Source organism: Medicago sativa, chromosome 3, assembly GCF_051527215.1.
Source record: "Medicago sativa cultivar Bolivia chromosome 3, Bolivia_mono, whole genome shotgun sequence".
Classification (NCBI taxonomy): domain Eukaryota; kingdom Viridiplantae; phylum Streptophyta; class Magnoliopsida; order Fabales; family Fabaceae; genus Medicago; species Medicago sativa.
In genome coordinates, this window is record NC_140751.1 from 54,192,997 (window position 1) to 54,262,870 (window position 69,874).

Consider the following 69,874-nt stretch of genomic DNA (forward strand, 5'->3'; position numbering starts at 1 on the left):
CAGCTGTTTTATCTTGGTTTTCGGGTGTCAAACATTGATTACGTTTGAACCTTTTTAACCGGTGATATCTTATTTTTTCTTGGGAAGGGAAAAAGTAAGCAAAACCCTTGAGAATCGAGGTCCGGGAGTTGTTTTCGCTACGGGAAGGTGTTAGGCACCCATAACGACTATAGTATCCTATAGGAACCGTCTTTAATTTCTACGCGCGCGCTTAATTTTTAAATGCTATTTTGAAAGATGATATTAAACCTAAGAATTTTCTAAGTGAAGAATTGGAGGGAGAGGAATGTGTTTGAATTTTTGTTTTATTTGAATTGAAGGAATTTTATTCCTTGCCTACGTACCCGTTTAAGGGATCAAATCCACCGTAGTTCTCTTCAAAAAAATGTTTTTGTTTTTGTTGGTTGATTTTAAGTTTGAAAATTGGAGTTTAAAGAATGGAGATTGAGAGGCCTTAAAGGCATGAGAAATTAAGAAAAGGTGAGGTTTGATTAGTCATTTGCAAAAGAAGTCAAATATGATTATTTTTCATTGAGTTTTGATTAAGAAAATGAATAGGAAAATTCAATGGGATTTTGATCCCAAGGTTTGTTTTGAAAATGGTTTGAAATGGAGTTTGTTCATATTTTTTGGAAAATTGATTTTTCTAAGTATAAAAGCCTAAACATTCATCTAAACATACAATCCTAAACATACATCTAAACATGCATATTCTAGCTATATACCTAAAGTGGTGTGTGTGCATATGTCGGTGCTTGTGTCGGTGTACATTATTAGCGTCCATTGTCCTTTACATCATTTGGCCTAGATACATTCTATGGCCTCTTTTCCAAGAGATTGAAATTGCATTAAAGTAAAATACAAAAATTCCTAAGTTTTTACATACTAAGTCTTGACAAAACTTATAGTGCAAGAAATGAAGTGAAGCAAGGAATGAAATGGGAATGCTTATGAAGAATATGAGACATGAGATGAAATGGTTAGTAACACATGATAATATCAAAAGAAATGAAGCAAGAGAAATACTATAACATAAAGCATAGAAAATAACCCAAAAATAAAGGCAAGAATGAGTGCAAATATGGCTAAAATTTGCTCACAAAGTGCAAGACTCATGTGACTTATAATCCTCACATCCCAACACATTTTTTTTAAAGGTTTAGAATCAGATTTTGGAATGGGAATTAAGGCAACATGACTAACTCGACACTTTAGAAGCAAAATGAGGCACATTTACATTATTTATTTACACAAGTAACTTGTAAGCTAAGTAACCTACCAAAATTCAAAATCATGCAGCAATATTAAACACAAGCAGTGGTTAAAACCCCATAGAATCAAATGGCATAGGTCACAAGTGTTCATCAAGAAAGTTGGGATTGGAATCAAGCAAATTTCCATCAATTTTAGCATAAAATATCACAAAATAGCAAGAAAATTAACACCTCACCTTTTGACCAATTTTAACATGTGAAAATTATCGCAAAATGCTACAAAACTATCAAGAAGCCTATGTGGATTTTTTAGGAATTTTTTTAAGGTTTTAGGCTCAAGATCTTCATAATTTTTGACAAGAAATGGTAAACATTTTACAAGAAAATACTACTTATTTTTTGATCAAGATTTAGCACATAATAACATTACAAAAATATCAAGAAAATAATCAAGAACATCTAGGAATTTGTTTAGAATTTTTGCACAAAGATTTGACATGAGGGAGGTGTAAAAAGCAAGAAACCAGTAGAACGTGCAGGAAATAGGGGGTGTGTATAGCAAGATTCACGCAGGTAGGTGATTGGGCCTAAGAATTGCAAGGAAAGGGTCGGTTTGGGGCATGGAGCGGGTTGAACCATGGGTTGAACCGGTTCGTTGGCCTATATAAGGCCTTGAACCGGTTCTGGTTCATTTCCCCTCTCCACTTCTCTCTCTAAGCCGCTGCCTAGTGAGAGAAGCTCTCACTTCTCTCTTCATGATCTTCATCTTCTACCTCTGGTTTTTCTGGAAAAATGACGAACACTGATGAAGTTTCCGGCGACAGTTAGACTTCCGGTGACGGAACCACCGTGCCGGAACTTCATACTTGCATATTTTTGAAAACTTTTTACACTAACGTGTTCGTCCTTCTTCCCTGAGTTCAAAAATCCACTCTATTTTTCCTAAACCTTCCTAGATCTGCGTAGATCTACGTCCAAATGTTACGGTTCCTAGGGTTTTCAAGTTTTTTCAATCTTCTTTGAAATCTAACCCTAAACTGGCCTATTTTCCATGCTGATAACAGATTTGGACTCGCTTTTGCAAAATAAACGGTGAACCTTCGCGGATTTATGTGTTAGGGTTGTGATTTCAAGTTTTTTCGAATCTTTTTCACTCTTCTTCAAACGAACAAGTCTCAGGACTTGTTATCTTGCTTGATTCACCGTTTATTTTGTTCACGGACCTTCGATGAAGATTTGAAACGGCACGAGAAGGTTTTTGAGGTTTACCTGGATTTTTCTGGAGGTTCGAACGATGATCCTGGGAAAAGCTTTCAATTCTTCTTCTTCTCACTCTTTCTCTGACTGTGATCGTGTGAATCTAGTAGATTTGCACTTGAATTGTAGTCATCATAGTTCGATGATGAGGATTCTTCGAAGAATCTCTGAGAACGCAGCACGAAAATCACTTCGATTTTGTTCAAATAGTGACTCTGGGAACTTTTAGGGTTTGCACGTGATTTAGCTAATTTCTTGCTTCCTGTGAAATTAAAATGATTCTGATGATCGTGATGGCTTTGTGACGTTGAATCTGGTGAAAATTGAAGGATTTTGTGATGAATTTGTAATTTGGAAATGGAATTGAATCGGTTAGGGTTTGAAGATTCGTTGAATCTTCAAACTGTTCTTGATTTCTCTCGATTTCGATCTATGATTTTGGAAAGAGAATGTGGAATTGTGTTTGTGATGTGGCGTTGATTCTGTGGTTCTTTCTGACACTGTGTGCTATTTATATTCTGCCATGTGTGCTTGAGGTCCATTGAAAAAGTGCCATGTGTCTTGGACCTGTAACTAACTCGTTCCTGGCTGTATTTTGGACTTGGGCCCTTTTGTGCAATTTTGAAACTTTGAAGGACTGCCCTGCAAATAATAAAGAAGGACCAGATTGCAAAACCTTGGACAAAAAAGGACTTAAGAAAAAAAACTCAAAAATTCGAAAATAATAAAAAACCTAAAAGTAAAATTTAAACTAGGAAAAGGGCTTGTATGCAAATTTTGGAAATGTTGGGACTTTAAAAATAAAAAAATAAAATTGAATTAAAAAACGTAATTTGAAATAAACGTAAAGTGAAACGCCTAAAATTGACAAAACGGACTAAAATGAACCAATGGCCTAAATGAGGTACTTTAAAGTAACCTGTCTCTGCTGAAATTTCGTGTGAAATGACCAAAATGCCCCTGGGGCTAAAACGACTAAAAATGACTCAGATGCAAATTAAAAAATGGATTTTTAACAGGGAATTGAAACAAAAGTTTATTTAAACTAACTTGAAAGACTCAGAGACAATTTTTAGAATTTAAACAGGGTTTTGACACGTGAAAAGACTAAAATGCCCCTAGGGGCAAAACTGACTCAAAATGACTTCTAACGTAATTCTTGAAATGGATTTTGACATAGAATTGAAATGAGGCCTTATTCAAACTACTTGAAAGGACTCAAACAAATTTTTAAAAGACTGAAAGAAATTTTAACATAGGAAATGACTAAAATGCCCTTTTTCATGAATTTTGCAAATGACTTTGAAATAAAATGCAGAGAAAGATGCAATTGATCAGAGACATATCAAATGACTTGTAATGCAAAAGAAGAATTGAACAAGTATTTTTAGGTCCAAAATTAGGGTATAACACAGACACCTGGGAATACAAACAAAGTTCGTTTCTATGATTCATCCTCAAGCTAACGGGCAAGCTGAATCGGCCAACATGGTCATTCTTAACGGAATCAAGAAGAAACTAGAAGCCGCCAAAAGCCTATGGGCAGAATAGCTCCACGGGGTAAGTTTGATAGTCAAATAAATTCCTTTCCTCCAAAAATATCTTTCAAATTAACTCCGTTGCTTCAAAAATAATAGTTGTCAAATTAATATCAAATTATTAGACTCTATATGAACGTCGTATCGATCAATGTAAGTACAGGTGCTATGGTCCTACCACACTACTCCTCATTCTACCACCATGGAAACGCCATTCACTATGGTCTACAGCATGGACGCCATGCTCCCAGTAGAAATAGATACCCCTACTTGGCGACGAGATACATTTTCAGAAGAAGGTATCACTTTTCGTTATTTGTGCAACTAACGTTTTTCGCATGTAGGAGAACTCATTTATTTTGTTTCTTCTTTCATTTTTGAAACATGAAATTCATAAGTCATTTCTTTCCAAAGCAAATGAAGTAGGTTTGGCAGTTAGCATGGACGTCATTGATGAAGTTAGAGAACAAGCCCACATCAAGGAATTCGCCGCCAAGCAGCGAGTAGCACGACGCTACAACTCCAAAGTGGCACCCAGAGAAATGAAGGAAGGCGATCTAGTCCTAAAGCAGGTTGTCGCCCCAACAAGGATAGGAAAGCTTTTTCCAAACTGGGAAGGACCATACAGAATTCGAGAAAAGTGTTCTCATGGAGCATACAAGTTAGAGGAACTGAATGGAGAAAGCATGCCGCGCACTTGGAACATGGCTAATCTGCGACATTATTATAGTTAATTTCTTTTATTAACAGTCTAAATTTCTTGTATCTTGAATAAGAATGCTCTCACTGAGACTAATATTATTTTTATTTAATAACATGAGACTAGGGTAGCACTCTTTTCCCCTGCAAGGGCAGGGGTTTTTAACGAGGCGCCCTCTTCTTTTTGATATGATGATCCACGCACTTTATTCGTTTCTCATTATCATTTTTAAATAGACTAAACTCAACTACTCGGAATTCAAAAAATTTGATCCAAAGGATCTGCGAGCCTCTAGTAACGCCAACCTTGATAAAGGCTCTGGCGGGAGTCGACTGTTAAACTCGCCTGAAGACAAAAAATTTGATCCAAAGGATCTGCGAGCCTCTAGTAACGCCAACCTTGATAAAGGCTCTGGCGGGAGTCGACTGTTAAACTCGCCTGAAGACAAAAAAATTGATCCAAAGGATCTGCGAGCCTCTAGTAACGCCCTTGATAAAGGCTTTGGCGGGAGTCGACTGTTAAACTCGCTGCGAGCCTCTAGTAACGTCAACCTTGATAAAGGCTCTGGCGGGAGTCGACTGTTAAACTCGCCAAAACAAACAAAAAATGAATTTGATCCAAAGGATCTGCGAGCCTCTAGTAACGTCAACCTTGATAAAGGCTCTAGCGGGAGTCGACTGTTAAAACTCGCCAAAACAAAAAAAAAATTGATCTAAAGGATCTGCGAGCCTCTAGTAACGTCAACCTTGATAAAGGCTCTGGCGGGAGTCGATTGTAAAACTGGCTCTAGTAACCCTTCCGTCCCCGTCTTTTCGCTAGTAGATTATAGATTTAGTTCTTTAAGTTTGTGGTTTGTAAATTATAGATTTAGTTCTTTATAGATTTAGACCAGCACGGTTAAATTATACTATGGGTCCTTTAAGTTTGTGGTTTGTAACAGATTAGTTCTTTAAGTTTTGTTGGTCACACATAAGTTTTTTAAGTTTGAGGTTTGTAAGAGATTGGTCCTTTATTTTATTTTGGTCTCATATTAGTCCTTTAAGTTTGTAAAAGTGTTCAATTTAGTCCTTCTGTCACATCATCATTTTGGTTAACAGAAGGACTAAATTGAAAACTTTTACAAACTTAAAGGACTTATGTGTGACCAAAATAACTTAAAAGACCAATTTGTTACAAACTTAAAACTTAAAGGACTTATGTGTGACCAAAATAAGTTAAAGGACTAATCTATTACAAACCTCAAACTTAAAGGACCCCTTGTGTAATTTAGCCATAAATGTTTATTGCTTTCAAATTATAACAAATAAAACTAACCATGTTTTTTTTTTGACAAGGAAAAAAAAAACTAACCATGATTATCTATTTCAATTAAACCAACGATATAACAAAAAAATATAATCTAATTTTTTTTTTATGACATCAACAACAATATTTATTATAGAAAAATTGTTGTTTGATGGTATAATTGGGATAATGAAAAAGTAAGTATAGGGATACTCATCTAGTTTGTTACACTTAAATGATAAAGGAAAAAAAATGGATATTTGTGTGTTGTTACGTTTTTTATTTAAATATTTAAATTTATTCTTATCTACTTGTTACATATATCATTTGTATTGAAAATTGAGGGTATTTTTAGAAAGAAAAATGCAACCCAAAAGTGTTGAAAGGGATAGTATATATATAGTATATATAGTATAGATAACAAATACACTTTTTATGCCTATAACAAATTTTGAGATATTCCATCAAAAAACAAATTTTGAAAAAATTGTGGATAGGAGGAAAATATTAAGAGCAATACCAAAGGCATTAAAGAAACGCACCACTCAAGATTAGGTCAAATCCGTAGTTCTTCTCATGGCTGTGAATGTGATGATTTCTTCTCCAAAATCAAAATCCGCAGGGACTTCTAATCATGTTCCTTCTTTATTGGCAAATTTGTTATTACGGTGCTGCAAGCACAAAAAGAAACTCATACCCATGAAACAAACATGTAACTCATCATGCGGTATATGTTTTGATTTGAAAACAGATTCTGATATGTTTCAAACAACAAAGTGCAACCACCTCTATTGTCTTGACTGCATATGCAAATATGTAACCGTTCAAATAAACAATAATTTGGTTAAGGTTATTACTTGTCCAAGTCCAAATTGTTTTGTGGAATTGAAGCCAAAACAATTGCAACATGTTTTACCTAAACAAGTTACTTTCCGATGGGAGTCTTTAATTTATGAGTCTTCTATTGCCTTTAAGTTAATGTCTTATGGCCGGAAATTAATTCAAAATATTGAATTGGATATGAAATTTTTGGAGTTGGCAAAAAGAGAAAGGTGGAGAAGATGTCCAAGGTGCTCTATCTATGTCGAGAGAATTAATGGATGTGATCACATGATATGCAGGTTAATTATGCATTTTACAATCTCTTGTTCACATATTTTAACATTGATTAAATTTATGTAACTAACTATACTTTTCTTTCTAGATGTGGATGTGATTTCTGCTACCACTGTGGGTTCTGCAGATGGAAAAAAAGATGTGGATGTTTCTTCAAAAAATTGTGGATGTAACTAACTATTTTTAGACCGGATTCATATATGCCATATTTTTTTAGAGGTAATTCTTATCAGGTAAAAAAAATTATAGCAATGACTTGAAATAAAGTATTTTGACATTGATGATGATTAATTTTGTTCTTTTAATTCATTTACATGCACAGCAACTTTGTTTCCACTCCTCATGTCAATTAGGTTTTTCAAATAGTCAACAGAATTCTCTGGATTGGAATGCTTGTTTCTATTTGGTATATGTTTGTCTTGAATGATATTAGGGTTTTGGTTGTCTACTAGAATGACATTGGGGCGATAAGATTTTAAGTTTTCTTTTGATATTTATAAGGCTTTAGACATGGACTATGTTATATTAGTGTTTTTTTTTTTTTGACAAGAAGACTGTGTTATATTAGTTAGTGTGTTGATGATGATAAATGTTGTATCATACGTATGAGCATTCACAAATGTAAGATATGTTGGCCCTATGAAGCACGGGCACTCCTTAGATTAAGCGTGTCCCGGTGTCGGACATGTGTCGTGTCTCACATCGACACGACACTGACACATAATTATAATAAATTATGTGATTTTTTTTCAAATTATTAGTAGTGTCGACATGTTAATGTCTGTGTCGTTCCTAGTATACGTATCCGTGTTTGTGCTTCAGAGGTTGGGTGTTGTGTCGTATTAGATTTCAAAATTGACGGTCAAAGAGACATTGGGGGAAATATTAATATGAAGGTCTTACGTAATGACAAAACAGCAGTGGGACATTCCCGTTGAATATATTGAATTATCCTAACTAGACATTTATGTTTGTTAAGTAGTAGGTAGTTTCTCTGTCCATATCAATCCATGGTTATTTGGATTCGCATTGTCACATTTTGGTGATAACTGTATCTGTGTTATGATTTTGTGTTAATAAAATTAGTCCATTTGAATTGTAATAATCTACTCATTTTATACTTTTGATTTTGATTATGATGAATCACCTTTTTTGTGTTTTCCATGTAGTTGCGGCTTGCATGCACATCTTTTGTTCGAGTAGTTAACGAGTTGGAAGATGAAGTTGAGGTCGAGGATGAAGTTGGGGAGTAATCAGCATGATCACACACATTAAATAGTATTTTTTTTTTTTTTGAAGAGACTCATTAAATAGTATTATGAGAACATTAAATAGTATTATGAGATTATGTAGAGTCGGCTCAAATTACAATGACATTTAGGGTTTAAATTCTATCTACATTTGATTTTATTTTCGTTAGCTCTAATTACAATGGCATTTAGAGTTTCTACTTATTTTTATCATATTTTATGTTTTTAATCGCTTTCGGGTAGAGGGTGTGACGCCAAGCGCATGGTGGTGAATGGGAACTTAAAACATAAACAAGTTGAGCCTTTGTATAACTGTTTGTGTCTTTAATTTATCGATAAAATAACACCAAATATAAATGATTTTTATTATTAAAGGTGGTCACCCATAAATTTGGCTAAAAACAATAAAAATAGAGTAACATTTACTTAGAAATTAAATGTGTGAGACGCACCATAGTAGTTTTTGAATGTATAAAATTACAAAAACATATATAAATGTGTTTTTCCCCGACCATTTAGGGTTTGTGTGATGGTCAGGATAAGGAGTCGGAATATGACAAATCTATCATATCTGAAAATTGCTTTTCTGACATAGAAAACTTCACAATGACACAAGTAAAATACATAAATGCCCCCATTGGTTGTTAACAACCGTTGGGCTAAGCGGCGGCAGTTAACAACCGCTGGCTCCAGCGGCAGTTAACCGCCACTACGTGCGTTATAATGTGATTTTATATCTATTACTTGTGTTCCTTTATTTTAGTTTTTATTTGCATTTATTTATATGAAATACAAAAATTCAAATAAAAAATGTGTATTAAAGAAAAGTCAGTTTTAAATGTACCGTGAATTCGAATAAAAATTGTGTAATGAATAAATATTGATTAAGGGTCCGTTTGTTATGGATTAAAATAAAAGTGATTTTGACATAAAATAATTTAGAGATTATATTTTAGAGATTTTATGAAAAATCAGAATCTATTTTGCGTTTGTTTGCGGTAAGAAAAATCACTTTTTTTAAACAAATAATTTAGTTTGTTTGGATACAACTATAAAAAATGAATTTTTTGTTATAAAATTAGTTCAATCTTTTAAATTATATTTTCTCTCTCCTCTAAAAAAATCTATTTTTTGAGAAACTGCTCTTAACAGCTTCTCATTTGAAGTTGTTTTTAGATTTTTTTTAGATTCTGATTTTTTTAAAAAGCTGTAACAAACGGATGCAAAACTCTTAAAAGTGATTATTTTTTTAAAAAAAGTGATTTTTTCCTTAAAAAAGCTATAACAAACGGGCTAACGTGAATTCGAATAAAAACTAATTAAATCTAACATGAATTCAAATATATTTTTTTCTGTCGAATGAATTCAAATATTTAAAATTGCGTAATGAATAAATAAATTTGAAAAGTGCATAAATAAGATGATTATTTTGAATGGAACAATAATTAGTTTCGAATGGAACAATAATTGCGTAATGAATAAATAAATTAAAATTGCGTAATGAACAATAAATTCGAAAAGTGAATAAATAAGGTAATTATTTTGAATCGAATTTATTTATTCATTACGCAATTTTAATTATTTGAATTCACGTTAGATTTAATTAGTTTTTATTCGAATTCACGTTAGATTTAATCAGTATTTATTCAAAACTGACTTTTCTTTAATACACATTTTTTATTTGAATTTTTTTATTTCATATAAATAAATGCAAATAAAAACTAAAATAAAGGAACACAAGAAATAGATATAAAATCACATTATAACGCACGTAACGGCGGTTAACTGCCGCTGGAGCCAGCGGGTGTTAACTGCCGCCGCTTAGCCCAACGGTTGTTAACAACCGCCGGGGGCATTTATGTATTTTACTTGTGTCATTGTGAAGTTTCTTATGTCAGAAAAGCAATTTTCATCATATCTAGGGGTGGCAAAACGGGCCTGACCCGCTGAGCCGGTCCGTTTGGTCCGTTATTTTTGGCGGGTTGAGTCGAAGTTTTGAACTCGCTTTCTATAGTTGGCTAGTCTCGTCTTGTTGAAAAACTGGGCGAGCACATGCGGGGCGGGGCGGCCCGCTTAACTCGTTAGAAACGGGGCGGGCCGCTTAACTCGTTTTATTTTGAGACTTATTTTATGCTTTTGGATTTATCTTGGTTGTTTAGTTTATTTTGAGACTTATTTTATGCTCTTAGATTTATTTTGGTTGTTTGATTTATTTTGAGACTTATTGTATGCTTTTGGATTTATCTTGGTTGTTGAGTTTATTTATTTTGAGACTTATTATATCCTTTTGGATTTAATTTGGTTGTTGGATTTATTTTATGATTTGTTTTTGTTGCACATTTGTCTTATTTTGCTATTAATTATGATGTTGAATTCGACAATTTGTTAATTATCTTGTTTTTCACAAATTTAGATGCTACTTATTCTTTTAACAATTAAGTTGTAAAAAAAAAATCATTTTTTTTGTTTGACGGGCGTCCCTCCAACTCGCAAGTCCGCCACTAAACGGGGCGGGATGAGATACTTGAATCGGTCACTAAATTTGAATCGGCTTGTCTCATCTCGTTTTTAGCGGACTTAGACGGGGCGGGCCAGCCCGCTCTACCACCCTTAATCATATCCCACTTAATCTTCTGTTTGATGCACTAAGGGTTTTTTGGTTCCAGTGTTTTGGTGGGGAGGGGAAGGAGAATTTTAATTTTTACATGTTTGGTTCAATAGTCCTAAGGGTCTCATTTTGCCATTTGACTTTGCCTTTCAACTCTTCATTTTTTTTCTCTACGCCTCTTCGATTTTAATTTAATTGTGAACTTTTTTTCCTATGAGAAACTGCTATTTATACTAAAAAAAAACTACCTATCTTATCGAACAATAATCTTCCTAACGCCATATTTTGCAAAGTCCACAACGTCGACAAAAACATCAAACGTATTTCATATCTTTAGAAGTCAAACATGCTAACCTCTCTACAAAACACAAAGTCAAAAACTCCATTGACTGCATTTAATTTAGTCTGTCAAAAATGCAGGCTAGCATCTACTACCTCAATTTTATCCATTCTCCTCACAATTAAAAGATCAAATTAATAGGAATTGACATGACACCTCAAATCCATAGGATTTCATAGTACATACAGAAGACAAAATTTATGTGCATTTACTTATGTGTTTTTCGTAAGCTATTCAACTAAAAATACATTTTTTATGGGTGTAACAAATTTTAAGAAAATCTTGGATTTGAATTAGTAGTTAAGAACAATATGCATTTTTTATGGGTGTAACAAATTTTGAGAAAATTTTGGATTTGAATTAGTAGTTAAGAAACAATATGAAATGCTAAGAAATGCACCACACATTATCTATTCTATATATAAAAGTTGTCCCAAGCCAATTTTGAAGCCCTAATTTTTCCAAAACCCTAATGGCTACAATTACTGTTTTACCCTAACTAAATCATTAATTATAAAACAAAAAGAAAAAGAGCCGCACAACTCTAACTTTCTTCAAATAAATCTTTTCTATCTCTCTGAATTTTCTATCGTCTTCACAAATTAGGGTTTTTGCGAATCTCTTCCAAAAATCAAATCCCAACTGTTCAGCCATGGTTTCCGATTCAATCGCCGCCGTTCCGATTCCTTCTGTCGCTAACACCAAGAACCCAAAAATCAAATCCCAACTGTTCAGCCATGGTTTCCGATTCAATCGCCGCCGTTCCGATTCCTTCCGCCGCTAACACCAAGAACCCTGGCAAAAACAAGAGTTCTTAATTCAAGGAATATCAATAGGACCCGAAAACCACAAATAATATTCTCTAAAACGGTGACTTTTCTTCTTCACTCCTTCTTCTTCGATTTCCTTTTTTATATACTTACTTTTATGTTGTTTTTGCTTCTATTGTTTTTGTCTGATGATTGAAATTGTGTTTTGTAGATAGATTTTGGGGTTTGCGGCTCCAATAGTGTATTTGCATAAGGTTTGTGATATACTTCATTTGTTTATATTTGGTTACCTTTTGTTTTTGTATTTTTTTTCTTTCAAACCCTAATTTCAATTTTTCTTTACCAATCTTTTTCGTGTCTCTCTGATCTCTCACTATTTCAGATTTCTAATTATATTCATTAATGGAGAGGAAAGGAGCTTTCTACATGCACAAGAAGGAGATTTTTCTATTTTATGGTAAGAATACTTCTTCCTTCACATTTTCCTCTAACTATGTGTTGTTGTTTTATTCACAAAATAATCAACATGCCTTTACTGGGAATGTCTCTCAATTGTATCTTTATAGTTAGTTAATGCAATGATACAAGTATTATTTTTCCAAAAGGGGAAAATTTTTAGTACAAACGACTGACTTTGAATATTTGTATCATCAAAAAGTATTATTTTTCTAATATGAATGTTATGTTATGCTTCTCCCATATTTATTTTTCTAATTTATGTCCCTAACCTACTTCTTCATTGCTTTAGATATGAATGGTTGTGAGTGCTTTACAAGCGGTGTTGAATTGATGTTATTGTTGTAAAGGTAATGTTATTGTTGACATGTATTGCTTGCTGCCACAAATAAAATGAACTTGATGTCATAATCATAATCGAACTATTGACTATATGTGATCCTCATACATCAATCTGCATATTTGTAAGCATAACCGGTAACCATAATTCTAAATTGAGAAAATGACGACAATAGTTGTGGTAAGGTTGCTATAGAAAATGTTTCAATTTATTTTTCTCTTTTGCAATAGTTGGTGGTGAGGAAATTATAGTTTATGTCCAATGTACTTCTGATCATTCTGAGGTTTTGTCCTTTGCTGTGTGATTTTTCTCTTTTGAAATAGTTTTTGTCCATTTTGAGAGTTTATTTTACTCATAAAATTCTGTTCTAATTTTTCACTATTATCCTTTAGTTGAGATTGTTATTGACTAAAATGAGATATATGTGTTTGTAGAAGTTGAAGAATAGATGACAACAAAGTTTGTATTCTAATTACTTCAAGCCCTTCAAGAAAAGTTTGCGCAAAACCCATATTAATAGATCTCTTAAGAACGAGGTTTATTTGAAAGGTGGTTATAGATATAAGACTTGCCGCAGTGACCATAACTTGCGACGAACTTACACTTTCATTTTCAATTTTCTTTTACAAATCAAGGAAAAGATGATTGTTGATGTTTAGTTTGTTTGTCAATCTAGGAATTTTCATATCAAAGTCCGACTAACTTATTTGTAACCATCTTTCCTATTGATTTTGTTTTTAATTTATTCAGTGATTTGTTGTTAAAATTGTGTAGTTTGTTGGTTTTTTTTGTTGAAGAAATGTAGTTTGTTGGTTTAGTCTTGAATTCCTTTGGTTTGCTTATCCCATTATCTTCCATGATTTTTTTTTCCATAACCTGCATTCATATCTTTTGTAGGACTAATATACTGTGGTTTTTACTTCACTCTTATATTGCATGAATGTTGGAATCAATAAGTATTTATACTGCCTAATACTCTCCAACCATGAAGAATGGTGAAATAAGTTCTTATTTTTTGGGAGATCATATTAATTAGGATAGTAAAAACTGACAGGAGTATTTGTTAGATCTATGAAGATGAATTTGTAATTGTAATTTACCAGTGTTCTAAGTAAAACAAAAATTAGCGTTCTTTAAAAGGTATGTTTGAAGTAGGGACTTTGGTTCGGGTTTTTTTCTTTTCAGGGGGCTTCTGTAGCAGTTAGTTGCTGCTGTTGTATGCCTTCGGTTGTGCAGCAGTTGTTTCCTGTGCTTTGGTTGGGGAGGATACCATTTGGAGCGCCTGTGCACCTTGGTGTCCTTGCTTTTTCTAAGCTTTTTTCCCTGCTGTGTTCAGGTTTTCAGGGCCTGTTTTTGTTCCCCTTCTTGCCCTGTCATTCTCTTCTTGAGAGGATTTGATTGCTTTAATAAACTGAACTGAGATGATGAGTGATAAACTTGAAAAAAAACTTGGCCACTCATCCAAATTTTATAATTATCAATTTGAATTTTTTTCCAAATTTTATGTAGGATACAACTATTTTTTTTCTTTGCTCTTGCTTTATACTACTACTACCAATGTAGGATACAACTATTTTTTTGTGGTATATGCTGACGGTGATGACAAGAAATCAGGATGGCTTACACAAATTTATTAATTATTTGATGAACACAGTTCTATATTTATTAACATTAGCTCGGTTGGAATATAGTTTGCTGTAAATTATCTTGATTGTACTGATATGGTCTCTTTGATACCTAACACTAGACTATTTATTATTGAAAGCTGTAAGAATTATTTAGTTGATGCATTAGTTAGAGTTTATGTGAGTTTTTTTTAGTGTAATTTAATTGACTCAGATGTCACTTCATCACTAGGCTTTTTAGTGTAATTTTGTCTACATATTTGTTCCTGTTATATTATATAAGTTGAAGTTATTGGTCATGACTTTTTATTTGCAAAAATGACTAAAGTAGATAACATTGCTATTCTTTCCCTCTTAACTTTTAAGCATGTTTACTATATTCAAATTGTTTATTTCAGTTGTTCTTTATGAAGGAATGTAATCAAATTTGAAGGATATTAAAGGAGGAGTTGAGGAGCGCACAACATGATGATGTTACATGTTAAGTAAACAATGTTAAGAGCTTAAATTGGTATAGTTTCTGTCCTTTTTTTTTCTTCCTTCTTGCAATGGTTTGATACCTTCTCAATATTAATTGTAACTATATTGATTCTATAAATTAAAGGAACCTTGAAATTAACTTGAAAGTTGATAGAGTTGGATCAAAATACACTGTTTTATGAGGAACCATTGAGTGAAACAATCTCTAAAAAGAAGTTCAGGCATCCAGTTTTATCAATTGTTTCTAGAGTTCTTAATGTGAGTTTTTTTTCTTATTTTTTTTTTTTTTTGTGATCTCCCCTTATCTGTTTCTTTTTCTTCAACAAGTATTTTATGCTTCAGCAGAAATCTGTATGGTTTTCAGTTTGTTGGCTGAGTAGACCTTTGTAATATTACTTCATTGGCAAAACCCATTTTGCTTTGCTTTTGCTTTTGCTTTTGCTTTATACTACTACCAATGTAGGATACAACTATTTTTTTCTTTGCTCTTGCTTTATACTACTACTACCAATGTAGGATACAACTATTTTTTTGTGGTATATGCTGACGGTGATGACAAGAAATCAAGAAATCGGGATGGCTTACACAAATTTATTAATTAGTTGAAAGTAATTTATTTGATGAACATAGTTCTATATTTATTAACATTAGCTCGGTTGGAATATAGTTTGCTGTAAATTATCTTGATTGTACTGATATGGTCTCTTTAATACCTAACACTAGAGTATTTATTGAAAGCTGTAAGAATTATTTAGTTGATGCATTAGTTAGAGTTTCTTGAAACTATGGTTCTAATCTTGGTTTCTCAGCTGATCATCAAGACACAAATTGATTTTCATGTATCCTTTTTGTGATGCTTATGTCCCACATATTTGCATAGGTGTCCAGTGTTCATGAGCTTATATTTTAATTATCTTTTGCTAAAATTATAATTTGAACGTGATATATGTTATTCATTTTCTTATATCTATAGAATGGAAATGTAAGGGGTTCTTACTTATTTATGTCTAAGAATCACTAATGATAGATATCTTTTGCCATGAAAATTATATTGACATCAAATGATAAAAAGGCTATATGTCACTCTATTAGAATGGATGGCAATTGTATGAATACTCTACATCAAATGTTGTTTATAAAGAAGTCTTCCGCAATTTGTGATGAGTCCTGCTGTCTGACTGCTATGCTACTTTGTCAATGAAATAGGTAATTGCGGAACCGATAATAAACAGAATTTGACATTGTTATTGTTTTTCTCCAAGGCTGAAAATTATAATTTTAGTAGCTGATGTGTTTTTCCAGGTTAAGTTCAGTATGTACCAGAAGTTCTTGGTTGTTTGTGCGTCATTCAGAATCAAATATCTAAGGTACCTTATCTAAGTCCAATGGTAGATATTGAATGGCATATTACTTATTGTTTTTTTAGGACAGATTGCATATTCAAGCATGTTAATGTTAATGGTTAATTAGGTGTGATGTTGTAGATGCCATTGCCTCTAATTGGATTTCCCTTTGGTTGTTGTTGTATTGCATATGAATTGGAAACTAATTGACATGACTTTCATGCCACTGTTGTTACAAGACAAATCCCACAGCTTATTAAATTGCTATATGTTTAATGGCTTTGAAAATATAAGGAGGTACTTCGCAATGTGTGATATTCAATACCTGATAGTAGCTTGACGATGGAATCAATTACAGGTGATATTTCCATAACGCATTTTTCCTGTATGAATAACTATATGTTGTCAATTTAGTTTGTTTATCATATACTAAGTGTGTATATTAATACGCGGGTTTTTGATTTATGGCATTGCTTCACAAAACTCTGGTGTACACCTTAAACATGAGTTGAAATACAATTTTCAGATGAGATATCATCTTTTTCTTGAAGAATGGTAAGTTTTGTAATAATATTCACTGTTACTAATTGAGGCCGATGAACTGTAACTGAATTACTGCCACTTTATGTTTTTTCAGAGTATTTTCAATATCATCCAGTTTTTTTGGCAGTTTTTTCACCATTTTTACAACGGAGGAACAGTCATGGCTGCATTGTTCTGTTGTCAATCTAAAGAAGAATTGTCACCATTGGTATGTTGAGCTATCCTATTCATATTTAAGTTTCCACCAATTTTAATTCAAGTCATGTCTGCTAAAATCCACACTCACCCCTGACAAACTTTCTGACTTTTTTATTCCTTTTCAGATTGTTCGTCATCTGGAGCTGTTTTCTGTTTGTAATCCTTTCATAATATGCGTTGTTACATTGTTCAAGACTTAATGTATGCTCTTTCTCATTCTGCTTATGGCTACTACAACTAATGCCATCATACACTTAGACCAATCAGGCCTAACATTGTTACAACAACAAGGAGTCCCAGCCTTTTTGGGTTATATATGTAATGCCATTGTTGATGCATTGGTATGTGCTCATTTTGGTGATTGTGTATGTTTGCTGTTTTCAAACACCTTATTAACATTTACATATTCATTTTATTTTATTAAACCGCGTCAACATGATTCGAGATGATATTTTGTTAGGTCAACGTCCTTTATAATACAATTTATGTCCTATATAGATCAAGTAGTTCATGGTTCTTACTATATATGACCCGTGCGGTAGCACGGGTGAAAAATCTAGTTAGGTCAAACCTCCACTCAAACCAAAAAAATTAGGTCAAACCTATAGTTCTCATGGCCGTAATGTTTTTTTCTTCAAAATCGAAATCCTTATGGACTTCCATTCTTTTTGGTCTTGTTCCTCTTTTTGCTATTACAAAGCTCTCACTCTCTGTGTTGCCACTAAAAAAAAAATTTGTCAAAACAACTTTCTTCTTCCGCACATACCCATGAAACAAACATTGAATCCTCAAAAACCTCATCATGTGGTATATGTTTTGTTTTGAAAACAGATTCTGATATGTTCCAAAAAACAAAGTGCAAACACCTCTATTGCCTTGACTGCATGTGCAAATATGTAACCTTTCAAATAAACATTAACGAGGTTAAGGTTACTTGTCCAAGCCCAAATTGTTTTGTGGAATTGAAGCCAAAACAATTGCAACACATTTTGCCTAAACAAGTCACTTTTCAATGGGAGTCCATAAGATGTCCAACATGCTCTATCTATGTCGAGAGAAATAAAGGATGTAGGCACATGAAATGCAGGTTTATTATGCATTTTATCATCTCTTGTTCACATATTTTAACATTGAATTTATGTAACTAACTATACTTTTCTTTCTAGATGTGGATGTTATTTCTGCTACCACTGTGGGTTGAATAAAAATTGTGGATGCAACTAACTATTTTTAGACCGGATCCATATATGCAATATTTTGTGAGGTAATTCTTATCAGGTAGAAGAAATTATAGCAATGACTTGAAATAAAATATTTTGACATTGATGATGATTAATTTTGTTCTTTTAATTCGTTGATGACTTGAAATAAATCTTTGTATCGGAATGCTTGTTTCTTTTTGTTATATGTTTGTCATGAATGATATTAGGGTTTTTGTTGGTCTAGAATGACATAGGGGCGATAAGATAAGATTTTAAGTTTTCTCTTGATATTTTTAAGGCTTTAGACATGGACTTGGTAGGGATGTTGCATATTATATGCAAGGGCCGGGGTTCGAACCCCGGACACCCGACTTCTCTACATTTAAAATGTATGAGTTCTGACCACTAGGCTATTGACCAAAAGGTTAGTGTGTTGACGATGATTAATGTTGTATCATACGTTTGAGCATTCACAAATGTAAGATATGTTAGGGGTTGTGTCGTGTTAGATTTCAAAATTGACGGTCAAGGAGACATTGGGGGAAATTTTAATATGAAGGTCTTACTTAATGACAAGACACCACTAGGACATTCCCGTTGAATATACTGAATTACCCTAACTAGACATTTATGTTTGTGAAGTAGAGGGTAGTTTCTCTGTCCATATCAATCCATGGTTATTTGGATTCGCATGGTCACATTTTGGTGATAACTGTGTATCTGAATTATTATTTTGTGTTGATGAAATTAGTACATTTGAATTGTAATAATCTACTCATTTTATACTTTTGATTATGATCAATCGCCTTATTTGTGTTTTCCATGTGGTTGCCGCTTGCATGCACATCGTTTGTTCGAGTAGTTAACGAGTTGGAAGATGAAGTTGAGGTCGAGGATGAAGTTGGGGAGTGATCATCATGACATGATCACACACATTAAATAGTTTTTAATTTTATTTTTTAGTGCATTGTCGTAATGGCCAACTAGTAATATGAGATTATGTAGAGACGGCTGTAATTAAAATGACATTTAGGGTTTAGATTCTATCTATGTCTGATTTTATTTTCGTTAGTTTTTTATTGTGATTTCTTTATCTAAGAGCTTCTATTTATTGGATCCAAATATGGTTTTTGACATAATACTATAGCGTAATTTGATCCATGTAGCCGACCCTATTTAATGAGATAAGGCTTGGTTATTGTTGTTGGGCAGAGGGTGTGACGCCAAGCTCATGGTTGTGAATGGGAACTTGAAAACAAAAACAAGTTGAGCCTTTGTAACACCTCTTATCTATAAAATAACACCAAATATAAATGATTTTTATTATCAAAGGTGGTCACACATAAATTTGGCTAAAAGCCATAAGAGTAGCGTAACATTTACTTAGAAATTAATTGTGTGAGACGCACGATAGTAATTTTTGAATGTATCAAAATTACAAAAACATACATAAATGTGTCTTTCCTCAACCATTTAGGGTTTGTTTGATTACCAAAAGGAGTCAGATATGACAAATCTCTCATATCCCGCTTAATCTTCTGTTTGATGTCCTGAGGATTTGTTTGGTTCGGGTGTTTTGGAGAGGAGGGAAAGGAGAATTTTAATTTTTACATCTTTGGTTCAATAGTCCTAGGTTTCTCATTTTGCCATTTGACTGTTCCTTCCAACTCTCCTTTTTTTCTCTACGCCTCTTCCATTAACTTCAAACCCTCTGGATCTTCCTCTCTGTAACCTCTCTCGGTTCAACCTCATGTTGCCATTGTCAAATAATCTGAACCATTGGATAGTGGTCTGATGGCTCATGTTCTGTGTTTTGAATTTTAATGCGATGGAACGTGATTTGTTCGAACTTATTCCAAATGAATTTCTTGTATCAGAGCTTGACAAGGAAATCCAAATCAATTTACTGCTTTTGTTCGAAAATGGTTTATCATAATCTGTTATCCAACCTGGATGTATGTACTTGCTAGAATTGCTTGTGCTTGCTCATTGTTTGCTTGATGATTTTGTTTTATGTATGAGATATGAAAATATAAGCCTTCCACCCATTGATCTAACAAGAGCCTTAACTCATAGTGTGTGTAGTTTTGACATGATGTGTCTGTGTCCGAGCCCATGCTTCATTTCCATCAATACTAAACTGGGTGAATTTTTTTCCTGTTCCATTCTTTTCTTTCTGATTTTGATAAGGTCACGTACCCTCTTCTCTCCATCCTGATCATATGGAAAATTAATTTTTGTTATGTGAATTTTAGCATTGCTATTTGCTACTAGTATAGACAAGTATAGACAAAACTATATGTATTCTTTCTATATGTATTCTTTTCCAAGTATAGACAAAACTATGCGTATATCTTAAGATTTTTCAAATGACCATTCTCACATAATAGGTGAAAATGAAATGAGTTGGACGTGGACTTGATCATAGCAAATGAATTTCTATCCATCAAAACTATGTTATTGTAAGTTTATAACAACGAATGTTCACTACAAAAATAAACAATTAACTAATCAAATGTAATGGTAACTTATCCTTAACAAAATTCACCATAATTTGATACTCCCCAATACCCTTCATAACAACACCATTCCTCAGCAACTGAGGAAAAAACAACCAATTCCCGGTAACAACCAAAAATGTAATCGTAAGCAGTCCCGACACAGCACGGTGCAACCGCCACCCACGGCGAAGAACAACCTTCTTAACTGCAACCTCAATAGACGTACACACACCATGAAGTACAAAAAACCATGTGACTTCCCACGTGGGAGGCACCCGTGCAAGGTAATAATAAATTACCTCGTGCATAAGACCGGACACAACAAAAGTTGCCAAAGTGGCAGCTGAAGTGGCATATGTGGAACCCACATAAGATCTAATGATGTGGCGAACAGGATCGTATACAGTGGGGCGTAGGATACGAGTTACCATTAGGTTCCATCTACGACCCCAAAAGTCTTGAAGCGACGTGGACAAATAAGGTTCGTTGAATTGTGGTTCAATTTCAAAACCGAACATGGTTCGAACCGGTGCTGCACTAATTGCTAACACAAGTTCTATGCCAAGGTACATGTGGCAGCAATAAAGGACCAATATGAAATAAGGGTGCATATATTCTCTATACTCATAGCTACATATGATTGCTACCAATATAACTACTTTAAAAAAAGTGAGGGGTAAAATTGGTTTTTTGGATGGAAAAGTGGTTGTTGAATTTGATTGTTGGGGGTTGATTGGAAGGGAAGCAATGGAAATGAAATGGAAGATATTGTTTGGGAGAGGGAAAAGAGGAGGTTGATTGAAGGAAAAAAGGATGAGTTTGAAAGTGGAGAGCCAAACAAGGAAGAAGGTTGTGGGGCCACCAAGGTGGAAGGAATAGAGATTTAAAGGAAGGATGATGAAAAGGTAGAGAATTGGGAGGATTGAGAGAAACCTTAAGAAGCCTTTGGGGATTTTGGAAGATATGTAATAACAATAACATAGACATGTTGTGGATATAAACCATACCTTAATGAATCTCTCAATTTCACCATCCATCTTTGTCTCCTTGAAAGAATATTATTCTAGGTTCTTGTTATGAGTTGTGTTAGTGAGAGTGATGAGAAATGAGAAAATAAATATCTAAATAAATAGTAGAATGCATAAAAGGTTTTGCATTTTTTAAGGCAATATATGGACGAAATGGTATAGGTCGTAATATTGAATTGAATGTGTCGGTCAAAAAAGATATTGAATTGAATGTGAATCTTATTTTTTGGGTTCCTCCTCTCTTGTGAGGTCATAACAGCTGTAATAGGCCAACTCCGAGACAGCAAGAAGAGTCATATTGGTGGAATTGAAAAACATTTAATGTCACATAATCTTGTTACAGGATATATGCTCCATTGTTCCTATCTATAACTTTATGCAGAAAATTATTTTTAAATAGAATTTCAATATTTTAAAATAGAATCTTCTTATAAAAGTAAAAAAGAAAAACATATTAATTTATGCAGCATGTATAAAAACAAAGCTATTGATTAAACAGAAAAATAAAACAATTAAGAGCCCATTTTTTAGAGTTTTTTGAAGAAAATAATAATAATCACATTTAAGAGCATTGCATCTATTTATCCAGTTTTTTTAAAATATAATCTAAAAAAACCAAAAAATAGTTTCAAATAAAAAGTTGTTACGAATGGTTTCTCAAAAAAATAAATTCTTTTAAATGAGAGACAATAAAATTACAGTATTTTTGGATAATCAAACAAACTTGGCTTAGCCAGGCATAATCAAGGTTCTATATGGATTTTTAAACAGAAAAACACAATAAAGCCTCAGGTTCTATACGATTTCCTGTGTCAAAATTTATAAATACTTTTTTTGGTATTAAAAAAATATTAATACTTTATACTTATGACTCGAAATATAACAACAAATTTTGAAAAGACTGCGAAATTTTAATACAAATGTTTTCCATCTTCATTAAGACCCTAATTTACCGATTATTTCACGCTTTTAATTTTAGAGAAATGCTAACTTGTGCCATAATTTTAATAGTCCAAATCAACAAAATAAAAAAACAATATAATGGAACAACAGATCTATCATCTATAGGGTCACATACAGGTCATTATCCACCTACCATCTATAGGGTCACATACAGGTCATTATCCACCTACACTGAGTCACTCACCAAAGGGGTACAAGAACAATCCCAGCAACAACAAAAAAATACTCTTCATAAAGGATGTAGACAGAATAATGTCATGTAAAACCTACAATCTGCAAAGGATGTAAGAGGGGCACAATCAAAACATCCCACGTACAACACATCCATCCTAATATCATCTATGTACAGGAGAACACCAAAAATGGGGACATTCAAGTTAATCACTGAACCAATTTGATGAATTCTGGCGTGAATACAAATGAGGAGGACCACCTGGAAAACCTGGTGTTACATTTTCAGATCCAGGTTGTGGGGTACTATTTTCAGAAGTTGTACTTCTATCAACTATAGGATGTTCAGGGCCCAAAGAATTCGTCTTAACATGGTTTAATTCATCGAGACAAGGTGCATATCGTTGCATAACTGGTGTACTCATCTGCATAGCTGGTGTATTCATCATGTAAGGCAATTCAGATCCTGAACCACGTACTGAATAAGTAGATCCCATTTGATTATAAGCAGGACCACGACCAGATAGATAACTACTACTCATAGGATCAGGCATTGGCACCCCGGGAGGGCGAATAGCATCATCATCCATGACATAGGGTCTCGGAACCCCCGTAGGGTGAATAACATCCTCCCTGAGATAGGGTCTTGGAACCCCCGGAGGGTAAATATCATCCCCCCTGAGATAAGGTCTATATCCAAAGCTACTTGTGCCGTCTCCGAGATGCCCGCTATTGTGTTCCTGTAAATCTGCCAACCCGTAATCAGGAAGGGGATCGGCAACATTTGGCCAATTGTGGGTCCCATCATAGGCTTGTCCAAACTCTACCCGTGAGGAAGAGAGGGGCTCCAGATGCCTATAGCTATCATCAACAACGGAAGACTGGGGCTCCAGAGGCGTATAACCATTATCACCAACCTCATTATCTGAGAGTTCCATATCTGATCCGCACTGTGGACTGGAGATACCATTTATATCTTGTCTTATAGCTGGTAAGGTCACAGCTGGTCCTCTACCATCATTTTCCTCTGTACGTTTCCTTTTCCATGAGGTGTTTTCAGCATTAATCGTCAAATAATCATGTCTCTCTTGACTCACTCGAAAAACATTTCCATGAGACGAGCCTTCCATCTGTCCTATCATAAATGAGCTATCTTGATCATTAGTTGACTTCAAGAAATCATGATCCAGCATGCGATCCAGCATGGTATCATCAACATAGTTATCATCCATACTATGACTGGCAGATGATTTTTCCTTATCGAAGCTTTCCATTCTCGATACATCTCGCTGTCTGAACAGGTGCCCATGCTCCTGGGCTATGAGCTTATGCTTATCAGCCCAGTCTGGACGGCTCCAAAGGTAGAGTGGGGGTGGCTTTACATTCCATTGCTCCATTTGCTTGTCATTAGAATCAACTGATCCGGGTAGATAAAACGACTGGGGACGGAGACCAGGAACAAGGAAAACATAAAGACAGCAGTCAGCACACCAAAGAGCGGGTGACAATCAAAATATAACTTAGTATTATTTTACCTTGCCTGATAGAAACCTCTCATCCTCCCAGACAAGAACGTATCGCGACCGTTTTCTATCCAGCCTACATAACAAGGAAGCAAACATGAAAAGCAGAAAGAAAAAACAACTCTGAAACAAAAAAGTGACAATTCTCCATTGATCTTGGAGGGCTTGGGTGGAGGGAAAAACCAGCTAACTCTCATCCTCAAAAAAGAAAATAAAGGGATAAGAAAAAGGACACTACCTCTCTGTCTCTGGTGGTACTATAAGAATCAGGAGCTTAGGCTCAAACTCTAAAGCCTTGTCTATAAACTTGTTAGCAAGAGCTGCTTTAAGTCCAAAGGGGGGATTTAGGCCCATGATCTGTTAAAGAAGCGGCCAATAAAAATAATGAAATCAAAAGTATGTGAATTAACCATCTGGAATATGCATGCACGTCTCAACCATGAAATTGACAAATTCTTACCAACTGTGACCCTAAAGGCAACTCCTTTCGCTGGACAGTCATCCAATCTCTCATCTCAAAATTAAAATCATTCTGTAAACAAATCAAAACAACATCCTGGTAAATAGATAAAGAAAAATAACAAGATAACCATAGGCTGAAGTCTTTAACATAGTCTATACTCTTCACCATTCGTGAAAATTGGTTGAAACCACCAAACAAAAATCATTACGCTCATGTTTCAAAAAAAAAAAATCATTACACTCATAACATAAACAAGCCTGAAAATGTTCTTCTTAAGCCTGATACTTCACAATGGAGAGTAGTAAGAAATTGCATGCATCCCATTCATTACTACCACCATCCCTAAATATAAGACCTTCTTTTAATTTTTCTTTGTTCTTTTTTACAAGACCGATTTATAATTTTCAACTGCATTAATTATTTCTTTACCAACATACCTCTAATTATGTTACATCTTTTTCTACAATGTGTAATAAATACTCTAAAGAAAACATTAACTGATTCTCTCTCTTAAAGAATAAACTTGTAAAAGCAATACCAATTGTCAACAAATTTAATATCACAACCAACTTTCTTAATACCCGTAATTTACTCAAAGGGAGTCCTATATTAAGAGACAAAAGGTAGTATCACCAAACATCATTTATTTAAACCCAACAATTTCGAACATTGGGAAGGGAGGGCTTTGGGGGTTCATTTTTCTTCATAATACAAAACTCTCATCATTTGGGGGAAATAAAAAATTGTATTGGAGGAGGGTTTTGGAAGGTTTTGGAGGGTTCACATGAATTCTTTAAAAAACACTTCCAATTTTTTTGAAAGATTTCTCCATTTTCCCCTAGATTTCTCACCCCCAAAGCCCTCCCTCCCCTCCCCTTCAAACTCCCAAACATAGCCTAAGGCTCTGTTTGCGAGTTTGGAGGGGAGGGCTTTAAGTAAAAGCAAGGAGGAAAGAGAAATGGAAGAAAGGATAATCCCCCAAATTGAATAGGGGGTTTGTTTTTCTTCATAACACAGAATCCCCTCAAAATGGGGAACTCAAAAATTGTATTGAAAGAAGGTTTTGGTGGGTTTCGAAGGGTTTAGATAAATTCTTCAAATCTAATCTACCTTGTTATAATACACAAAATAAGAAATATATTAATGACAAACATTCATTTATCATTCTCTACAAAAGCACCCTCTCAAAAGATGTGGAAAATTTCTCTATTTTCCCCCTGCTCTCCTCCCCCCCGAAAGCCCTAACTTGACCTTCCCCTCCCCCTCCAAACTCGCAAAGAAAGCCTAAAAGGACATTCACTTTAGATCCACAACCAGAAGGCATGTCAACATGTCATGTTGCTGGACAAACAAATCTAGTACATCAAATTCTTCGCAGGCAATGACTAACTAACCAAATTTACATGCAATAAGTCATTCTTCATCTGGAGACTTCATAAGATGTTCATTATTCATTGATTCATGGTTAACCGAACCATGTGAACCAACCCAGTTTATTAGTTTGGTAAACCAGACCATTTTTCACAAAAACCAGTTTGGGAGTGTGAACCGGTACCAAACCGGTTGCTTGCTTGCTCCACCTCTAACGTTAATTAACCACGCTGTCAACAAGTTTCTGTTTCTGGTCAATGAAATACAATACATAGCTTAAAGAAATTGCACTTGGTTTCTACATCACTGGATGACGATGAGTTTTAATTTCAGATTGGGATCTTGCAGAGTAAGCGAAAGAGGAAGCATGAGAAGCTGGTAGACTGTAGTAATTTTTTTGGAAACTCGGTATCCATTCCAAGGATCGACTAATCCCAGGGACCAATCCCACCGTCCATTAGCGGGAGCCCATTTAAAGCCAGAGCAAAGCTCTGTATGGCCTAGCTCACTTAAATTGGTGTGGGGAGGATTTGAACCTGGGGCCTTGAAAGGAGCACACTAGGACCCAAACCTACAATACCAGAGACTGTAGTACTGTAGTACTAGTTTCACTCTTTAATATATGCGGGGAAAAAACCCGCCGAGTTGGATTCTGCTTCTGAGGTGGTGGAGATTGAGAAGTGGGAGAAAAAACAGAGCCAGGGGATTTCAACTTCAGTCTAGGAAGCGCTGCCTCGCTGAACGAGAAAGGGAATATGGCGTCATCATCAAAAGTGAAACCGATTACTAAATCTAATCAGAAAACTGTACCTGTTTTTGTTTATGGGCTTAAAACGGAACTTCAGTTTTATTTAAAAATGGCTCGGGCTTTTAAAATGGAGCATTATGGTTATTGCGTTAGATAAGGGTACTCAGTTTTTTTTTTAACACCCCTAAATTCATTACCAATGTAGATAGAGGAGCAAAATAATTACTTCATAAAATGAAAAGCAAGGAATATCAGGCACTCGGCATTACCAAACCAAAAGCATATGCGATATAAACAGACAAGCACCATAGTTATATGTTACCAAATCATTAAGTAAAACATTATTTATGGGTATACTAATACAGAGGAGAAGCAACCAAAAATACAGAGAACAAATTACTAAAACACAGGAAGCCTATCAAAAACCTCTACCAACTTGTCAAAGATGTAAGCAGTAATACATGACACACTAACAATTTCAACATTCAAAAGCAAAAAACTGAATGACAAGAATCAAAGAGAAAACAGTTGTGTAAGTGTATTCACCTTTGTTGGGAGTAAATCAAAGTTTTTGTACAAGCAACTCTTCCCAGTCTCTTCAAGCTTTTTCTTCATAAGTCTGCTAAAATCATTAGCACCACAGCAGAAGTCCACAATCTGACCATGAGCAGCTATCCCCAGTCAGGTAATCCACATTCAAATTTAGAAGTAAATTCACAATGTTCAGGATGGTTATCCACTGAACAGTAATAGTTTAGAAGTAAATTAACAATGTTCAGGATGGTTATCCACCAGACATTAATAGTATATCATAATTTCTTAAGGAAAAACTGAATAATTGTTGTGCAGAAATGGCAAAGAAAGAAAACAAACAAGGACCTGGGAACATTTATAATTCTTAATCATAGAAAAAACGTAAAGGCAAATTGCAGGTCAATATCAGTATTTACCATGTCATCATTCTGAACATACCAATGGAGTTTATCCACAATCTGCAAATGTCAAAACCAATTTTTAATCAGCAATTGATGGATATAATGAGACAGCCCAGACAATATCGAAGAACCGTCTAAATAAATAACACTCCAAGAAGCTGCATTGTCAACTGTGTTACTATGCACCTATTTCTTATGCAAATACTAGTACTGTTAAAATAGTTTGAAAGATACACATGCTATGAACCCATGATTATAGAAAATTAAACACCTTAGAAAAACCTTACACTATGTAGCTTATCATACAAAACATTTTAAAAACTTCAGGCATAAGACAAATAACCCGACTTCAACCTATGAACTTATTAAGGTCAGACAATATCATTTCCCAAGCTTTTTCAATCATAAGAAAATTTTATAGACGTCATTGCTAAGCTAAATAAACCTCTACATGTAAAGCATAAGTTCACCCATATGGGTCAAAAATCATAATTTTGGTTCTTAACAGATTCCTTAACACAAACCAATATCAATATATTTTCCTTTACCACAGCATCAGCTTAACTATTTCTACTTATTCATGACACATGCATCGCCTAGAAATCTACAGTTCATATTCAAGGGATATCCTGGATTGATAATACTGTTCAATGAAAAGGGAGAACACTAAAACTAGTCTTTCTATCTTCTCAAGACAGCAATACCCAATGATATAGAAAGAAGTAAACAGTTATAATAAGGAAAAGATATCAAGAATACAGAAATCTGACAAAATAATTGAAATTATAATGTGAGAATCAATACCCCTTCCAGCTTTTCCACTTGTGTAAAATGGCGACCAAATGATGTGTAGCGATTACCATATAGAACAGGTGCAAGATATACCTTCAACTTGTCCTGCAGTAATTCACTCCATAAAGTAATGATAACAGAAATGAATTATTTCTTTAAGTTCAAACTTGCATTATGGTGTATGAGTGAAAGACGGGGAAAAAAATTAGGAGATGGATATTAGATATCTAATAAAACATGTGAATATACTGCCTCACGTATTGGATCGGGCCTATTTTCATGGACATTCACAGCAACCCACCCCTAGGGATAGAGTGTTTTCTGACCATTTTTTAGGATAATTGTGATGGTTTCCCCTCTTTTCCACCAGAATGATATCATATAGTATTTGAAACCTTTGTTCAGCCATTATTAAACACCCATTGCCCAACGACCCACCACTCTCCTCTTTTTCAGCACAAACCCCCTCAGACCCACTGCTTGCAGGTATTTCTTGTCAAGACTAGTATTTTCAACTCAAAACCTGCATCTTCTGGCACACTCATTGCTCTGCTCAAACTTAGAGTTAAACTTTTAAGATTCCATGCACACATTTTTCCCTTTATGTTCCATGACTTTTTTAGTTGTTGTTTTTTAAGCTTAAAAGGCAAGTCTATGCCTTTACTTTTGCTTATTTTTTGACCTTTGGGCATTTACATATCTGTAGTTTAAATTGCCTAACCGGTGTCTATAATATTTAGTATAGAAGCAAGCAATCCTGCTATATAGCAGTTCTATCTAGGATTGATAACTCTAGCTAAGGAAGCAAATCATACTGTAAGACATACTAACGAGATCTGATTATTAGACACTTAGAACCAAAATCCTTATATTATTTTTTCAAAAACAGTAAAGTACCTTCCACTTAAATAACTGGTTCATAACATCAGGACCACAAACAGCTTCTGCCTCCCGAATGCTATGTCCTTCATCCAGCATCCTTAAAGCCGTTCGAACAGCCTATATATACAAGAAATAACAAAAACTTTAAACAAATTCCACAATTTAAAACTATCGAGTAATATATATATATATATATATATATATATATATATAGAGAGAGAGAGAGAGAGAGAGAGAGAGAGAGGAAGATATGCACCTCAACTGAACCTTCCAACTTTCCCATTGTAATAGTCTTCTCCACAACATTTTTTAGCGAGTGAGTGTTAGTAGAAGCAAATTTGTGTTCTTTTATGACAGACTCCATAGTAATTGATGAAGAAGCTTCTTTAACCAAAGCCAACAACCTACATGAGAAGAAAGTATCTTAAGAATAATACCATAACATTAAGGACAGCTTTTGAGTTTCGCACAAGAATCCAATATAATTTCATCGTAGTGCTACTCCTCAGAAAGACCGAAGAAAAAGGACCAACAACAGTAACAGCACAAAAATAAGCAAGTCAGATAAGAAAGATTCACCTCCTCTCTGAATCTGCATCTAATTGGGGTGGTGCACTGCTCAGCTTTTTAGGACGCTTAACAGACAGAGTGTTATCAGCTACATTGTTAACATGATTGCCAGAATTAATTTGCTTCGAACCCTTCTGGTAGTGAGAATAAAGTTGCAAACCCAGTGAGGGCTGGTTTTCCTCATAGTCAGACTTTTCTGCTTCCTTTAAAGTTGGCCTCTTATTTTCATTCAAAAGCCTTCTTGATGCTTCATTTGCTTTCTTTCTAGGGATGTTTGATACAGAAATCTTTCCAGGATTCTCAATACCAATTTTCCCGGAGGACATTTTACCAGACAGTTTAGGTAATTTAGCACTAGTTCTTTTTACAGGTAAATCATCTAACTTAGCATTGTTCTTGTATATAACTTCTTTGGTTGCAGGCTTTGCCTTCTGTTTAACAAAAGGGAATTTTATATGATCTCTTATAGGAGTTCCGAGTTCATCATCTATCTCATGCTTTCTGTTTTAAGGAATGGAATAAGATGTTACTAGATGTTAAGAAGATTAAATTTGGAGAACATAAAGACCTGCATACTATGACACTTACAAGCAATAAATAAGAATGCGATTGTTTGGCAAAAGATTTTCCCAAGCCCTGGCTACAATGCCTTCTTCCACTGTGTCTTCAAAAGCAATCTTTCTGATAAAAGCAACTTGAGAATCAGGCCTCCAGACAATTACAAATAGCATCATTATATGAAGACAAGAAACACAGGAAGGAAAAAAAAAAAAAAACCTTGGCAAACATTTGCGATGATATGACTTGGGACAACGCCTACAAACAGCAAAGTGTAATTCATGCTCATGCTTGTTTTCCATTTCTTTACAGATACGGCAATAATGAGCAGGACAAGTGAAAGGTTCTCCCTTAGCTATATTTTTTACTAGTTCCGTTGGAACATCGCTAATCACCAGGTGAAGTAACTTCGCAACACATTGTGGATGATAAAAGAAGCCACAGGTAGCCGAAGCACATTTGAAGACCTGAAGGAGAAATTCCAAACACATTTAAGAAAAAGCTATTAATGACAACTATCTTAAAATGGATTCAAAATATCTTTTTGGACTCCATTTTGGAGGTCAAGTGAAGTTGTGCTTGTTTGGATGCAAGGTAGGGGATGCGAAAAGTGGTTTTCTTCCTAACAAACGTAATTCTGGCATGTTAGGTTAGTTTGCATCAGAGTTTATTGTCAACAAATTTCAGATTGACTAGATGCGATAATAATTATCTTGTCCGTTGGATTTGAAAGTTTATGCTGATTTTAAATCAAACTTGTTTTGGGAGTAAAAACATCCAATGATTAATCACTTCACTTCAAACTCCAATTTTTACCAAATCAATTTTACAAAATCAGTTCACATGAGTGTGTCAAAAGTGGCATTCCATACAGCTAGAAGAAAATATATATGAACCAAGTCATCAACAAAGAGAAGCACATTTTTTACATATAGTTATATTATACCTCAGCACCAGCAAATTTATCAGAACAGCCTAGTTCCCCACATGCAAAGCACTGGTGTTTATTATGTTCACAATTCTTACAATAGAAATTTTGGATCTCCTGCAAAAAAAAAAAAAAAAGTACACAAGCAATCAATTTTTTGCGTAATTATACAATGAAAAATAAAATTGAAGACAAATAAAAGAAATGTAAAGAGAAAATCAAATTAGCTTACCTCAACTTCCTTTCTGCTAAATCCAAGAGAGGCACAAGAAGATTCTTCACCGTCCTCCTCATTAGCATGAAATGACCTCATGCACTTTCCATCACAACTGCATTTATCATTTTATAAGCCATTTTGAAAAAGAAAGAATCAACTACTAAAAACAAAAGGGCAGCCCCGTGCACTAAAGCTCCCACATATGCAGGGTCTAGGAAGGGGTCCCACCATTCCCAGACAAGCAACTACTACTCTAAAATAAAAAAGATAAACAATAATGTCTCCAATACTCCTGAAATTATGCATAGTCGCATAAATATACAGGAGAAAATCAAATTGAATTAAATTAAATTAACCATCCACGCCGCAAATTTTCATACCACAAAAGCTCACCACCATTATCGCAAATCGAACAAACGGAATCAAATAACTCATCCTCTTCATCTGACTCTTCCTCAGCAACAGTTTCATCAATTGCATCATTTTCAATATCATCAGCTATTATAAATCCAGGTCGGGCTAGCTCTTTAACTTCCTGAAATCAATGAATAACACTTTCAAAAAAACATCACAATATATATGACATCAATTAAAGGAAGCAAAGAAAGAAAATATATCAGAATAATATTCTTCAAGGAAAACTAAATATCTGACAAACCTCTTCAGAAAGTTTCTTAATGGTCATCATATCCTTGTCTTCCAGAACCATGAGCAAAAGCTGTTAAAATCAATCAATCAATTAATTGTCATTGAAGTGAAATAGAAATGTGAAGAAGACGAACAGAAAAGAAATTAAATGTTTTTTCTTAAAATAAAAAGAAATTAAAACTTGAAGTTAAAAGAAATCAACACTTAAATCTTATTAGACAGCAAAAGGGCAGGTCAATGGATAACTAGATCCCTATAACAAAGCAAAAGAGATAGTAAATCTAATATAACTGAAGTGAAAGCAAATGAGAAGAAGGTAGACCGACATACAAGGAGAAAAAGGATAGAATTGTAAGATAAACAGAGAGATGAATAAACTACCACAACATAACAGTGTATAATAGAACAGTATTTGAGATCACACATCTTGCCTAGCTGAATATGAGATGAAAACAATATGGTATGTAGCTCTAAAGAAAGAATAATACAATTGTTTAAATTTTGAATTATTGATTAGGATTACTTTTAAAAAAATTTGTTAATTAGGATTTTCTGATTAGGACTATGCATAACAGAATCCTTATCATAACTGGTTTGATTAGGCTCTGTTCATTATTTGAAGCCTTTAGAAGGCAGACGGGTATTGGAATAAACAAGCAAAACATCATGTTTAGGAAAATCTATGTTATTCTAGAAGGGGGTCTGTCAAGGATGGGCCTGCTTCTTGCTTTCAACATAGGTCAAAAGAAATATTCTTTCTACTGCGTCTAGGTTTGTGACTCGATCCCATGCGAAGGTTCATAACAGAAAACCACTTCATGAATGTCATATTCTTGACCTTGAAATTTTACACAGGTGTCAATTAATACAAATGAAATCATGTAATCCCCATCAAATACAAATGGAATTCATATAAGTCATTCTGATATAGGCTACATCGCACGGTTATGGCTGAGGGTATCTAATATATTTGTGATATGAGAATGGAAATGACTATTTTCTAAAAAGTGGGGATAGAGATCATGCAAAGTACACAAAAAAAAAAAATTTAACAAGTTACATTTATATTTATATAGATAAAATTACTGTGTAACTCATAATCATCCTAAAGTCTAAGTTGTCAATCCTAGAAAGCAGTGGAGGGGTGACTGATATTCTAAAATATTTAATCCTGCTTTAACTCTTCCTAAACCTTTTACCAAAACTCATCAAAAGGTGTGTGATTAAGCTTAATCCTGCTTCCTAAACATAAAAAATAGGCCTAAAAACATCGACAGATGATTTGCAAACATGTTTAATTAAATCCTCCTAGTTTTACATCAGCTATCATACAAGGAAATTATGATTAATGCAAGACATAAGTTGCGATCTCAAGGCAATTAATTTAACATAATACAAAAATATACAACTATAATTTCAAACCATATTTTGAATCCATAATTCCCAAAAGGATGCTTCAAATGAGAGAAAGAGAAAAATCAAAAGTTAACTTCCAAGAATACAAAGCATTTGAGAAGCTTTGTACCTTGGACTTTGCTAAGACAGCATCCCTTGTGGCAGCTTCACCCATTAAACCCATATGGTTTAACAAATCATTGTGCGAAGGCTTAACTTCATAATGGCTGCATAAAAATAAATTAAAAAACATCATAACATGTACTACTTCCACAGCAATCATGACTGAGGAGTCCAGAACTCTCAGTAGCACAGACACCTTTGATCAAAGGCGTGTAAGATGTCTGACACGACAGTGACACCTCTGATCAAAGGTGTGTCCGGTATCTGACACACGACATTGACACATGTGATTCCGTTCAAATAATTCATTTTCTCAAATTATTACCAGTTTCGATGTGTCAATGTCGTGTCTAGTGTATGTGCCAGTGCTTCATAGCCAAAACTACTCAAATTACCTAAAATCCTTATTCTTACTCAAGCTATCCCACACAGACTTCCCCATCGCCTCCGGATTCTTCCTCACATAATGCATAAAATAAACCGTAATCAAAACACTCCTAACAATCTCCTCATAACTCTTCCTCGGCTTCTGAAGCTTAATCCATCTCTTATCCTTCGCCAACACCGATATCTCCGGCTTCACATTCGAAAGATCAAATCTCCAAGCTACAACTTGCATAAAAATCTTCTGCAAACCATTATCCGCATTTCCATGTAAAAACACCTTCTCCTGTTTCCCTTCAACACTCTCAGACTCACTCCATTGAATCGGTAAAATTGAAAAAGTTACTGGTGCATCTTTATCATCTACGAAATAGTAATTCGAAACGGATAACGGTTGTGTATCGGCTTCGTCGTCGGAAGAAGCCATAAATCCTAATTTCTCAAAACCCTAATTGCTCAAAACATAAACTGCAGAAAAAATTGATAAAGATTAAATTTAAATGAATAAATGTAAGGGGTGTTAATGCTATGTTATATAACCGAATAAGAAGGATTGAAATTGGAATTGGACGGAGATTCTTACTGTTTGCGGTGGCCGGTAACGAACTCCGGTGGCGGTGATGAACGACGGTTGCGTTGATATGAGTGAGACTCGAACGTGTGTTGATGATGCATACAAAGGTACCGTTACGTTTGCATTTTGTTTATTTATGTCATGTTATGATATCAGAAATTATTTTCAGTTTACGGTGTAAAAATTAAAAATTTGTCATATTGGAAATAAATTTGTCAAAATAAAAATTTTGATAATTGCTTTATGGGTCACGCTAACAAGTGCAAAAATTGAATAATTAATTTTTGAAATAGAAAAATTAAATTTTTATTTTACGAAGAAAAAAAATAAAATTTTATTTATTGTGTTGAATGTAATATTTTTATGTTTTCAGCGAAATAGGCTTGGTTATTAGAAGTAAACTCTCACCGGACTTTCATCGGAAAGGTGAGGGGCTAAAGGGAAATCGGTCTTAAGAAATTACGGTGTAAACCATAGAATTAGAAGTTAAAGTCTTGTCTAGTGAAAGATTTGTTATTATGATAAACCAATAATCTCAAGACTCTTTATTATTATTGTTATTTACCTTCAGCAATCAAACCTCCTTTTTACACACTTTCTTCTCCTTTAATCATTTTTTTTAAGTTAATTGAATTGAACAACTCCCTAGCGGAACGATACTCTTCTTACTACTATTATTACTTCGATAGACCGTGCACTTGTGGTTTGGTTCTATCACATGTTCTGATTAGAGATGACATAATGGGTTGGACCCGTCGGGTTGGCTCGTTTAACCAGCCAATTTTAGCGGGGTAGGTTATGAATTTGAACCCACCACAAGTAGGGTGCCCGCTCTGCCTAACCCGCTAAAAAGTGGGGCGATAACGGGGCGGGACGAGTTGGCCCGTTGGGTTCATAGGTTATAAAGAAACTCTCTTTTTCAGTTCTTTTTATTTACAAGTCACAATCAATTTTCCAATTTTCACCTCCATATAATTTTTCAATTTTCACCTCCATATATTGGGGAAAAAATTCAATTAATTTTATCACTTTTGTTTTATGATTTTAGCCTTATATTTTTAACAGTTAGTTAATTGTTAACTGATGGAGTTTTTATTTTCAATGTCTTATTGGTTTATTATAGAATTTTTGAAGATGTAATTTATATGTTTGAATAATTATTTTCATATTTTTAGTAGAGTCATTAGTTATATATTTAGATTTCTTTAAATTGGATTTAAATTTATATATTTTTACATTGTTTATCCGAAAAAATTGACGGGTCAGTACGCCAACCCGTCGGTCCACCATGAAACTGAACCAGGTGAGATTTTCAATTCTATTTCTCTAGTTGGCCTGTCCCGCTCCGCCTCTTTTTGGACGGGTTATTGACGGGGCGGGGCGGATTGACCCTTTTTGCCATCCCTAGTTCTAATTGTGTGAATGCGAAATTTTTTTTTTCTTATCAAGAGGATCGAATCCCATAAATGCAAATTATTTCCAAATGCATTTAAATTTTGAATCACACTTGTTCTATGAGCATCGGTGCGACGGTACCCACATTTTTTTTTAGATATCAAAGAATTCTTTTTAACATATAAGCTCAAATCAAACCAACAGTTTACTTAATATTTGACATATAAACGGGCAAAAAGCATACTGATTATATCGTGAGTTATTCAATGTGTTTCTTAACACAAGATATACTTTTTGGTAGTCAAAGAAGGTGTGAGAGAATCGAACACGTCGGTGAGAGATATACTTTTTTTTCTTTTCTGAAATCCATAACCGATTAAACCCACCCGTGCAAACCGACGAACCGACAAAGCCGAGAACCGCCAAAACTGATCCCAAGAACGGTCGAAGTTAGTTTTTCATTTGATGTCATCGGTTTCATCTAGGGAGACGTTTTCGGGACCGAATCCGCCCGAACCCGTCCGATGCTCTACCCTAGCCCCCGCGACCCCAAAAAAAGCATGTCAAATCCATATATCTTATGAATCCACTGCTTCAAGCATTATTGTAGGTTTTCCATGATCACCACGACAAAATTGACCTTTCCATGCTACTGGACAATTTTTCCATTCCCAATGCATACAATCAATGCTACCTAACATACCTGGAAAACCACGTGCCTCCCCTATTTGTAGTAGGTGTTGAATGTCATTATTGTTGGGTTTTCTTAAGTATTCAGCTCCAAATATTTGATGGACACCCCTTACAAACTTATCTAAGCATTTTATTGTCGTACTTTCACCAATTCGCACATAGTCATCCACACTATCAGTCGGTGATCCATAACGGCTAGTGGCCTGGCATAACGGCTAGTTGGACTTTTGGCTAATTGAGTAAGATATCATAGATAAATGCAGAGTCGTTCTATTTAAACACAACATAACGGCTAATGTTCATGCTTTGGCAAAAGTGTCTATCTCTTAGCTATTCACAATAACTTTCATTTCTTCCCTTGTTGTATTTAGAACATGATTAATATTTATATAATTAACTTGGTTTGAGTAAAAAAACATATATGTTTTTCTATTAAAAAATAGTATATTTTTATAGGAGAACTCTTATTTATCTAATCTAATATAAAAAAAAAACAATTGGGCACCGGTAACAAAGCAAAATTGAATATAAATTTTATTGTTAAGCTGGAAGTAACCTATGATCATAACAGTTAGTTGGAATTGGAATTAAATAAATATCATTAATTAAACATAATTCTACATCATTTCACTACCGGCTAGTTGGATTTTTTGCTTATGATGAAACAACTAATTGGACTTAGTTGGACTTGTTCTTCTAATAATTTTACACAAGTTCATTTTTTTCTCTAATAATTTTACACAACACTTTATGAGCTTGCACTTGTTCCTCTATCATCCTAGTTGTATCCATCAAGAGGTAGTGAAGCTCATCATTTCTTTCCTTAATTTGCAATTCTTTTTCCTTCAACTTGTTACCTTGATGCACACATCGTGCAATATCTTCTAAAGCTAGAGCTTTTGATTGTTTTGCATCTTCCATCCTAGTTAGATCCACATGAACAGAAGGTGTTTCATTTGCCTTTGATTTTCCCTTTCTTTTTACTGCTTTTGTCCCAATCGGACGAACCAATCTACTTTCACTTGAGTTGTATTGTCCGGGGTCACCACTTGTAGGTGTGTCCGGATTAGAAGAGAATGTGTAGGCTCCCGAAGCAGAATTCTTTGTTCTCTTGTTGGATTCTTCAGTAATTTGTCATGACCATTTAGGTTCATTTTTTAACAATTTCCATGCAAACACTAACAGAAAACGTGAACCCTTATCATGAGCATAAATTGCCAATGCATCTTCCATAATGTCGTCTTCGGAACTACCACTTTTCTTTCTTGAATAGGCTTGTTTGTAGCAGATTGTAAATTTCTGAACCATCCCATTCACCTTTGACCATCAACATTTAATTTGATTCAACTCCCTCTCTTTCAAATGACCACGATATTGATTATAATTATCTGTAATTCTTTTCCAAAATATATTTTCATTGGTTGATAATATAATTGTTAACTCTCCCTCCCATTAGTTCTACCTAAATCATATTTTCAATGGTTGATAATATAATTATTAACTCTAAGATTATTCTATAATCATTTGTTTAATAACAACAACCACTCCTCCAAAACAAAAAGTATCTACATCATAGCATAACTAATTATTCACGAACAAACAATGGATATAACAGAAACACAGAGGACTCATTTAGCAAATCAACTAGGAAAAGAGTAAAGTATAAAGAATCAAGCTGGTTGAAGTAATCATATCAACCAAATAAAAAACAAAACACAATCCCCAAATCTGGTAATTCACGTTTTCAAAGAAGAGTATAACCAGATTCATTACAATAAAATAAAATAAAAAATAAAATCCTCAAATATTAATAAGTGAAGAATTAACCCATTTTCAAAAAGGACTTTAACCCTAAATAATTAGTACTTAAAACAATCAATAAACTAGAGGATTGAGCAGGATTGAACTCACTTGAGATGAACTATTGACTTAGCAAAGGCTTCGCTTTAGAACGAGAACGATAAAACAAGATGAACGAGCAAAGGCTTTTGAATGCCAGGGTCACATCACTCCGAGAAATGTCAAGGTCACACCCACTAACACTTTCTTTTAACATGCCCAATTAGAATTGGCCACGTGTCCCACTTTTTTTATTTCAATTAACTTGAAACCTGTTAAACCATTTAGTGTTGAAAATCATTTATTTTATTTTTTATTATTAAATTAGGTTTTAACTTTTCATCTCCTTTTCTCAATCTCCCCCAAAACACCGTCTTTTCATGTTCTTTCACAAGTTCTCCTCTGTCAAAAAAAAAAAAAAAAGTTCTCCTCTGTAAAAAAAACTGGTTGCTTTCACTAAATTGACTAAACCTATTTTCTCTAACGGTATGTATAGTAACGGTTTTGTTCTCACTTATTTTTCACTCTTTACTTATTGGTTTATTTCTCTATTTCCATGCAACTCTCGATAGCCATGTATGAAAACAAAATATACTGTTATAAGTTACAATTTCTTATATTATATCATCATGATAGTCATTACTTTTAATATATTATTATGTACGAAAACAAAAAACTAGTTGTTATCTTTTCTTATATTATATTATACTCCCTCCGTTTCAAAATCAGTGTCGCTTTAGCAAAAAAAAATTGTTTCAAAATGAGTGTCGCTTTCAGTTTCCAATGCAATAATAACTTTTTCTTTTCAATTGTACCCTCCAATTAATACTCTGCACACTACTTCCAAAGTATTACTTTTAAAACTAACCAATAGTTAATAAGGATAATTTGGTAAAATAATCATTCTCTTTCTTTTAATCATTGCATTTCTTAATATGTGTGTAAACACCTAAAACGACACTCATTTTAAAACGGAAGGAGTATTATATTATTATGATAGTCATTACTATTTTTGAAACATATGATAGTCATATGTCTTTTTTAGAATCATATGAGTTACAGATTTTATTTAAATTAATTGCAGCTTATGTTATTGTATGAAATATTACTTGTTATCCTTTCTTATATTTTCAGACTTTAATCTATGTGATTAAATACTTGTCACTGTATATTAGACATTAATGGAAGCCGCCGATGGTAATGGAGAGCAAGTTGTTAACGAGACTACCAATAATGATTCATGTGTTGGTGATTCAAGAGCTAATGATAGTCAAGAACCTTATATCGAAATGGAATTTGAGTCATAAGAAAATGCATACTCATTCTACTCTCTTTATGCTAAATCTGTTGGGTTTGGAATTTATTGATGTGTCTTATGCTTGCACAAGATATGGAAAAAAGAGAGCATCCACCGCACATAACCCACATCCTTGTTTGAAGGTAGATTGTGAGGCCAGCTTACGCATCAAAATAAATTGCAATGGAAAATGGATTGTTCATAGCTTCATTAAAGATCACAATCATGAGGTTTTTCCAACATATGCACATTATTTTCTTTGCCATAGAAGAATCAATAAGTCTCAAAAGAACTGTATTGAAACTTTAGAACATGTTGGGGTGAAAACAACCAAAATTATCACCACAATGGCCAAACAACATGGAGGGTATGAAAACATTGGCTACTTTGAGAAAGACATTAGAAATCATTTAGATAAAAGTCGTCGTTTGACATTAGAGTCGGGAGATGCAACATCAATGTTGGAGTGTTTTATGTTTATGCAAGATGAAAATCCTCAATTTTTTTATGCAATTGATTTGGATGATGAAGATCGTGTAAGAAACCTATTTTGGGTGGATGCAAAATGTAGAGATGATTATCAAGAATTTGGAGATGTGATTTCATTCAATACAACATATATCACAAATAAGTACAAAATGCCATTTGCTCCTTTTATTTGTGTGAATAATCACTTTAAGTCAAGGTTACTTGGTTGCGCTTTACTAGTAGATGAGACCTCAAATACTTTCACTTGGTTGATGAAAACATGGCTCAGAGCAATGGGCGGAAAACCTCAAATGCAATAATAACTGATCAAGACATAGCAATGAAAGTGGCGATTAGTGAGGTATTTCCAAACACTCGACACCAATTTTGTCTTTGGCATATACTAATAAAGGTCCTGAGAAGCTTGGTCATGTAATAAGTGAAAATGGTGACTTTATGAGATATTTCAACTTGAGCATTTACAAGTCTTGGTCAAGGCAACAATTTATAGATAAATGGCACGAGATGGTGGAAAAATTTCAGCTACAGGGGCATGAGTGGATTAAGTCTTTATATGAAGAGTGTGAGCATCGGGTTCCTGTTTATATGAAGGATACATTTTTTGGTGGTATGTCAATAACTCAGAGATCCGAGAGCATTAATTCTTTTTTCGACAAATATGTAGGTAAGAAACTTACATTAAAGGAATTTGTTGAAAAATATAAAGTTGCCTTGCAGGATAGAAAAGACGTAGAAAAACAAGCTGATTTTAATACATGGCACAAGGAACCTGTTCTTAAAACTCCTTCACCATTTGAAAAGCAGATGCCAGTGATTTATACACATGAAGTCTTCAAGAAAGAGAGATTTGATCATTTGTATGAAAAGACTGTTGAGTTTCTTGAGGAATGATCATCAAGTCATGAGAGTTATAATTTTGCATGTCATACACTTGAGGAGGCCCTAACACAATGCGCAACTATTAATAAATCGCTGAAAGTGGACACCGAGAATGTTGGGAATTTTTTTTACAAGTGAAGCCACTATTTGATCCTGAAGCTGCAAAAACAAAAGGGGCTCAAAAAAGAATAAAGAGTGGGATTGAGAAAGGACGTAAGAAACCTCTAGTAGCAAAGAGAAAAATGTTAGAAATTCTTAATTTTATTTATTTGTAATTTTCACTCTATCAATTTTTTTCCATTGATCATATTCTGACATGATTTCTCATTGTATTGCATTTGTTTGTATACGATTTTTGTTCAAACAAAAGCAAAAAAGGGGCTCCAATGTTCCAAATGATGAAGTGGTGGTTGTGCCAACAAGATTGGTATGAATCAACATTTAAATGTGCTTTGATGTTTAATTAGTAGCTACATTTTGAATTCTCATCTAATTCTATTTTTTTTTTCATTTTCTTAGGAATGCTGATTTTGTGACACAGTGGCTGTGAAGACAATGGTTGAGCTAGAACTTTTGTTAGCATATGAAGTTAATTGAAGTTTTAACAGGAGATGAACCTAATTGAATTTTTCATGTTATGTGTTGGGATGTAAACATATCTAGCAATTATATTCAATGAACACTGCTTTTTTAGAATTACTCTATCATTTTGTATTAGTGGATTACTCTATCCTTTTGTATCAGAGATGCAAAAGTTCCAAAAATTACTTTGCATTGTTATAGTTTTGAGTGTATATTGAATTTTGACAATTTTCTTCTATCATTTTGTATTAGAGACGCAAATGTTCTATAAGCAACTTGTTAATTTCTATATTGAATTTGCTAATTGCAGTATTCGTTTGGCTCCCCAAATATAAAATATTCGTTTTGGACTGTTGGCTCCTCAAAGGCTAAACAGTCAAACATAACATATAGTGCATGCAGACATTGCATGTTTCATGTGTTGTAATGAGACTTATCATTCTATGAAATGAATAGCATATATAAATCTTTTTCACGCTGCTTTTTTATTAATATATATTTTGTATTGAGAAAAGTCTACACCGAAAATGTGAGGACTGATTACTGAAGGTAGCAATACAACTTTTCAAGTGTTAATTCTAGTGTAGATATAAAAATGTTGTCTTGGAAGTGGAGTTTAGCTAGGTCGAAGATTCAGCCGTGTTTGTATTATGAATGGCGATGGAATCCGAAGTGGTGCCTTGGTTTTTTGCGCGCTCAAAGCTCTGCAGGAGGTGGTTGTGCTGCTGTTTTGGTTTCTGCATAGGCAATTCAGACTACTGCAGCGATGCCAGGGATATTTTTCAGATAGGCTGCCAGCTGATGTCTTGATTTTTGGCTCCTGGTATAGCAAAGATGTGCGTTTGGTGTTTGGTAGCGTAGCAAATTTTTCTGTTTTGTTTTTAGGCTGCACATATTTGCTGTTTTTAGTGGTGTTTGTTCCTTAGTATTAGGAGCATTAGCAGGTTTTTTATCGAGTGGTTTGGTGTTGTTGTGTCCGTTATTCTGGCACTCATTTGTACTCTTTTTCCTCCTTGCGGGTTAAGTGCACCTTGTGCTAGCCTAACTTAATAATATTTGATGTTTAAAAAAGAAGTGTCAATTCTAGTGAACAACATAGATCAATGAAATATGCCAAAAACAGATTTCCACTCAACTTAGACTCCTCAAAGTGTTTTGTTTTCTTTTTAAATGAACATTACACCAAAAATATTTTCAAACAAAAGATGATAGCAAACCTACTCTTATTCAATAAAAGAAGAAATTTATTAAGTCAGATAAATGATGCCTAAGATCATGTACTCTCATTTTAAATTTTCACTATGTCTTTACAATTGAAGCAAAAACTCAGTATTATGATAGTGAGTATCACATTAAAGAATTTATCTTTTATGTTCTTATGGTGGTATACATCTCCTTTTCCCATTCTGGTGTTGATATAAAATTGAAAAGGCAAATTAAACATAACCAGTATGTTAATGGGAAGGATAAAGTAGCAAATGATGTTGAGACAGAACAAATAGTCTTTAAGGTTGTTCCAGAACAAATGGTTATAAAAAACTTCACTTCTAAATATTTAACCAGATATCATATGTATGGAAACAAAAGGATAATTAGACAACCAAACCATCAACAAAAGAAATCGTTTTTATTATTTAATTCAGCATAATTACAAGGAAAAAATGGAAGTTGAAGAAGATGGAAATTGAAGTTACCAGTGTTGTTTAATTCAACATCAATTATTTAATTCAACATCAAAAGAAATCGTCGTGGAGAGAGAACGCCTTCATGTAGAGAGAAAGAAAAACAAACAAGTTCATCTCAAGGAAAAAAATGGAAATTGAAGCAGACGCTCTTGTTTCTCACTACCTTCTCTCTCTCTCTCTCTCTCTCTCTCTCTCTCTCTCTCTTATTTTTCTTCTTCTCTTTCTCTCTCCAACTATTAAATTAAATTATTAAAAAAATCAAAATGTTTAGAAACAGGTTGAACAGGTCTCAGGTTAATTAAAATAAAAAAGTGGGACACGTGGCCAATTCTAATTGAGTGTGTTAAAAAAGAGTGTTAGTGGGTGTGACCCTATCATTTCTCTTTATAAATATATGAAATACAAGGATAACTCCTACCAATTGTTCAAAATTCAAATCCACATTACATAGCCAATAAAAAAAGTTAAGTTAACTTTTTTGGTGTAAGCCAAACCCTAGCATGTTTCCCACAAAGTTTGTTGAGAACAACAACACCACCATAATGGTCAAAACTTATACAGTTTGCCATCATTATCAACAATTTCCTAAACATCAAATGATGATGATGATCAACAATTTCTTTGGTCTTTTCAATCCAACTTCTAATGTTGCTTACGGTTCCGGTTGGTTTATCCTTAATTATCACTAGTTTCACTTGTTAGAAACCCTGAGATCTCTAAAGCCTTCAAGTCTTCAAGACATTTTAATGTTTTTCACTTTAATATTTCATATAACATTGTCTTGTTTATATATAAAAATATATGTTTGAACCTGAGTTGTTGAAAATAAAAACAAAAATCAAAAGAATAGTGCAGTCATAAAATATGAGTCATATGTCGCATACACACAATAACTCAATGTGTGTTATATATTAAATTAAATTAATAGAATGTGTGTCTATTGTTTATCGATTTCTATCTTTTCGTAAACATTTTTGTTGTTGTTATTTATTGAGACTTAAATAATTTATATTTTAATTAAATATAATTTAAATTCGAACAAATGGAAAAAGAATATGATTTGGAATTTCAAAGATAGATGGATCACAAATGAAAAAATTGATTTGTAACCGCAAAGGACATTCACTTAAATATATATATATATATACTCCCTCCGTCTCTAAATAATAGTCGTTTAAGGTTTATGCACGATTATTAAGTAAATGATTAATTGTGTTGATTTTGATGGTAAAATTAGTATCATTTACTAAAACATCCTTATTAATTGTAGTTAGTGGAGTAGTTAAGTTGGATGAAATTCAATAAATAAGGGTATAATAATGGAAAAAAAATAATAAATGCTGCATTGATATTCTAAAGTGACAATTATTTTGAGAAAAAGAAAAATAGGTAAAAAGACAATTATTGTGAGACGGAGAGAGTAGATTGATTAAAAAAAAGTACATCTTGCAGAACAACCATTAATTTGTGATTGATTTAAATTTTTAATGAGAGCGAAATCTTCGAGAAGATGTTCAAGAAAAAGAGAAGTTTGTATCAAACCTTACTTTTATGGGTTAATTAAGTTTTTAGTGCCTATAAATATTCACAGTTTAATTTTAGTCCCTATAAAATAAAATCATACTTTTTAGTCCATGTGACATTTTCCTTAAGCATTTTAGGGACAAAAAATGTTGATGGAAATTTTTTATAGGGACTAAAAATGCTAATGGAAAAATTTTATAGGGACTAAAAATATTGATAGAAAATTTTATAAGGACTAAAAAGTGTGATTTTATTTTATAGGGACTAAAAACAAAATTCTAAATATTTACAGAAACCATTTACTTAATTAACCCTACTTTTAAAAAATTTAGACTTTAGGTTAGATGAGTATAGATCACAATTTATTGGGAGATGAAGGAAAATTCTAAGGAGAGAGGAAAACCATGAAGAGAGACTCTCTTTATCCTAACGTGCATGATTAAATGGATTAATGAGCCATTAGATAAAATGAAATCATTGTATATATTTGTAAAAAATAATAATAAATAAACTCCCAATTTGTTATGTTATACTTATACTACTACTCCATCCGGTCACATTTATAAGCAAAAAAACACTTTTTAGATTCATTCAAGACTCAATGTATTTGGTCAATATATAGATCAAATACATTATGTTTTCAATGAATCTAAAAAGTGCATTTTTGCTTATAAATGTGACCGGAAGGAGTATTTATGTACTAATTAGTAGTGTACAATATTCTTTTTTTGTTGTTGAGAGAAGTAGGGTACAATATTCCCTTTTTTGTAAGAATTCAGTTCTTGTAAAACAATTTTGTTCATTCATGTTTTTTTGAAAGATGTTCATTCATTGTTTTGATTAGTCAATTGTTGTTTTTTTAAATTCAAACGTTGTTAAAGTACAAGATTCATGGAATTTCACTACCGATTGTACTTAGAATCAACTGGTAGTTGAACTTGTTGAATGTTTCATTTATTCCAAAGTACAAAGTCATATCTTATAGAAGTAAAAAATTCATCAAGGTCATGAATACCAGATTTGGTAGTCTAGATCCCTGGTCAAGTTTAAACAATTGAATTATTACTTTTTATCATGTTAGATCATGTCTTAAAAGTGCCGCAACTTTAAAATTTTTGAATAAGAGTTTTACTAGTACTAGTTACTAACCCTATTCAACTTTTTTTTCTTCATAAAAAATAGTTTAATTGAGTTGGACTACAAAACTTATCAGAATTAGAGCAAACCTTAAGATTCAAAAATTGTTTAAAGAGATAGTTACATATCATCTGTCAAAGAGATCTTTACATCCACAGTGAAAGTTGAGATCACCATCTTACCGATAAAGGTGAATCAACTTCTTATCAATCGAATTAACATTCATTTGTATAATCCTAGCAAGAGGAATGCTAATAACACACGTATTAACCCATTCTTTTATTGAGATCTACTCCCTCATATTACATTTATTTATAAACAAAAAACAACTTTATAGGTTTATTAAGTGCCTAATGTATTCTGTCTCTATATAAGTCATATATACTCCCTCTGGTCACTATTATAAACAAAAGTTGACTTTTTAGATTCATTCAATAAATGATGTATGTGGTCTTAGATTCATTCAATAAATGATGTATGTTACAAACTTGACCAGGGATCTAACATGATAAAAAGTAAATTTATTGCTTATAATAGTGACCAGAGGGAGTATTAGTTATTCAATCAATCTAAAAAAGTTTTTTATTGAACAATCAAATTCGTACAAATGGAAAAAGAATATGATTTGGAATTTCAAAGATAGATGGATCGCAAATGAAAAAATTGATTGAGACTTAAATAATTTATATTTTAATTAAATATAATTAAATAATTAAATTCGAACAAATGGAAAAAGAATATGATTTGGAATTTCAAAGATAGATGGATCGCAAATGAAAAAATTGATTTGTAACCGCAAATGACATTCACTTAGGCTTTGTTTGAGAGTTTGGAGGGGAAAGGAAGGGAGGATTTTGGAAAAAAGGAAGGAACAAGTGGAAGAAATAGAAGACATTGGGAGGAGAGGGCTTTGGAGGTTAATTTTTTTACTCATAATAAAAAATCTCCCTCATTTGGGGGAACTCAAAAATTGTATTGGGGGAGGGTTTTGGGGGGTTATGGAGGGTTTATATGAATTTTTCAAATCCAATCTATGTTGTTATTATATTCTTAAAATTAAAAGTATATTAATCATAAGTATTAGTTTATCATTCTCTAAAAAATTATTCTTTCAAAAAATGTAAATTTTTTGTCCATTTTTCTATATATTTCCAACTCCCCAAAGCCCTCCCCTCCATTCCCCTCCAAACTCCCAAACAAAGCCTTAATAGATTGATTAAAAAAAAAGTACATCTTGCAGCACAACCATTAATTTGTTATTGATTTAAATTTTTAATGAGAGCGAAATCTTCGAGAAGGTGTTCAAGAAAAAGAGAAGTTTGTATCAAACCTTACTTTTAAAAAATTTAGACTTTAGGTTAGATGGAGTAGCACTTTGGTGCCATAGCTTTGGTGTCATTGGTGTCATAGCTTGCATCTCCACCACACACACACATCACACACACATCCCCACACACATCCACACACATCAATGGCCAGGATTTCCCCAATGACACCAAAACTATGTCATGGAAGTATTTCCCGGTTAGATGAGTATAGATCACAATTTATTGGGAGATGAAGGAAAATTCTAAGGAGAGTAAAACCATGAGAGACTCCCTTTATGGAAACAACCTAAGACAGTGACGTTCACCTCAGGTGCATGATTAAATGGATTAATGAGCCATTAGATAAAAGGCTTAAACGCACTTTTCACCCCCTAACTTTGCATAAGTTGCAATTTTGACCCACTATTAAAAAATATGGCAAAAGTGACCCCCCAAGTTTACCCCCTTTTGCAAAAGCTCAATTTTGACTAAGTCAACCCCTATGTGTCACATTTAGGATGCCAACTGTGTATTTTTTAATTAAAAAATAAATCAAAATGCCACATAATCATTTACAGAATTAAATAAATAAAAAATTAAAAGAAAAAAAAGGAAGGGTCACGTGAGTTTTTGTTGTTTCCCATTTGCCTAAGTATTGTCTTCTTCATCAATGAATCCCTTCTTTTACCATTAGCACTACGACACAATCCACAGAAGCAGAAGCATCACCCTATGATAATTAAACCAAATGAATTCAAACATAAAAATTCCACACTCCTTGTTCTAATTTCATTTTTTTCGCAGATCCATTCTCTAATCATCTTCTAACTTCAAACACAAAAATTCAACCCATCAAATCTCATATATGTTCTCTTCATTCAAATCGATTTCAGATTTTCACTTCGTTTTCCAATCGCACTTCAATTTCGTTTCGTACGCAATCACTATTTTTGTTTAATGTTTCGATTCATCCAAATCGATTCCACTTTTTTTTCTATTTAATTTTCTGAGTTTCAATTGAAGGTTGTATTTCAAGGTTTTGGGAACAACAGGTATGCGTTTGTATGCTGGGTTTGGGTTGGATGGTTGTTTTCCAGATTTCGTGAGGAAAGTCATGAGTTTGAAGATCTGAGTGTTAATGAGAATGATTTTTTTTAGGACCAAACAATTGATGATGATAAGTTGTTTTTCAGATATGGATTTTGGGGAAGAACACATAATCATGAAGATCAAAGTTTTGGGGAAGAACACATGAAAAATTGATGAAATGATAATTGATGAGAGCTTGCACGTGCCTTCTCTATTTTTCTTCCAATTTTTTTTTTTTTTTAATTTCGTTTTATTAAATTGTGGAATTTCCAATTAAAAAAAAGTAAAAATAAAAAAAATATACAGGTGGCATGCCACATATGCTTGACCAAGTCGAAATTGAGGTTTTGCAAAATGGGGTAGACATGGGTCACTTTTGTCATTTTTTTTAATAGGGAACCAAAATTGCAACTTTTGCAAACTTAGGGGGTGGAAAGTGCGTTTAAGCCTAGATAAAATGAAATCATTGTATATGTTTGTAAAAAATAATAATAAATAAACTCCCAATTTGTTATGTTATACTACCTCCGTTCCAATTTAATTGACACAATTTTGTTTTTCACACATATTAAGAAAAATGTATAAATAAAGGGGAAAATGGAATATATTGTATTGAGAATGATAAAAGTAGTATTATTTAGTGTTATATTGTATTGGGAATGATGAAAGTTGTATTGAAAATTGAAATAGGTCAGTTATTTTGGGACACTTTTTTTTAGAAAATGGGTCAGTTATTCCGGGACGGAGGGAGTACTTATATTCCCTCCGTCCCGTTTTATCTGAGCCAGTTTGGTTTTTCACATAGATTAAGAAAAATATATAAATAAAGGGGAAAGTGGAATATATTGTATTGAGAATGATGAAAGTAGTATTAATTAGAGTTATATTGTATTGGGAATGATGAAAGTTGTATTGAAAATTGAAATGATTCAGTTATTTTGGGACACTTTTTTTTAGAAAATGGGTCAGATATTATGGGACGGAGGGAGTACTATTTATGTACTAATTAGTAGTGTACAATATTCTTTTTTTGTTGTTGAGAGAAGTAGTGTACAATATTCCCTTTTTTTGTAAGAATTCAGTTCTTGTAAAACAATTTTGTTCATTCATGTTTTTATGAAAGATGTTCATTCATTGTTTTGATTGGTCAATTGTTGTTTTTTAAATTCAAACGTTGTTAAAGTACAAGATTCATGGAATTTCACTACCGATTGAACTTAGAATCAACTCGTAGTTGAATTTGTTGAATGTTTCATTTATTCCAAAGTACAACGTCATATCTTATAGAGAAGTAAAAACTTCATCAAGGTCATGAATGCCAGATTTGGTAGTCTAGATCCCTGGTCAAGTTTAAACAATTGAATTATTACTTTTTATCATGTTAGATCATGTCTTAAAAGTGCCGCAACTTTAAAATTCTTGAATAAGAGTTTTACTAGTACTAGTTACTAACCCTATTCAACTTTTTTTTTCTTCATAAAAAATAGTTTAATTTAGTTGGACTACAAAACTTATCAGGATTAGAGCAAACCTTAAGATTCAAAGATTGTTTAAAGAGATAGTTACATATCATCTGTTAAAAGAGATCTTTACATCGACAGTGAAAGTTGAGATCACCATCTTACCGATAAAGGTGAATCAACTTCTTATCAATCGAATTAACATTCATTTGTATAATCTTAGCAAGAGGAATGCTAATAACACACGTATTAACCCATTCTTTTATTGAGATCTACTCCCTCATATTACATTTATTTATAAACAAAAAACAACTTTATAGGTTTATTAAGTGCCTAATGTATTCTGTCTCTATATAAGTCATATATACTCCCTCTGGTCACTATTATAAGCAAAAGTTGACTTTTTAGATTCATTCAATAAATGATGTATGTGGTCTTAGATTCATTCAATAAATGATGTATGTTACAAACTTGACCAGGGATCTAACATGATAAAAAGTAAATTTATTGCTTATAATAGTGACCAGAGGGAGTATTAGTTATTCAATCAATCTAAAAAAGTTTTTTATTGAACAATCAATCTAAAAATGTTTTTTTGGTGGTGACCGGGGTTCGAACCCTACACCTTACATATATTATACATTGTCCATATTAACTGAGCTAAGATCACGAAGATTCAATCTAAAAAAGTTATTTTCTGCTTATAAATTTAACCAGAAGTACTTAAAATCGATCCAACCAGAGATAATAGTAATTAATATGTTAAGATGAATGTGTTTTTTTTTTTTTTTTTTGAGAGATGTTAAGATGAGTGTGTTAAGAGCATCCACAATGGTAGTTTCCTAACAAGGACTCCTTAAATGGACCCCACGTGACACATCACTTATTTATAATTTTTTAATAAAAGTACCTATTAAGGACTCAATGACTCCAATGGCAATACACTAATAAGGACTCCAATGAAAAGTATTTAAATATGTCCCACTATCTTTACATATTAGACAAAAATAATTTATCTATTACTCATTTTTACAAGTGGGACCAAGTAGTACACATTTTATTACTTCTTTATGCAAGTGGGACCAAGTAGTACATATTTTATTACTTCTTTATGCAAGTGGGACCAAGTAGTACACATTTTATTACTTTTTTAAACGTGGGACCCGTTAGTTACCCAGGAGAGAGAGAGTCCTTATATAGTTGCCTGTTCCTTAACGGGGACTCAATTTTTCTTCCTCCAATGGAGGGTCCTTAGCGAGGAATGGTCCTTGTTAAGTAAGGACCCCCCATTGGAGATGCTCTAAAAGCATAATTTATCATAGTAAACTTATGTGATTAATCAATTCAAACTGCACTGCACACTAGGAACTGAATTGACGGTTTGATGTAAGTGTTTACCTTCGAGAAGCACAACGTGGCAGCCTACGATTAAACAACCCACGAGGTTCCTGTCATTATCTACTTTTTCATTTTTCATTTCATTTAAATTTCAAAAACCACAACACAGAGAGAGAAACAGAAAGAGAAGGAGAGAGAAAGAAAGAAAAAAACGACAACCAGAGAGACAGAAAGAGAAAGAAAGAGAGAGAGAGAGAAGAAAGAGTCCGTTAATTAGTTTCAGTTTAAAAAAAAAAAAACAAAAAACAGAGAGAGAAAGAGAAAGGTGAGTTCGAAATGGTTAATGTAACAGAAGAAGAAATATGTTCAGCAATACATTCATTATTCACAGAAACAAACCCTAGAACAAGAACATTCACTACATTGAACCAAGTTGTTTCAGAGCTTCAATCTAAACTTGGTGGTTATGATCTTACTCATAAGATTGATTTCATTACGGAACAGATCAATCTTCTTTTTGCTGCTTCTGCTCAACAACAACAACAGCAACATGTTCATCATCACCAGCAGTTACAACAACCTCCACCACCTCAACAACAACTTATTTCTTTTGAACGTAAAGACCATTTTGCCCTTCACCAAAACCCTAATTCCCATTCTGTCCCTGTTACTTCTGGTTTTCGTAACAACGTTGTTGTTTCTTCTGCTGCTGATGGTTCTGTTGCTCATGCTTCCCATGTTTCTGCCAATGTGCTTCCCAAGGAAAGGTTAGTTTTATTTTATTTTTTTTTCAATTTTTTTTATAAATAATTTATTTATTTATTTTTTACTTTTTTGTTATTGTGTGTGTAACTGCGTAGATTAATCTCCAAACCATAGCTTAAAACTGCAAAGATTAATCTCCAAACCATAGCTTAAAACTGCAAAGATTAATCCATCAAGTAAGGGCTTAACACTGCTTCATTCTCAGAGTTGGATTTTAACTCGACCTCTGGTTAAGTTGGAAGAGATCTCTTTAACGGCTCTTGGAATTTTTTTTTATTGTTTTTGAAATGGTTGCATAAATGGGGAATGAGGAAAATGGCATGAATGAGAGAGGGGTTTGGTTAATTAAGTAATTAATTAATGCTACTGAAACATTTTTTTTCAATGTTGTAATTTTGGAAATAACTAGTAAGAAAGATATGGAGATTAATGAGTTAGATAGAAAGATTGTATATGATAGAACATTATGGCATCTTTTGATCCATGTAGCCGACTGCACTTAGTGGGATAAGACCTGGTCGTTGTAATTTTGGATATGAGGGGTTTTTATTTTGTTTTTGGAAGGATGTTTTTTATTTTGTTGTTATGTACTAGTTTGGGTTTAAAGCGGGGAAATGAAATATTCTGAAGTTATGTTTCGTTATGCTATGGAATGTGAATCAGATCTATGTAATGATACTGGGTTGTTTTAGTTGCAAGAGTTATTGCTTTCGTGATGTATGAGATTAGCTTAAAAATTTGTTATTGTTTTAAAATTCAATTTTTGGCGAGTAGGTGTGTGTGCAATTCAAGTAGAACTGGAATGTGAATGCCTTAATCTAAGATGGATAAAATTTTCAGTTTTGAATTATTGGAGTTATATAATGGGTCCGTTTGGATTATTTATTTGAGCATATATACTGGAATAAACACGCATGACACTGTTTTAGAGGACTTATGAAAACAATTTATGACATGTTCATCAGTTGTTTTCAACCTGTTTTAGAGCGCTCATGCTATAAGCTGAAAGAGGGAAAAAACAGCATGAATGAAAGAGGGATTTGATTAAGTAGTGAATCTTAAACAGTATTTTTTTGTTCTGTTGTAATTGTGGAAATGAGATGTGGAAATGAGAGGTTTTTGTTTTGTTGTTGTGTAGTAGTCAGGGTGTAAAGCGGGAAACTAAAATACTTTGTTGTTGGGTTTTGATATGGTATGAAATATGGATCAGATCTATTATCAAATGATGATGGGTTGTATTCGAAATATTCAAGTGGAACTGGAAAGTGAAAGCTTTATTTTATGATGGACTATTTTTTCAGTTTTGAATTATTAGAGTTATACGATGTTTATGAAAATGATACGCGGATGTCATAGGTTCGAATCCTGGAAATAGCCGTTCTACTTGTTGGGATAAGTTTGTGTCAGTGTCATCAATCAGGGATAGTGGAAAACAGCAGATTGTTGAAATTCAGCTATGCATTAATGCTACATCACCACTATAATATTTGACAACATTTTGTACTAAATAGCGTATCGCGGAACAATAGCGATTTGTACAAATTTCGCTACACTATAGCGTTACAGTGCTGCTATTTCCTAGCCGAACCTGATGAAAGTTTGTCAGTCTGCATATGAATGAACTTCTTCATTTTGTACCTTAATATGTATATGATATGATGTGTAATGTGTAATATCTTGGTCTTGTTAATTGCTTTTTGTTTGCAATGATATTTGGTCCTGTTAAGTAATCCTACACGTGTATTGTTGTCTTACAGTGCTCAGCCTAAGCCAAAGAGAAGAGGTGGCCCAGGAGGTCTCAACAAACTCTGTGGTGTTTCGCCTGAACTTCAGGTCATTGTTGGCCAGCCAGCAATGCCAAGGACTGAGGTTTGTACTATTGTATATTAACGTATTTCAAGTTTGTTGTTCACTTTGCATATTTCAATGCGGTTTCCAGCAAGATTTATAATTTGTGGATTGAATGGTTTAGATTGTGAAGCAACTGTGGGCATACATAAAGAAAAACAATCTCCAAGATCCTAGTAATAAGAGGAAGATAATTTGCAACGATGAACTGCGTGTGGTGTTTGAGACGGACTGTACTGATATGTTCAAGATGAATAAGTTACTTGCTAAACACATAATCGCCCTTGAACCAACCAGTAAGTGTCTGGGTTATGGTAATATTTCTATAACATTGTGGTTTCAGTGCATTGTTTGATTTGTTCATGCTTTGGAACTTTCAGAAAAGCCTGCCCCAAAGAAACAGAAGGTAGAAGTGGAGGTGGGAACACGAAGTGCTGAACCTGCTCCTACTCCTTCTGTAATAATATCTGATTCACTTGCTAACTTTTTCGGCGTTACTGGAAGGGAGATGTTACAGACAGAGGTTCTGAGACGTATCTGGGAGTACATAAAAGTCAACCAGCTAGAGGTAAGCAACCGATAATTTAGATTTATACTAAGTCCATGCACACTAGCATTACTGCATCGATGTTAAGTATGATGATCCATGATAGTGATAATCACTGTTAGACTGTAGTTTTGCTAACCAGTGCATATGCTTTTTCTTCTTTCATCGCCACCTCACTTTAACATCCTGGTTTAGTACATGGATTTTTGTTTCAATGTGTATTAATGTTTTACATGTTTATTTAATGTCTTGTATTAATGTCTTACATGTTTATTTAATGTCTTGTGTTTTGTTATATTTGTACCTATCGTTGCAATTGTTTTCTGTGTTACCACAGTTAAATCTAGGGTCAAAACCGGATATGTTAAGTCTTTTAGTCTAATTTATTCATAGAGCTCTAATATTTGGCACTTTGGTAAGTTACTGCGTTTTTATGTGAACACAAACAGATAGGTGTTCAAGCTTCTATGGCAATGAACACTTGAAGGCAAATATGGTTGTAAAAGTTTATCTGCAACACGAACATGCATTTGATTCTCTCACAAATAGATTGGAAAGGAATAAAGTTTTTGCTCATATAAAGAACATATTATGTATGGTGGGTGAACTTTGTTGGAACATAACTTGTTGACTTACACGACCTTGAATATACCTGTAGGATCCTGTGAATCCTATGGCAATAATGTGTGATGCAAAGCTTCAGGAGATCTTTGGCTGTGAAAGCATTTCAGCGTTAGGGATACCTGAAGTATTGGGCCGTCATCATATTTTTAGGAGATCATGATGCTGACAACATTCTATGGTTAGTACATTTTACATATGCAATATTTTCCATAACTTTTGTAGTGCTCTTATTTTCTGAACCTTTTTCAAGTTTCAACGGACCTATTCTCTACAAAGCTGTTGATATTATTTAACTGTTAAGTCAATTGGATCCTGTGATATCAGATAACATTAGCTGCTTTGCATAATGTTGAATCCCTGCAAATTCCTATTTTTGTTATTATTATATTTCAGGATGATATTGTTGCATGGAATAACTTACGTTACTTCTATTAAGCATGGTGTGAACTGAATATTCTGTATTGTTTATTGAGAAACATAACAAAAGGAAATGAAACTTCAGAACTATTAAGAATATAGAATGTTTTATAGTTTCTTCTAGTTATACTGGTTCCCTTTATAATTACAAGAGTGAGAAAAAACCTTCATTAGCAATTTAACATTGAATAAGACTTCAGATATTTGCTTAATTTGAAACATGTAAAGGGACATAAGCGTCCCTGAACTGAGATATTTGCCTGCTCCATGGGGTTATTGGCAGTGCACCAGCACCGAAGGGATGCATCAATGCAGTGGAAACACCCTTGTTACACGTTGTAATTTGAGGTTGGGTCTTGAAGTTTGGTATTGTACTAAGTAGAATAAGCTTAGAGATTCGAGTAAAGTGGGCAATTTCTATTACTAGGCATATTGCGTTGTGTTTTATCTAGGAGCTGTTAGTGTATCTTGCATTCCTTTGCTACAACTCTTAAAGCGAGGTTTTTGATTTTTCAAATGAAAAAACCTGTACCATAGAAAACCTGAGTTAGAACTTAGAATCAGTCTCTGTACATAGAATCCAATCAGACTAGTAATTGAATAGAGACCTTGTTGGAAAACATGACCTGGGCGTTTTTAACTAGGCTTTGATATCATATCATGAACCGACCACTTGAAAAAGGTTAAAATATTTGGTGAAGTTACATTAGTGATGTACATGAGGGGTAACCTTGGCGCAACTGCTAAAGTTGTTGTCATGCGACTGGAAGGTCATGTGACTGGAAGGTCACGGGTTCAAGTCCTGGAAACAACCTCTTGTGTAAAAATAGGGTAAGGTTGCGTACAATACACCAAATGGTGGGACCCCTTCCCGGACCCTGCGTATACGGGAGCTTTAGGGCACCGGGTTGCCTTTTACATTAGTGATGTACATAATGATTTAAACTAAACTTCTTAATACAATTCCCCGAATTTATGAATGTGCCTCATTTTGTATGTGTTTATCCTTACTCAAGTTTGCACATGATAGAAAAACCCTTTGATAATTAACAGTTTGTTTTTCAGTTTGATGGATTCTTTTTTTTCATTTCCGAATGTATATATAACTTGATAACATGAAATATTGGTTTTTGGTTGCAGTGACAGATTGAGTGATGTTAATTCCAGTATAGTACAAGCTGATCTTGACTACATGTTGATATGGTTATGTAATTTGATTGATTAAACAAACTTGTGCCCTTAGTTCATGTTGATAACTGATGACTTAGTAGAAGGAACAACTTTACTTTTGGGAGTGGCACTATGTTTTTAGGTCTTGTGGTTTGTCTAACTTGGCACTTAGGTTAGAGTGACATGTTGGTATTCTAAAATATGTATAATCTTCTGATAATAGGAAAGAAAATGATGTATCCTTAAATCATGACTCATGCTATATTGCTATTAATATGTAGTTAATGAAAATGCAGTTTGCTAGATGTACATATTAGATTTTGTGCTAGTGTTTTTCTCTACTAAAAATGCATTTTTAGCATTTATCTTTTAAACGTCAACTAACTGAACTTCAAAAAGGAGAACATGGTGCTCGAAAAATATTGAAGGACATATGTTTTTTTTTTTGTTTTTGAAAACAGATGTTTTTTTTTTTAAGAAGGCACCTCAATCACGTAATTAATTAGTACTTGTGATTAGTGTTCAAAAAGGCTTGAAATGCGATGCTTTTGAGAGAAAAAAAAAACTTTTAAGAATCATGCAATATGGAAGTTTCTGATTTTGGGTGGTGAAATTTAGTGAAAAAACCTAACGGTTGAAAATGAGGGAAGTTTCTGAGTTAAGCTTATATACAGGAAGATTTCATATTTATATAATCCAAAAACTTTCAAAAAAGGAGTTCAAATTATATAATCCAAACGAACATATTTTAGGAATATTGAACGGCACACGACATGAGAGGTGAGTGAAAAATGTAACAACTTATTCTTTTATCTTAACAAGTTTGTTCTATTTTACTCCAAGGTTCTAACCATTTTTTTGTTTGTAAAATACGGAGCTTTCTTTTGCTTTTATGATCTAATAGTTGTTTATTTTGAAATGCATGTATGGTTTATGGAACAATATTAAGTATTAACCATCCATGTAACTATTGCGTTGTTGGGATAATTTTTTTTCAAAATAATGGGAGGAAATCACAAGGTATATATATATATTTTCTCAGAGGAAATCATAAGGTATATTCAATAGTTTTGATATGATTTATATCCAATTCCTCAATTCCTTAAAGTTTATTTTATTCAAAGGAACTTATCAATACATGAAATGCATTTCATCAATCAATCTACTTATCAAAACAACAGTCACAGGTATCTCTGCCATCACAATGAGGATTTTTAATTCCAGCTGAGTCATATTTAGCAAAACATTGTCTATAACACTCCTCATGTTTGCAAAACCAAATACGGATAATTCCAATTTCAGGCTTGTTTGGGTCACATGATAATGCTTCAAGAGGGGGCTTCTCAGATGCTGTCACACCTTTAGAGTAAAAACAAAGAACGATTAAAAATAATATAGATAATAGATTCAATATATGTGCTTCACAAAAAAAGATACAATATATTTTAATATTTTCAATGTTAAAAGTAATAAAAATATAAAAGCTTGCCTAAAAAATAATAATAAAAAGTTAGTTGAGTTGCGGGTGTAAAATCCCTGAGAATATATATTTTTTGAGTAATCCAAATAATATCATTTAAAACTCGTATAGGAAAAATATATAATATAAAAAATGACGCTTACACTAAAACTTAATCCTATTTGAAAATCAAAATATATGAAATAAAAACTTAACCCCATTTTAATAACTCAACCAACTATAAAAAAAAAAAAAAAAACTCAACCAACTAACTAACTAATATCATTTGAAAGAAAATATATTATCTCAATCCTAAAAGGACGACCCAAAAGAAGTGATTTTCATTTTGTGATTGATAAAATGCATACTAGACTTGCATCTTGGAAGAGTAAGCTTCTCAATAAACCTGGCAGGTTAGCACTTGCTACTTCTGTCCTCTCCTCTATTCCAGCTTATTATATGCAGATAAATTGGCTTCCGGAAAGTATTTGTGATAGTATTGACCAGGCAACCCGTAATTTCATTTGGAGGGGTCCTAATGACAAGGGAATTCATTTAGTAGGCTGGAAAAAAATTGCTAAGCCAAAGAATCATGGTGGTCTCGGCATTAGATCAGCAAGAGATGCGAATATTTGTCTTCTTGGGAAATTGGTTTGGAACCTGGTTCAAAATAATAACAAGCTTTGGGTGAATATGCTCTCAGATAAATACTCGGCAGGGACAGACATGTTTGGTGCAACGTCCAACAGCAGCAGCTCCGCTATTTGGGCCTCCATCATCCGCGCAAAAAATGTTCTGATTAATGGCTTTTCTTGGCGAGCAGGTTCAGGGTCTTCCTCGTTCTGGTTCAGTCGTTGGAGTGCTTTTGGCTGCCTTGGAGCTCAAACCCCCATCATAGACATCCATGACCTTCATCTCTCTGTAAAAGATGTTCTCAATTATGATGGGAACAGAACCCAAGCTCTTTATACCTCTCTCCCTCAAGAAGTGGCAGATTTCATCAATAACACTTCTGTTCATTTTAATGATGCGATCAAAGATTCTTTTATCTGGCATCATAACAAGAATGGTGTCTATACCACCAAAAGTGGTTATCGATGGCTTCTATCTCAATCTGGTTCAGACAACAGCACCATTCACTCATGGTGTTGGATTTGGCATCTCAAAACTCCTGAAAAATATAAATTTCTCATCTGGCTCGCTTGTCACAACGCCGTTCCCACTCTAGCAGTGTTAAATCACCGTAACATAGCTCCTTCTCCAACGTGTTCTCGGTGCGGACTGCAATATGAATCGTTATTACACTGTATGAGAGATTGCAGCTTCTCCAGAGAAATTTGGCAGCATATTGGATTTAACGATCCAGATTTTTTCGCTATGGAGGTTGTTTCAGATTGGCTCAAGGAAGGTACGAAGGGTCCACTCGCTACAACCTTTGCAGCAGGTCTGTGGTGGGTTTGGATGCGCAGAAACTCTATGTGTATAAACAACGAGCAGATGTCGATTCATAGAGTAGTGGCAAATATCAGGAATTCTGCAATAAGCATCAACCAAGCCTTTCCTACGAACCAGACTGTGCATATGGATAGACATATACGGTGGAATAATGACAACTTTGATTGCAGCATCCTTAATGTAGACGGAAGCTGCATTGGCACCCCGGTTAGAGCAGGTTTCGGAGGATTGATTCGTAACAGTGCAGGCTACTATATAACAGGCTTTTCAGGGTTCATACCGGCCTCTACTGATATTCTGCAGGCTGAGTTAACAGCAATCTACTTCGGGCTGTTAACTGCTAGAGATTTGGGTATTGCTCCTTTGGCGTGCTATTCGGACTCCCTCCTTGCTATCAATACCATAAAGGAAGCATCAACCAACTATCATGTCTACGCGGTGCTGATTCAAGAAATTAGAGAGCTGCTTTCTCAGGAAGATGTTTCGTTACATCACACTCTTCGCGAAGGTAACCAAAGTGCTGATTTTCTCGCAAAGCTAGGAGCTTCTTCAGGGGATAGTCTGTTAGTGCACCAGCAGCCTCCTGATAATCTCCGTCCGTTGTTGAGGACAGATGCTTCAGGAACTTTATTTTTAAGAGTTTAGTTCCCCCTCTGGGGTTTTTTCTTTCTGTTTCTCTCTGTTTCTTTTGTTAGCATTGTAACCAAAAAAAAAAAAAATCGTTTTTCTCTCATATCTCGTATGTGTTAACAATCTTACCATCAAATCAAATAACGTGAGATTGATTTTTGATATAAAAAACGAGAATTAAAAAGTTCAATCATGAGATCGTTAACACATAAAAGACACAGAAAACCAGTTTAGTAAATCCATTCCCCATTTGGAGGGGCTTAAACAATTATGATTAAAATCACTATATTAAATATATAACTCTGTGTAAAATAACAGATGTATTATAAATAAAATAGTATTAGTAATTTTATTTTGTATGAATTGAGATTTATATTTATATATCAAGCATTTTTAAGTTTGTTAATCAAAATATTCACATGAAAATCAAGTATAAAAAAAGTATATGAGTATGATAAGCAATAGAAGAGAAGATACTCACTGCACGATGAGCTAACCAGGAGAGACACAAAGAAAATGTTCAAAAGAGAGAGCTTCATAGCAAAAAGAAATTTCTTCACTCACTTGTATTTTTGATATTGTTAATAGCGTTGCATCTAAATCTTATTTTCCCCACTATTTATAAGCCATGCCAACACTATAATAAACTTTGATTAACTGTATAATTTTCAATAATTACTAAAAGAAATGTTTCTTTTAACTGTATATGTTTAAATTAAGAAAATGTTACTATTAATTGTATAAACCTATTAAGAAATAGAAAGGATTGAGTATGTTGCTCTCTAGTGACAACTGGATTATTGTAGGAGTTTGTAGCTTTGTAGAAACATTATAACATGAGCAATGCTATATCTCTAGAAAAATAACATCAAGAATTCTTCAAAAATAAAGAATAGCTAATCACAATGCACTATTTGCCACAATTCAAGGAGGTGTGGCTGAAAAATAGGAAGTGGACAAATTAATCATCCAATTAAAATTTGCCAATTGTGTCTTGAAAAATTCTTGAAGCTATTTTTCTTGAGAAGTAGCATTTTCCTTTGTTTATTAATGTTAAAAGAGTAGAATGTTGGCATTCATGGCAATCGATTTTTAAAGAAAACCATTCACAAATTGCAAATTAATTTGTCTCACGTGGAAGGTGGAAGAAAGGTGTACACAACCATCTAATCAAATTCCAATATTTAAAATGAGATATTTTTGTGAGTAATATTATTACAAATTGACATCATATAACTATAGTTCAAATCGTGTTTAAAGGTTAAGTCAAAAGAAAAAACGTTCAAAGGACATAATAATCAAGTGTATGGGTATATGTTACTTTTCAATGAGATAAACCTTTTTATTTTAGACTTGGCTGGATTACTCAAGAAAACTTGTAGGTGAGACTTTAGTAGAATATTTGTAGTTTATTATTTAAATATGGGTCTTGCTAACAAGTGCCCTAAGGGCATTGTTTAAGGAACCCAAAAAAAGAAATTATGTCTTGAAAATACAAGTCAAACACTTTTAAAAGTCATAACCGTACAATTTTCAATACAAAAATTGCTACTTTTAGATGCTTAAACAATGCCTTTAGGGCACTTGTTCGCATTTTCCCTTAAATATTTAGGGTCTGTTTGATTTAGTTTTGCTTTTTAGTTTTTAAATACTCTTTTACAAATCAATTTTTAAAAACTATTTTCAAGAAAAAAGAATTAAAAAAATTTGTTTGGCACTCTTATATTTAAAAACTGTTTTACAGATTGAAAAACTTAAAAACTTGTTTGCCAATCCTGTGTATCATTTAGAAAAGTTAAAGTTGAAATATATTACATTTTTCCCATTAATGAGAAAATGGCAAATTCTCCGTGTTTTCTGTTTTTGGAAACTAAAAAGTGAAAAGCAAAACCCATATTTGCTGTTTTGGTTTTTTACTTTTAAAAATAACAAAATGGAGAATAGTTTTTAAAAACAGTTTTACAAAATCATATATCCAAACAAGTTTTAAAGTTTTTAATTTTTAAAAACTACAAAACAGTTTTTAAAAACTAAATCAAACAGGCCGTCATTGTAAATAGTAAATACACTTGTTAAAAAAAAAATCATGGTAAATACATAACTTTTGTTTTTAAGAATTTCCTTCAATTGTTTACCAAAAACCGGAAATATTCTTTCAAACTTTTATCCTGCATACTTTTGGCCATCGTTTTCCAACTACAATGACATTTGTCTAACAAATGTCCCCATGACAATTAGTGTCACATGATTTTTGTTTTTGTTTTGATATGATATTGTTGAGACCTTAGGATAACATCAAGTTAATATTTTATTATTTTTTTTGTTCAAGAAAAGTGAGTTTTGGAAATCAAGAGTTCGGTTAAGAAGTAAATATATTAGGGAAATGTTAACCAGTGCTCCCGGACACTGGTTAAGGAATCAAATGTAGAAACTATTACATTGGAGCTTGTGTTGTCAACTCCTCAAAAGTATAAAAAGTGTTATTTTTATTTTAAAATTTACATTTTTAGTTCCCTTAACCAGCGCCCCCGGGGCACTGGTTAACATGACCCAATATATTATGATCAAGAATTATTTCACTCAAGAATCGAACTCGCGTTCTTCCGTTCAATTCGTTATCTGATGAAACTTGTTAATGAATTGACACAAATTGCTTGATTATTATATTTATTAGTTTAATTTAATCTAGCCATTTAATACTTTTTAATCCACCCTTAAAAAAAACTTATTTAATCCACATTAATTAGGATTTTTAACTTCCGGTAAATTCTTTGAAATTTTTGTGACGACTTTAGTGTTGGGACATCTGATATTTTTTTACGAGGGCTGAGCTATCTTCTAAACCAACGACTCTAGAATTCAAATTCTTTTTCTAATGAAGAATCATATCACACATCTGATATTAATTAAAAATTAAATTATAAATTTAATGATATGATTGATATCTTATCATGTAAAAAAATGAGTTAATGATATTTTATTGTCTCTCAATGGGATTGCCTATTTAACATGATGCTAAATAAGGGAAATTATGGATGGTCTTATTATCTTGTAAATGATTAGGTTAGAATTTATTTGTAGAATTCTAAATGAAGTTAAGCTACAAGAAATGATGATTAATCAATTTGTTACTTTTTTGTGAAACTACAAAGGGAGTTGTGTCAACAAAATTCTTAATCAATTTTGCAGTCTTTCGGAGTAGCAAGTTACTTCTCCTAATCATGATCGACTGCTGAAAATGTCATGTTTTAGGGAAACACACACTCTTGAAAAATATCTTGGAGTACCTTTGATTAGGAGAGCAACACAAGATAAGTGACTATCAATATGTAATTGATCATGTTAGCTCTAAACTTATGGCTTGGAAATCTAATCATCCCTAAGACGGGTTACCTTGGCTTAAAAGTGGACTTGATAGTGGAGGTTAAGGTGCTCTCTAAAGGCATATGTGGTAGTCCGGTCGGCAGGACTCTAGGGTTGAATATCCTTTGTCTTATTCAAATGGATTCGACACTCTATCAATGTATTGATGTGTTAGCAAAATTTAGTTTTTCTTTAAATTCAAACATGGTTTTTTTTGAGTTAAGATCTCCTTCATTTGCTAAAAGTAAATGAATAATACCATTTGATAAGAGATAAATACAAAAAATATGTAGTGGATTCCACTGCTATTAATTATTTTCAAAATTAATTGTGTCTTTAATAAAAAAAATAGAAAAAATAAAAAATAAGAGGATCTTGACTCGTTTTTTATGAGTCATACTCATCTCAATTTAATCATTTGTTGATAGTTGATATATTTTGTCTAATATTTATCATTTAGCATATCAAACTTATCCTTAACCTTCTTATCACTCCACAATTAACTTCTCCACTCTAGCATGAAGTCAACTTTATATCCCCTCATTAACTATACACAAATTCTTTTATTTTTTTAGGGAAACACATGAGTACGTCATCCTCATCCTAAGCTGATCTCCTTGTTGCCTTCCAATAATCAGCTCCCTTTTTTTCTCCACACATTTTTGCTATTTGGTACGAACGGACATGAAGAGGAAGCACCGTTTAATCTCATCATAAATTCTTATCCAACTGTTCAAATTAATTCCTCTTATTCTCACATCTTAATTATATCTATCAGAAAGAGTCAAATGAGTGTGATTGTCCATGTATTAAAATAAATGAAAATTGATATATTTATGGTGTCAAAAATGCATTTAACCCATAGCTCATTACGATTAAAAAGGACCTATTTGTATTGTTAATTTTGTGTAAATAGGCATTTTCGTTTTTGAATGTGTAGTTAGTAGTCACGATAGCCCATCAGTATAGTGAAACTATAAAATAGTCTCTAATTATGTACCTTAGTAATTAAAATGGTCACCGACATTAAAACGATTCCTTGGAGGGTTGAGGTGTGGTGGGTTAACACATGTAGGGTTAAAATGGGGGTAGGCATGAAAATTTTATGCAATTTTTATTTTAACATATAAACTCAAATCAAACAATTTACTTAATACATTTGCTACATAAACGGGCAAAAAGTACAGTAGATTAAACAGTATATTATTCAAAAAAAAAAAGTTAATACACGAGATACAATGAATCGATCTATTTATCATTGCAACAAACACAAGTGTCTCTGCCATTACAATTAGGATTTTTAGTTCCAGCTGTGCCATATTTTTCTAAGCATTTACTTTGGCAATCACTATTTTCACAATACAAAATGCGGATAAATTGAGCATGGTTTGGGTCGCATATAGGCTCCTCTGCTGTTGTCACACCTTCATAGGACAAACAAAGAACGATCGTAAATATTATAGTCATACAACAAATTTGAAATAGGTAGAAAATAAATTTAATACGTGTCTGACAAAAAATTAATCAATATATGTGATTAGTATTTAATTAATCAATACATGTGTGAATAATAATAATATGCAATAGAAGAGAAGAAACTCACTGCTTGATGAGCTAATTAGGAGAGACACAAAGAAAATGATCAAAAGAGAAAGCTTCATTATAAACGATTTTCTTAACTCACTACTCCTGTTGGTATTGCTTATAAAAGGTAATAAAAATGATATTATATTGAATTGATTTTTACAATAGCATAGTAGACACATTTATAGTAAAAGAGGCAATAAAAGGTAATAATGTTGAGTAAATATTTGGTCGTATGATTTGCTATAACAGCTGATTTAAAAGAAATGCAATCAAGGGCAGATATGGAACATGAATGCATACGTTAAATGCAATCAATAGGAGATATTTATATTTGATTTTATCGAATCAATTTGGATGGGATGTTGTTTGTTTTCCTAATAAGGTGAATGGGGGACTAGGTTATAAAGGGCAACCCGGTGCACTGAAGCTCCCGCATATGCAGGGTCCGGGAAGGGGTCCCACCATTTGGTGTATTGTACGCAGCCTTACCCTGTTTTTTACACAAGAGGCTGTTTCCAGGACTTGAACCCGTGACCTTTCGGTCACATGACAACAACTTTACCAGTTGCGCCAAGGTTACCAATGGGGGACTAGGTTATATTCACCCTTTTCTCTAAAAAAAAAAGGTTTTATTCAACCCCACCTTATGAATGAAGTCTTTTTAATTAAGATGCTTTGGAATTTGGAGAGTGCTCCAAACTAAGGGTGTTCACGGTGCGGTTTAGTTCGGTTTTGAGGTTAAAAGATATTTGAACCACAAGATAAAAAAGCATGCAGTTTGGTTTGGTTCGGTTGACTTTTAAAATAAAATCGAAACCAAACCAAACCAATGTGGTTTATGTTGGATCGGTTGGTGCAGTTTTTTTGAGACAATACAATTTTTTGTTTTCAACATTAAAATCAAGTTAAAAATGTCAAACATAACATATTTCCAGCAATGTTTTTAATTTTATTCCACATTACACTTTCATTTTCCTCAAACAACATAAACCAAATTAAAAATGTGGACATAAAGTAATTTTATTATGAAAGAAATGTAAAAGACTAATATTTTATCATTCTCTAAAAGTTCAAGTAGCATATAAATACATTTTTGAAATAAAAAGCAAAGAAGAAACTTAACAATAGAAAAAAATATGTCATTTATAAAAGTTTCCATTGAGTTTCTATAAGTATTGGTCTAGGTGACATAGATTTAATAAGAGTTTTTCTTAAGTTGTGGTTTGGTTTGGTTTGGTTCGGTTGGTAAAATGAAAACCGCAAACCAAACCAAACCATGCAGTTGAGTAAAAAATTGACCCGAATACATCCAAACCAAATGCGGTTTTTTGCGGTTTCGGTTTGGGTTGATTCGGTTTGTGGTTTTTCTATTGGATTGGTTCAGTTTTGAACACCCCTACTCCAAACTATGTACAATATGAATAACGATTTAAGTATATCCATTTAATTTCAACTCTACGACTTTTCTTTGTCGAAAGTTCTTGTTGGAAGTTGGGGGGAGTTTCAAAGAAATATTGTGTAAAATATTGGGGATGGTCTACATACCAATTTTTGGTTGGATAAATGGGGTCCAAGAACATTTTTCTCATTGCAGTAGCTACTCAATCTTCAATTGATATCACTTTTAATGTTAAGAATGCGACAAATGACTCTAGAAATTAGGATACTGAATTCTTGTTTGACAATATTCTTGAAAACATTGTGAATAAAGTGATTGCGTTCCATGCACCTATTGAGGTTGATGGCCCTGACAACATTGGGTGGGGAGGCATTGGTACTCAACAATTCTCAGTTAAGAGTGCATATAACTTGCTTCACAAAACCAATCTAGTGTGGATGAGGATTGGAAAGTTCTTTGGAGATGGAGGGGCTCTCATCGTATTCAAACTTTCATCTGGTTAGTGGCTCATGATCATATTATTACTAACTACCGTCAGAGTAGGCGGGGGACATATGATAAACTAAATTTTTTGATCACACATCTATTTATAGAGTTTCTGCAAATAAAGGGCGCAACGATGCTCGCCTAGTGAATCTTGTTTTGCCAAAATGCATATGAGATGCTCTGGCTTGGCTTTCAATGAGTGTACTTCCATCACATTGTTCATCTTCAGTGTAATCGTGTCCAAAATCAGCGTGCAACCTCAACATCTTTTATCAATTGTTTTTATAGGGAGTAAACCATATTTCGCTCAAATGGTCCCTTATATTTCGTCCTAATTATAATGATAATATAAAGCTTAATTATGCAACACAAATGGTCCCTGAAAATAAATGTCACATGAATTTTAATCCTTCTAAAATCAAACCTTTTTAAGTTGACCTTGTAATTTTAAATCATTTTTAGTTTGGTCGCTCGGTTAATTTTTGTTGTTGAAGTGGACATAATTAATTGTTGTCGTGTAAGTGATGGGGGGTTGTGATTAATGAATACATAACTCAAACACTTCAACAACAATAAAAAAAAAATATCACATGCGTATGGAAGTGCACAAAGAACATGTCTAGTGTCATCCCATGGATCCTGGTATGGAAGTTCACAAAGAACATCACCAAGACCACCAATCTCACCTGAAACAGCTACCAGTAGGTTGAAAATATTAATAATCCGGTCCTTATTATAAGAAACAATTGACTTTTTAAGTTTATTGAATAACTAATACATCTTGTTATAAATATAATACTCCCTCCATTTCTTTTCTTTTAAGGTTTTAGTTCTTGGCACAAGTTTTAAGGAGTAATTAAAGTATATAAATATTTGTGTTTTGTTGACTAAAATGTCCTTATTTATTACTCCCTCCGTTCCCTTATAATTGTCACTTTTGCATAAAATTTTTGTTTCTAAATAACTGTCATTTTCAAAGTTCAAAGTATCATTAAATGTGGTTTTACCTATATTACCCCTATATATTTATTGCAGAGAGAGAAATGTATGAAATGTAGTTTTAAATGATTAAGGTTATTGTAGGAAAAAGATAAATTGTTGTATCAAAAATAGTAAAAGTATTTGTTGTCTTGGTTTGTGTAAAAAGTCAAAATGTGACAATTAAAAAGGAACAGAGGGAGTATTAAATTCACATGTGATAAACAAAAGGTCACAACTACTTTAATAGTTTATGGTGTTTTCTAACAAGGGTAAACTTGAGAAAACAATAATAAATTCACTAAAACATCAAAAGTTTTGGAATATAGTTGAACTTCTAAAACATCAAAAGAAAAGAAATGGAGGGAGTACTAGACACATCATTTACACAATAAATTAAAAAAGTCAATTGTTTCTGACAATAAGGATCAGACGAGTAAACTAGAACAAAAAAGAACAAAAAGAAGAAGGAATATTAAGTTCTTTATGACGTCAAAAAAAGTTCTTTATCATTCATAATCTCAGAACTGAAAACACAAATTATTATCGGCACCCAAAGTTTAATACAAATCAGAAGGTAAAAAAAAGCTCACCTCCTCGTCATACAATGAACAATTATGTCTGCTGTGGTTTTTCTCTGAGACTGCGATGTTGCTCCAGCGAGTCTGTTTTAACGTCCACGGAGACAAAATCGTCGATTTCGGTTCTAGAAAATCGAGAGGAGTTGAGTTTGAGATAATTCTGTAGTCTAGAGCTTAGGTCGGTGCTAGAAAATGTTCAACCATCATCTTTGTTTGCAATATGGTTTTGAGCGCGTACGCAATTTTTTTGGATTGTGCTCGTGATGGATGTTCGTTACTTAGGGTTGACTAAAGTCAAATTCACACGTGTGAATTTGTATGTCTTTATTACCATTTAGGGTTGATTACACTTTTGTGTGGATTCTCTAGGTCAGATATTCGATCAAAATCAGATAGCTTATGTTTAACTTCGGTATTTTGAGTTATAAAGCTAAGTAAAATTAAAATTTGCTTTTTACTGGAAAGCCCGATCTTAATTAAACGGCCACTCCTCTTACAATTGCATGAATATGTAAAATTCTAAATGCAATAAATGTTTAGGTGAACACTCTTATAATTATTTTTATATGCATTTAAATTTTGAATTAAACTTGTTTTAATAAGTATAATTCTCTGCTCTTTATTAAAAATAAAAATAAAAATATATAAGCTCAAATAAGACAAATTTTTTAATATTTGTAACATAAACGGGCAAAAAGGATAATAGATTAAACCGTGTATTATTCAAAGAATTTCTCAATACAAAGATACAAAAAATCCATCTAATTATTAAAGCAACAGACACAAGTGTCTCTGCCTTGACAATGAGGATTT

At 33.3% G+C, this 69,874-nt stretch overlaps 4 protein-coding genes, 4 long non-coding RNA genes and 1 pseudogene across 10 annotated transcripts in view; 6 read left to right on the top strand and 3 right to left on the bottom strand.

Annotated features, from left to right (window-relative positions):
* The first annotated feature begins 4,211 nt into the window (after nt 1-4,211).
* Nucleotides 4,212-4,743, top strand: LOC146938378 (uncharacterized). Its single transcript, XM_085749626.1, has 2 exons — nt 4,212-4,308; nt 4,424-4,743. The coding sequence occupies exons 1-2, from the start codon at nt 4,212-4,214 to the stop codon at nt 4,741-4,743; spliced, it is 417 nt and encodes a 138-aa protein (XP_085605752.1).
* An 11,326-nt stretch (nt 4,744-16,069) lies between these two features.
* LOC146938379 (uncharacterized) lies at nt 16,070-17,255 on the top strand. The gene is made up of 4 exons (XR_015033367.1): nt 16,070-16,184; nt 16,281-16,876; nt 16,959-17,072; nt 17,188-17,255. It is a non-coding gene; the product is annotated as an uncharacterized LOC146938379 (long non-coding RNA).
* An 808-nt stretch (nt 17,256-18,063) lies between these two features.
* LOC146938380 (uncharacterized) lies at nt 18,064-19,248 on the top strand. The gene is made up of 3 exons (XR_015031268.1): nt 18,064-18,149; nt 18,229-18,326; nt 19,127-19,248. It is a non-coding gene; the product is annotated as an uncharacterized LOC146938380 (long non-coding RNA).
* Nucleotides 19,249-20,689: 1,441 nt separating this feature from the next.
* LOC146938382 (putative long-chain-alcohol O-fatty-acyltransferase 5) lies at nt 20,690-21,802 on the bottom strand. The gene has a single exon (XM_085752351.1). The coding sequence runs from the start codon at nt 21,800-21,802 to the stop codon at nt 20,768-20,770; it is 1,035 nt and encodes a 344-aa protein (XP_085608477.1). The 3' UTR covers nt 20,690-20,767.
* LOC146938381 (protein ENHANCED DOWNY MILDEW 2-like) lies at nt 20,690-35,147 on the bottom strand. 2 transcript variants are annotated; one of them, XM_085752350.1, is made up of 19 exons: nt 35,048-35,147; nt 34,476-34,932; nt 34,088-34,184; nt 32,573-32,632; nt 32,308-32,449; nt 31,930-32,026; nt 31,716-31,814; nt 30,989-31,236; nt 30,800-30,892; nt 30,221-30,712; nt 29,898-30,045; nt 29,657-29,758; nt 28,772-28,864; nt 27,983-28,024; nt 27,579-27,689; nt 24,911-24,982; nt 24,689-24,807; nt 24,463-24,526; nt 20,690-24,366 (listed from the first exon to the last, which is right to left on the bottom strand). In XM_085752350.1, exons 6-19 carry the CDS (start codon nt 32,008-32,010, stop codon nt 23,134-23,136), a joined length of 2,997 nt encoding a protein of 998 aa, XP_085608476.1. In that variant the 5' UTR covers nt 32,011-32,026; nt 32,308-32,449; nt 32,573-32,632; nt 34,088-34,184; nt 34,476-34,932; nt 35,048-35,147; the 3' UTR covers nt 20,690-23,133. The 2 variants fall into 2 exon arrangements, with proteins under 2 accessions (XP_085608476.1, XP_085608475.1); XM_085752349.1 differs by having other exon boundaries at nt 32,295-32,449.
* Nucleotides 35,148-40,146: 4,999 nt separating this feature from the next.
* Nucleotides 40,147-41,642, top strand: LOC146938383 (protein FAR-RED IMPAIRED RESPONSE 1 pseudogene; annotated as a pseudogene).
* A 115-nt stretch (nt 41,643-41,757) lies between these two features.
* On the top strand, nt 41,758-42,508 carry LOC146938384 (uncharacterized). The gene is made up of 2 exons (XR_015033368.1): nt 41,758-42,057; nt 42,150-42,508. It is a non-coding gene; the product is annotated as an uncharacterized LOC146938384 (long non-coding RNA).
* A 9,417-nt stretch (nt 42,509-51,925) lies between these two features.
* Nucleotides 51,926-57,432, top strand: LOC146938385 (SWIB complex BAF60b domain-containing protein). 2 transcript variants are annotated; one of them, XR_015031269.1, is made up of 6 exons: nt 51,926-52,519; nt 54,275-54,386; nt 54,490-54,661; nt 54,746-54,933; nt 55,362-55,714; nt 57,094-57,432. XR_015031269.1 is itself a non-coding variant. In XM_085752352.1 (6 exons), the coding sequence occupies exons 1-5, from the start codon at nt 52,089-52,091 to the stop codon at nt 55,694-55,696; spliced, it is 1,029 nt and encodes a 342-aa protein (XP_085608478.1). In that variant the 5' UTR covers nt 51,926-52,088; the 3' UTR covers nt 55,697-55,714; nt 57,094-57,432. The 2 variants fall into 2 exon arrangements, 1 of the variants encoding a protein (XP_085608478.1); XM_085752352.1 differs by having other exon boundaries at nt 55,571-55,714.
* Nucleotides 57,433-69,761: 12,329 nt separating this feature from the next.
* LOC146938386 (uncharacterized) overlaps nt 69,762-69,874 on the bottom strand; it is a 732-nt gene continuing 619 nt past the window's right edge. The window contains exon 2 of the long non-coding RNA XR_015031270.1: nt 69,762-69,874. This exon is cut by the window's right edge and continues 139 nt beyond it. This is a non-coding gene — a long non-coding RNA (uncharacterized LOC146938386).

Excerpts from the sequence above, each read along its gene's own strand:
- LOC146938378 (XM_085749626.1), top strand. The coding sequence starts at position 4,212 with ATGGAAACGCCATTCACTATGGTCTACAGCATGGACGCCATGCTCCCA. Across the intron at positions 4,309-4,423 it reads AGATACATTTTCAGAAGAAG|CAAATGAAGTAGGTTTGGCA; the intron begins GTATCACTTTTC and ends TTCTTTCCAAAG.
- LOC146938382 (XM_085752351.1), bottom strand. The coding sequence starts at position 21,802 with ATGGATGGTGAAATTGAGAGATTCATTAAGGTATGGTTTATATCCACA.
- LOC146938381 (XM_085752349.1), bottom strand. The coding sequence starts at position 34,891 with ATGGCTTCTTCCGACGACGAAGCCGATACACAACCGTTATCCGTTTCG. Across the intron at positions 34,185-34,475 it reads AGTAAGAATAAGGATTTTAG|CCATTATGAAGTTAAGCCTT; the intron begins GTAATTTGAGTA and ends ATTTTTATGCAG. Across the intron at positions 28,865-29,656 it reads ACCAGTTATTTAAGTGGAAG|GACAAGTTGAAGGTATATCT; the intron begins GTACTTTACTGT and ends GAATTACTGCAG.
- LOC146938385 (XM_085752352.1), top strand. The coding sequence starts at position 52,089 with ATGGTTAATGTAACAGAAGAAGAAATATGTTCAGCAATACATTCATTA. Across the intron at positions 52,520-54,274 it reads AATGTGCTTCCCAAGGAAAG|TGCTCAGCCTAAGCCAAAGA; the intron begins GTTAGTTTTATT and ends GTTGTCTTACAG. Across the intron at positions 54,662-54,745 it reads AATCGCCCTTGAACCAACCA|AAAAGCCTGCCCCAAAGAAA; the intron begins GTAAGTGTCTGG and ends TGGAACTTTCAG.